Source organism: Phasianus colchicus, chromosome 5 (genome assembly GCF_987193195.1).
Source record: "Phasianus colchicus chromosome 5, bPhaCol1.hap1.1, whole genome shotgun sequence".
In the NCBI taxonomy this organism is placed as follows: domain Eukaryota; kingdom Metazoa; phylum Chordata; class Aves; order Galliformes; family Phasianidae; genus Phasianus; species Phasianus colchicus.
The window spans coordinates 56,801,072-56,873,160 of record NC_143440.1 but is presented as its reverse complement, the minus strand read 5'-3'; the positions used below and the strand labels follow the sequence as shown (position 1 = coordinate 56,873,160).

The 72,089-nt window shown below is 41.2% G+C and overlaps 2 protein-coding genes across 4 annotated transcripts; one reads left to right on the top strand and one right to left on the bottom strand.

Annotated features, from left to right (window-relative positions):
* Nucleotides 1–27,804: 27,804 nt before the first annotated feature.
* EXOC5 (exocyst complex component 5) lies at nt 27,805–54,537 on the bottom strand. Of its 2 annotated transcripts, XM_090141878.1 has the most exons (19): nt 54,380–54,537; nt 50,736–50,827; nt 46,797–46,944; nt 46,230–46,424; nt 42,632–42,696; nt 42,109–42,137; nt 41,827–41,936; nt 41,178–41,222; nt 40,937–41,077; nt 39,785–39,867; nt 39,115–39,324; nt 38,815–38,850; nt 37,849–37,996; nt 35,478–35,586; nt 35,080–35,200; nt 34,318–34,404; nt 32,139–32,247; nt 30,945–31,160; nt 27,805–30,064 (listed from the first exon to the last, which is right to left on the bottom strand). In XM_090141878.1, the coding sequence occupies exons 1-19, from the start codon at nt 54,404–54,406 to the stop codon at nt 29,876–29,878; spliced, it is 2,160 nt and encodes a 719-aa protein (XP_089998004.1). In that variant the 5' UTR covers nt 54,407–54,537; the 3' UTR covers nt 27,805–29,875. The 2 variants fall into 2 exon arrangements, with proteins under 2 accessions (XP_089998004.1, XP_031461249.1); XM_031605389.2 differs by lacking the exon at nt 38,815–38,850.
* Nucleotide 54,538: 1 nt separating this feature from the next.
* Nucleotides 54,539–65,393, top strand: AP5M1 (adaptor related protein complex 5 subunit mu 1). 2 transcript variants are annotated; one of them, XM_031605388.2, is made up of 8 exons: nt 54,539–54,667; nt 58,815–59,460; nt 61,910–62,137; nt 62,678–62,817; nt 63,526–63,611; nt 63,712–63,827; nt 64,100–64,196; nt 65,226–65,393. In XM_031605388.2, exons 1-8 carry the CDS (start codon nt 54,609–54,611, stop codon nt 65,306–65,308), a joined length of 1,455 nt encoding a protein of 484 aa, XP_031461248.2. In that variant the 5' UTR covers nt 54,539–54,608; the 3' UTR covers nt 65,309–65,393. The 2 variants fall into 2 exon arrangements, with proteins under 2 accessions (XP_031461248.2, XP_089998005.1); XM_090141879.1 differs by lacking the exons at nt 64,100–64,196; nt 65,226–65,393 and adding an exon at nt 63,953–64,042.
* Nucleotides 65,394–72,089: the final 6,696 nt, after the last annotated feature.

The following is a 72,089-nucleotide window of genomic DNA, read 5'->3' as shown; positions in this document are numbered from 1 at the left end:
GAACATACCCTACAGGCATATGTACTAATGAATAAGAAATAACATTAGAAGTTTAAAGATGGTCTCTTTATGAAGTAATGTAAGAAAATCCTGTTAGCTGGATCAAGTACAAAAGTGTGATTTCTTAAAAATAGAAAATCCTTCACAAAATTACTTGTAATTACAATAACCAAAGGATAAAAAGTGAGAATAGTTTAAGTATTGTGCATTATTTAACTTGGTACATGAAATATGTTTTGTGTATATGTATGAAGCATGCAAATAGAAATCTGATCTAAAGTGTGCTTCCATGGCTACGGGATTTTAATTTATTTATTTCTCCATTGTTCCTGACTGCTGTCAAGAATACTGACAGATAAAGGATTTCAAATTACCTTAAACACTTGGTGCTTCTTCAAATGAATTAAGCTCCTTTCTCGTTTGCCTGGAAGACATTGGGGAGAGATGGGGAAATCTTCCTGGTCAAAGGCTCTCCCAGCATCCCGCAGGTTCCTTGGGTTCCACAAGCTAAATGGAGAATTAAAACGATGATAAAAGCCCATTGCAATAAATGGGTTAGTAACTGAAATGCCTTGGTCTGCTCGGCACCGGGTTAAAGCAGTCATCACCACCTTCCCAGCGCCAAGAAGCAATTGGGTGAAACATCCCAGTGACCAAACCCTGAGGAAGGAGGAGAAGGGAAGGAGGTTGAGTCCTGGACACCGATGCTTATGGCTCACAGAGGGATGGGGGTGGGGGTTTGGATAGAAACGTGGAAACCACACAGAAGTGGGAAATTAAGGTCCATTTTACCCACTCCCTACTTTTACGTGCAGAAAAAGAGCACCTTCGGTGTATTTTCCCCTCTCCTTGCTCCAAATTCAACATTAAATGTACCCAAAATATAGGGACCTCCTATTTTCCATTTATTACTTATTATGATAATCCATTTTGTTCTGTCCCCAGATCAGCCTTAATCACTATTCTCCTTGCACAAAATAACTAAAAAAGGGATTTTATCTGGTACGAGCAGTCGGTGTGTATCATCAGAGCTGCTTTAGATCAATGGTGCTATGATACTAAGAAAAGCTGAACAGCTGGCCCCGAGACCTCAGTGTTCCCAATAGATTAACTCTGTTGATTTCCTAAGAGTGGCATTTCAGCATATCGAGAATGTATTGCTTTCAGAAGGAGGACAGGTGCAAGTCCCAGACGTCAAAGGAGTCACCCTTTTATTGTAAGGAAGCTGAAGTGTATTGACAGGTCTTACAACGAAAGCCATTTCATTCATCACATGTTGACTTTGGCAAGTTTTTGCCCTGCTCAGTGGAGCAAGAATAAAATAAATTTAAAGCAATGACAAGCAAGCTTTTGCCAGGTGGGTGTGCTATAGAGATGCTCTGCCATGCTTCCACTGGATGTCACTCTGACATTGAGCCGAACTCTAGACTTTCCACAGACCAAAGTGGCTTTGTTCAGGGAATAATGCAAGAGAAAAGCTAAGTGACTTCTTATTAAAGCAGCTTCAGATATCCAACAACTCTTTGAGAAGTGGGATCGTCCTTTGTAGCAGGGATTGATGGGGCAAGACAGCACATAAAGAACAATTCTCCAGCCTTAGCAAGACAAGGCTGGAAGGGGATAGATCTGCTCTCTGTAAATAAATATGTAGATTTAATGCCTAGGGGGAGAAACTGAAGCTAAAGGACTGTAGCGCACATGAGCATATGAGTCTTGATCTTATTTACACTGGAAATTAGAGGAAGATTTCAGCCTGCAAGATCAGAGGAGCTATGGAGCTGCCTGGCGGAGTGGACTGGCAGGGCAGCTCTCCCTCCCAACCGAGCAAACAAACCCCAGCGAGGGTGAAAGCGGACCACAACGTGTTTATGAATGGCACTGTAGCGTGTCACAGCATGGGCTGGGAGGTGACCTGATGCAGTGACCCAGGAGCTCTCCTCATCCTTAGTTATCTGCAGCACCTTGGCTACCTCTATGGTCTATTAAGGCAAAGGTTTCATATGGAGCCCAGATGCAGCAAGAGTACGGTTCTGCTATTTCTGCCCCGTGACATTCCCCTGCTCTCCCTACCCTTGCTCTCTCACATTCACAAAAAAGGACAGTCAAACAGCCAGCCTGAACTCTGTGGGATTTACAGCACTATAGAAGAAATCGATGGGAATGGTATTTATCTCAATGGTGTTTATCTCAAGTCATTAATATTAGGTCTAGGTCTGTCTTCTGGGACAGAAAGGGAAGCAGTGCATCACATAGTGCTACATCTGCTGGAGATGTTACCTGCAGTATCCCAGAAAATTCTTCAACAGAAACACATCTGATTTTCTTTCGAAACCAGAAAGCGCATCCCATCATCTCCAGCCCTGAGCACTAACACTTTGTTACTGAGCATCTACATAAATTCTGCATGGATGCAGATGCCTGGCAGCGGGTGTAGCTGCGGCTCAGCAGCTGTGACACCTTTTTTTTTTTCTTTTTTTTTTTTCTACCTGCACTGCTATCTGAACATTGAAAGCACACAAGAAGCAGAAATGAGCACTGCCAGCTGGCACCTGTACCTGACGGCCCTTATCCACTGCATGGAGCAGGCAGCAGGTGACATGTGAAGGCCACCCAGGCAGAGGAAAGCTTCAGCCTGCTTTGAAAGCATCTGTCACAGCAAGCTGTGCGCTGCCCAGCCTTCAGGGCAGGTCACAGGCCTGCAAAGACACCGCTCAATGCAGAACAAAGCCACACAGCCAGCAATGGCTCAGTGATACTCTGCCACCACATCCTGAAGAGTTAGGGAAGGGAATGACTGCCTTCTACAAAAAGGATTTTTGTACGGTAGATGAGGACAACTTGCAGGAGTAATTTCAGATCCCTTCCCCTGAGAAGCTCGGAGGTGATGGTTCAGGTGCTCTCCACACTGACTTATTCTTCTTCACCCCATTTATCCTGCATGCATGATGGGGTGATCCCCATTCTGTTTTACTCCAGTTCTCCAGCCTCCCACGCAGCCAGCAAAACAGCTAATCTACCAATGTAGAGAAGCCCCTCCACTGAGCATTCACCCCATTTCACTTAAGCAACAGTTAGAAGCACTGTCACCTCCACCATCTCTCTGCATTGGAGTCTACATTATCTCTACCAGAAGTCTTCTCCAACCCTTCAGAACCAGCCTCCACCAGAATATGACAACACCTGAGGACACGGCAAGAAATGGGTCAGAGGATGGATAAGCCTAAGTAGCTTTCACTAATCAAAGGCAATAACTCAGGTAGTTTATATTTCTATGTCAATAATATCAGTGCAAGGGAATAATCTAAAGGAACACTGATAGTCTCCTAATAACCAAGAAAACACAATCAAATGAACTCCTCTTCCTCCTGTTTGCAATCATGGATTCTCATCCAAGCATCAAGGAGATTTCACAGATGTTGGCCAAAGTCAGGCATTTTCCAACCATCACAACTAGAGAAAGGCCAAACTGCAGCACAGCAGGGCATCTTGCTCTTGTATGGATGGTTCTATCTGGATGCTGACTAAGCCAAAAATAAAACACCCGTCAAAATATAGCACTGATACTTTGAGTTCAGCCTGCATACCTGCAGAAGTTCTATTAGAAAGTATGAATGACGTAGGAACAGTTGGGCAACGTGACCTAGTACTTGATCCAGCAGCTGGCAACCCTGCATGTGACAGGGGGGTTGGAACTTGATGGTCCTTGGGGTCCCTTCCAACCTAAGCCATTCTACGATTCTACAAGCAGCTAAACATAGTGAGCATAGAGAAACCCAAATAACAGCAATAGATTGCGGATGCTGAGAATGACTGAGGAAAGACCAACTAAGCATCCCTGGGAAGGCCACGTTGCACAGGCATTTATCCTTGCAGACAACCAGTAGAAGAAATAAGATTGAAAATTTTTAAGCAAAATTCAGAGGTCTACGAATATGAGCTACCAGCATGTCCTTGGCTGAGGGAAAAAGAGGGCAAGCTTTAACAGCAAGCAAAAGGTCTTGTGTCTGCAAAGCAGGAATAGAAATGTCTTGTGACAGAAAGATTATTCTCTATACCCAACAACATGAATTACTGTCCACAGAACACAGCTATCTGTGAGAGCATCACTTTATGTAAACATTCAACAGCATCAAATATACAGCGGAAAGTTGACACTGAACCTATGACAAGTCTGAAGTGACTTTACCACTGTATTACTGAAATTATCAAGGAAAGAAGAGTCTGACATTCCTAAATTTCTTAAAGGATGAATAATTTAATTTAATTCCCACACTGAATAACAGATTTACTTGTAAACGCTCAGACTTTCGTTCTGAGCACTGTGGCTTTGGGGAAGAAACACTGTATTTTCTTTTGTATCCAACAGTAAATTTGAGACAACCCTTCAACTGTAAACCTCAATTCCCCTCATTTATTGGGCCATCACTGATGCCTCCATAACTGCAGAAGGCAGAGATTTGGGAGTCTTGTAAAGGGTTTAGATACACAAGTCCCATTAGGCTCATGGGAACTGGCCCTGTAAATCTTTCAGGCGGCTCTAAGAAATTTATTTCAGTCTAAATTCCTGCTCTCTCAATTTGCATATTTTAGAGAAATGAGACAAAGCCCTGAAAAACAGTGGCTCAGAAAGGAGGCTGCATTGTCAGAGGTACTGCTGTTAGCAAGGAGCAAGGTAAAAGCAGAGAATTAGCGCTGCATGATAGCATAGCTTAATAAAAGGCACTTAGAAGTGCCATCACATTTGTCCTGCATGTGGAGTTGTCAAAAGTGAAATATTCAGGTCGGAAAAGACCTCTAAGACCATCTAGTCCAACCTCACCATGCCCATGTCCTTCAGTGCCACGTCTCTATGGTTCTCAGACAGCTTTAAGGATGGTGACTCCACCACTTCCTGGGCAACTGTGCCACTGCATCACTGCTCTTTTGGAGAAGAAATTTTTCCTAATATCCAACCTGAACCTGTCCTGGTGCAACTGAAGGCCATCACCTCCTGCCCTGCTGAAAGCTTCAATGCCATGTATTACAAGGAAAGTTGCAACCAGTGGTTGTCCACAGATGAACACGCTTCTGAAGGACTGCAAGTCGCCGAGCACAGGATAGATAGGTTTGAAAAGCTGAAGAAAGGAAAGCAGTCTCTCCCATTTCAATTAACAGGAAAGGCTGAATTGAAGTGCTATTTTGGAGTAAATACTATCAGCTTCAAGTCTGATTCTCCTTTAGGGGACGGGAAGTTTGATAAAAACGCAGCACGCTGGCGTTGATGATGATAAATGCTCACTGAAGACAAATTTCGGTGGCGATAAGGAGCTGCGTGACCTTGTGGAGACCCAGTGCTCAGAGGCAGCACAGCATCTTCCTACAGGAGCCAGGCCTTCTGCAGAGCGAGCAAATAAAGGAACCAGCTCAGCTCTGACACAAAACATCTTTTAACTCAATTACTGTTTACAAACAGAGCCGCGCTCCTGTCTGGGGAAGCGGAGCCCAGATACTGTCAAACTGGATAATGAAATGGAGCAGGAAAAAAGGGGAAAAATAAAGCCTTTGACCAAGAATCCCTCCTACTCTTAGTCCAGGTCAGTCAGAGAAACACATCCAGTCCCACCAGGAGATGCAGTGAGGATTGGCCTCCTGAGAGGAGCGGGCAACATGAAAGCCTGGAATGTATCCTGCTCTGCACCCATCACAGAGAGGCATTTGAATATTGGATTTAGTGTTGTGCTTCCACAGATATAAAATTAGGCCGACAGAAGTCTGGATTCAGGCCCTTGCTCCATACTGCTAACTTGCAGAGAAATGGTAGCCAAGAGCATTTGGAACGGTTGTCTCTCTCCAGATGCTGCCATTCATTTCTGTGGGAACAAGACCACTTACATCTAATTACAGTTTCTGCTCAAATTAACAGGACAGAAATGACAGCAAAAAAAAAAAACAAAAAACAAAAAACAAAAAAACAAACAACTTCTCTGGACTAACTGGGAGACTTTTCTTCGACACAGCTTATGAAATGGTTGACTTTCAAACACACCCACTTAAATAATTTGAAGTTCACATTTCAGCTGCACGGTTTGCCTCATCGGCACATTAAAGCATCAGCAAAAGGGGGAGAAAAGGGACAGTCTTAATAAAAGGAGCCCTCATTTGTGAAATATTCTTGAACGACCATGCAGTCAACTACAGAACTCATCATCAAGGCATAAAACATTTATCACAACAAATGCCAACTGCACACTATATTACGTAGACTACAAGTTGTATAAACACGTTTTCACCAGGTATTGATCCTGAACAGCAACATATGTAGGCAGCTTCACCTGCATATACAGTTGCAGAGTACTTACGTGTGGAAATGGGGTCTAATTTCACTGAAGAGTAAGGAAGAGTTACATGGACTGAAGCTTTCAGATGAGAATCCAGCCACCCATGTACTCCATACCTTTCTTGCAAATGGATCACATCAGCAGTCTTTCAAATGTAGAAAAATTCTGTCCTTCCAAGTTCTTGGAAATTTGTTCTTGCTTCCAACTGGAGTACATTCCCATTACTGGTGTTGACTGACATTGCTCAGAGTGGTCCAGTCACAAAAAGGATGAAAAAGAGGGAAGTGTAAAGCTATGAAACGCCTTCCCTCTGTGGCTATATATACATACAGTGGCTGTAATCCCATAAGGGGACCCCATGTCCTGCTGGTGAACCAACAACGTCCTGTTCAGGTTTGTTCCCAGCTGAAGAGAAAATCTGCACGTGAAGATCATACTGTGCTATTACTCATTACTGATTTATTATTCTGTTCCATCCTCAGATAGTTGTTTTTTAGGTTTTAAACAGTGGTAGTTAAAATGATTCACAGTATTCCACGTTACATTAACAAAGCAAATAGCTTAGTAGGTTCAATGGATATTTCTGTTCCTTTTTTAACAAAAGTTCACTGGCAAATGGCTTCTTTTGCAGTGCCATACTACCACTGCTGCTGTATTTGGGTATGGTGTGGATGTATAGGCACAGCCCTGGCTTAAATATGAAAGGGGGAGATGGAGCAACGCACAAACACTGTGCAGTGTTGAGATGCACGCTGCCCTACTACCTGTTTGATCATTTCTAACCTGTGAGTGAATCTACACCTGATACATGCAGATACACACAAGCAAATACCAGCTCAGATTGGGCAAATTACAAACTTGAAAAAAAAATAAATAGATGAACAAATAACCACTGCTAGATATGGGCCTTCCAACTGATGTTACAGGTAGGCAGTGGTCAAGTACAATCAGTGACTTAACGCTCTACAGGATACTGGTAACACATCTTAAGATCTGTAATACTGTCAAAATTAAAATGAATTTGTAGCTGGCTTTCAACACACCAGTTCCTCGATTTGAAAACCATTTCTCTTCCAGATTTCACAACTGGGCACGGTTTTAAAGAATTTGGATCTAGGTCCACAAGGGGCAAAGCAGAGTCTCACAAAATGGATGTCTGAGAGTTACTGCGTGCCAGTTGTGGAGGTGGCTGATGCAAGACAAAATTGGACTCTCCCTTTTGCTTTAGCAGCAGAGCCCTTAAGACACAGCAATCCAAGTAAGAATCTTTCACTAGAAATCTTGGACTTTACCCCACACTGGGCAGGCTTGAGAAACATTCCAAGCTTGAGATGAACTGAAGAAATGTAGGAGATAGTACACAAGCATGGATCTAAACAAAATTCACGGGAAAAACATGAGCTGATTTTAACTGTTGCCCGTCCCATCTTTCTTTAGGAGAGCTGAAGCTCTCCATTTGTTCTTACGTATTTGTTCTTATTCATTCCAAACACACAGACATGGTGTTTCAGCACATCATGCCTGTTTAAATTGATTTTCAAACCGATGCTGTAAAATCTCTTGGACATGCATGGAATTCCTTGCTAAGAGTCCAGTCCAACTTCCACTGAAGTCAGTACTTGGAGTTTGATGGCAGTTGTATTGGACCTTTAAGGTGAGATGTTCAAAAGCTTCCCAGTGACTCATGGTGTGCCTACACAGTTGGTTAAATCTGTGTCTGAGCCTGATCCTTAACTTGCTAATCACCTGCACAATTAAACCTCAATGCAACCACAACCCAAGGCTTGAAGATCTTCTAAAAGTATAGAGGAAGGGTAGAACCCTGCTTCTGGGGAGCTGTGAAGGAAGAAAGGAGCTCCTTCTAGAGGCAGCACAGTAGGAACTCAGGAAACTTAACTAGAGCAAACGAATATCGCCACTAGAGCCAAGAGGCCATTTGTAGACTTAAAATCGAGGTATGTTCGTGTGTACTGCTGAATCTAAGCTTCAGAATTTTCCTAACACACCACTTTTCACAGAATAGATATGCCAGCTGATCTTTCTGGAAAGTTCAGTGGGGTAGAGAGTCACAGAATCATAGAATATTCAGGTTGGAAAATATCTCTAAGATTGCCAAGTCCAAACCCAGCCCATCCTGTGCCCACTGACCACGTCCCTCAGTGCCACATCCACCCTTTTTCTTGAAAACCTCCAGGGAACTATATTCACATCTTAGACAAGTTACCATAGTTTTAGTTTCCTGAAATTAAACTCACACTGGTAGTTATATGACGAATCCAATATCTAAGAAGCAGGTAGAAGAGAAACTTTCATCATTGAGTGATGCAAAGTTATTTTGTAAGAGACTAGCTAAGAGCTGACTTAAGTAGAAAATCACAGAGTGTTGAAATTTGTATAAGAAAGAAAAAGGCAACTATCAATTTGTGATCAGCTTGCACCGTTTTAGTCTTTCCCCAAAGAGATTTTCTTTCCAGCGAAATATTAGGGATATTGTCACTTGCTTCCAAGGATAAATTCCTGGAACAATAGCCACTAAGTTGACAGGTTTAAAGCTTTTTCTAGAGGGAACATGGTAGGGAATGAGCTACAGAACAGATTTTTCATTTGAGACTCATTCCAAGAGCTGCAGAAGTACAATGGTTTCCAAAATGTAGGACAGATCTCCTCAGGTTATTGCCTTCCAAAGGACATGTCTGCACAGCCAGCAATTAAAAATTCACAAGAACATCTTGTCACACAGCTCAACAGTCAACTTGCTTTCAGTCTCTGAATCTAATCTTACCTTGAGCATTCCACATCTCAGGAGGAAGGGCAGTTGAACAGGACTAGGTCGCAAAGCCACAGAAGTTCAAGTCCCAGTCCTGATTCTGAGTTCTGAAGAACTTGTTCAATTCCTCCAAGATGCAGCTTGCCATTTGTAAAATGAGGATTCTGCCACTTACTTTTGTGTTGTCCATTCAGTCCCTCCAGATTCTAGAGTTATTTGGAAACAATCTCCTAGCACACGCTTGCTTGTTGTTTTGTGGAACAGGACATCAAATGCCATTGGAAATCTTAAGCAATCTAACAGCATTAATGAAACACAGTGAAACAAATTGCCAAGAGGTATCATGGTGTATAGAATCATAGAACCACCAAGGTTGGAAAAGACCTCCAAGGTCAGCTAGTCCAACCATTTAATTACCACCAATATTTCCCCACTAAACCACGTCCCTTAAACAACATCTAAACATTTCTTGAACACCGTGCAACTCAAAGGGCCAGGTTAGACAAATAACTCCCTAGAACAGTTCAAACAAAATCAATCCCATCTTGGAGAATATGGCTCAGCTGCATCACTGCCTCTCAGTATTGTTCACCATCATTCTTGTCTCACTCTGGGTGGAATATCCCGCTCCGGCAGAATTTCATCTCTAATGTAACATTTATTGTACAAACGCCAGCAAGGCAGCACTGAAGAAGGAAACTGATTTGGTGACTTCTACACCAATAAAAGCTAAACTCTACTTCACCCTGAAGTTGATGGGCCTGATAGAGTAACATCAGGATGAAATTCTCTGGGTAATGTAGGCCAGACGTCGGGACAGATGATCACAGTAGATCCTGCTAGTCTTGCAAAAAAATGGCTAATCCACTGTGACCAACTGTTAGCCCGGGCTCATCAGCAATTACTGATTTCTTGCTGCAGCAACACAAGAGCCACGCAAGGGGCAGCTATGGGAAAGCCCTCACAAAACTCTGACGAGCAAATATCGTCCCAAATATTGCAGACCTTTTGGTGATTTTTTTGCATATCCGAATAAGGTATATGTTTTGAAGAATACAGCCTGCAAATTGCTCACCCTGTTCCACTAAGCCTACTAAATCATCTGGAGGTGTCCCAGTTTAGCAGAACTACAATCCCTATTAAGTGGCACTCATTGCCACTAAGCATCGTTGGACTTACATGATTTCCCTTGTAGATGTCTGGATTAAGTGGTTTTGCCAACTAAGCACCTCCTTTTTCTGATTCAGCGGAGCGTTCTGAATCGTATGTATTTTACTGCTTTATATATTTCAAATAGCATGAAAACTGGCTGGTTTTTGTCGAAATTAAAATACAGTTTATCTGTTGCACAAATTTTCAATACACGTGAGCTCCCAATGCATGTGGAATACATTTCATCCCATCTATGCATACAGCCCTGCATTATGTATATAGTGGTTTTCAGAGAGCAGCGAACAGCCTTCCCATGCACTTACCCTGGTCTGATAACATTCTTATGAAACAGAAATCATATGCTGAATGTTGGAATAATGTCAGAGCATAAAGGGAAGGGAAATAAATAAATAAAGAAAACCCAAATCCCGGCACCTTGAAGCAAAGCTCTGAGAAACCATCTGTCTCAATGGAAAATCCTAAGGCTGGTGAATTTGGCCGCTTTCAGAGCGTAGTTCAGCAAGTAATGCCTCTTTCATTGGCCACTCAAAGCTCTAGAGTCACATCTGTTTGTGCTGGCGTGAGATTGGCACGCTGCTCTCGCTGATGAAAGCTGAAGCGATGGTGCCAACCTACAGGGAAAAGCGTGGCTTTCAGGATTTTGCTTTCTTTCCTTTTCCTGCAAGTATTCTAATACGGTGCCAAGGCAGCAAAAGAGGCGAGCACACAAGTCTTCTTTGGAGGACAAGGGGAATGGAAGGAGGAGGGGGTGAGGAATGGGGGGGGGGGAAAAAAAGGCATCTCGTCTGAAAGCTGAACCCGTCATAGATTTCTTTCTTTTTTGATGATAACAGAACAGGTCAACAATGATCTGGACCTCATAAAGCAACTGAAGGGTTGCCATTAACTTCCACAGAAGCAGCTTTAGTCCCTACACCTCTGCATGGCAACCACACACATCCCTTAGCCTTCAATGTGAGCAAGCCTGCTTTTCAAAAGATGCTCTTTAAAAATTGCTTTCTTCTGAGGAAAGGCAGAACAAACCTTCATTTCTAGGTAAGCACAGGTTCACAGGAAACAACACTGCGGCTCACAGGTTGAGCCCCAACACAGGGGCTCATGCAGGAAGAAAAAATGAGATCCGGGGCTCTACACTTGTGACAAAGCAGAGGCTGCAGATTGTTTGAAACCCTGTTTTTCCAATCTGGTTCCCTAAGAAGCAGGTAGAAAGCAGGGACAGGAGAATAATACACACCACACCTCTGAAAACAGCGTCACCAGAGGGAGATTAGGGCATGAGTCATGAAGCCTGATCTTACATGATTTGAGTGCCTTCGTAGGGGAAGACAGACAGAATTTGAGATTTCAGCCAGCCTTATTCTCAGATGTTTTGCAAAGCGTGAGAATGATTATCTCTGTTCCTTTTCTTTAATTAGCCTCGTGTCTCATTAGAGCAGTTCGCTGCCATGTCTTCATTTACTTGATGATATCTCCTCCACACCTTTGCTTCCTTCGTTCACCTAATCTTAACATCTCTCTTTTCCTTCCCTTAAAGCTCTTTATTTTAATGCTTTGATGTTGTATTGGCTTCCCCCTCAACCTCCTTATGTAAAAGAAAAACAAAGAAAAAAAAAATCTATACACAACCCAGCAGAGTCAACTACATCTTGACAAATCAAGCTATTAAAAAGTCGGGAAAAGCAGATTTAAAGATGAAAGCTCATCTTTAACCCAGCTTCCTTTTTCAGGGACCTTAATATGATCTCTTTATGTAACTGTTTGCCAATTAATTCGAAATACAATGCAAGCTGCAATGCCTCACAGAGACAGGCATTCATTAGGTTTGTGGAGAGTATATAGTTTTCAGATGTTGATTGATTTTTAAATCTTGTTGAGATATACAGAGCAAGACTTCTTTTAAATACATCAATTATCCAAACAACCACTGTTCAAATCTACACATTCACAAGAAGCTGATGGTTTCACATGGGTGGTAAACAGTTTCCCTAGGAGATCAAATACCAACATTTAATCTTAGAGTAGCGACAATCCCTGCTCAAATTATGACCTCACTACAGGGAAAACAAGAATCATCACCATGGACTTTGCCTTTCTCAGCACATTACTAAAGCTTAGAAGCAAGGACCATGTTCCAGGCTATGAGGTCAAAATGTTGAGTAAGTGATACTACAGAATTTATAAAGTCATTCTGGGCATTTCATGGAGTTCGATATCACTTCCATCCTTTGTGAAGATGCCCTTGCATTGCACATGTGGTACCCAAATAATGCTACGTCCCTGAAATGGTTCAGCTGATCATTCATACTATATCTCACTGGCATATTCTGAAACACAAGGAAAGATAAATATGCCATAAGCTCTCAAATATGGCATTTAGGTTTACTGCTCTGTGCTTAAGGTACTCAGTACTCATTAGAAAAGGAAGTGTTTAATTGAGCTCAACAGATTTCATTCCCAATGATTCTTGAGTCGAATCAGAAGTCCAAAACCTGTCACTTTTCAGATCTTTCCACTCCTGATGACTGAAAGTGCTTTGAGAAGTCCCTGCCCTGCTTTGCTGCAGCACTGCTATTATACAACCAAACTGCAACAATATGCTGCAGAGGCAGTCTGAGATCCCATCTAAAATGGAGTGAGTAACTGAAAAATGACAGATATCTTAATCCTGATGTAATCCAAGGTATTCCCTGCATTTTTCACACTTCAGCAGTCTGAACATGGTCAAACATGGTCCTATGGTGCCATACTTACCATGGCTTCGTAGGACAACAGCCAGAACCTCTCAGACTTAGTGCAGTACACATCAGTTAGCTTCCAGGTGAGCTCTTCTGTGCAAACTTTGTGTTTACTTCTCCATTATGTTATTTTAAAAACTCCTGCCCAGATATTTTTGTTACATCTATTGAATGTGTTAGTGCTACACAGCTGCCAAAAACGTACAGAATATTAAAACCATTAGCTGTGCATTACAACCCATAGGATTTGTAGGAAACCATGTCAGCTTTGCAAGAAGGCGGCAATTCCCAACCCTGGTATGTTCTTCAAACACAATCTAGTACAGGCCTTATATTAGAAAGGGTACAGTAACATGTATGCAAATAGAGCACTTTGAGTATGATAGGAGTCCGAGTTCTCAGGTGAAAATGGCCAGGAAATGAAAAATCAGCTGAGAAGCAGACTGATAATGAAAGAGGGAGAGATAGAACAAACAAAAAGTGGAGGAAGGAAGGCATGTTGCTGTCAGGTGAAATGGTCAACTTCTGGCCTACTACAAGAAGAGAAGACGAGAAGAACAAATCCATTACCAGATGCATGGAAGCTAGGCAGAAGCCTTGGAGTGTGGACCAGACATGCTCTCCCCGTGAGAGAGGTCAAGGGAAACCACACATCCTAGCTGTGCTACCTTACACTAGAGGATAAGTTATAGGGACAAAGAAATAAAATCAGAAGTGCAGCTGGCTGTGCTCTGGCCAAATGCCCTCGCTCCTTTAGCCACCCTGTTCTTACCCCAGAACCCCTGATGCCATTAAAAGTTATAGACAAAAGATGTAAGAAGGTGACAAGATAGATGGGTTCCTCAGGAGTCCCAGATAATCACGATCCTGGTCCTGTCCCCTCTGCTCACACAAAACTACCAAAGAGAGGAATTTCCTCTGTGACAGCGCATGCTGGAAGCACGCCCAGGCCCACCACGGCTCCATCCCCATCGTTCAGCGTGGAGCCCCCAGAGCTATTCATGATCAAGAGTGAATTCTATAGCCCCCTGCTTTCCCCTGCCCTGTTGGCAGCCAAATTCCAGTGCTGGCATTATGCAAATGGAGCTCAGTCTCCCTTTCCCCACTCCTCAGCTCTATGCGATATTTTATTGAGCTATTGTTTCTCTAAGTCAGTACAGAAGACATCACATATTGTCCTCCTCTACTGACAGTCTCAAGCCACAAAGGAAAATATTCCTGCCCTTACAGATGAGTTTTGCAAGCACACAGCACATGCTTATGCCCCGCTCATGGTAGCATACTCACAGGACCAGCCTGCAACCAAGTGCAGCCTATTTCCCCAGCTGCTCTTAGTGTGGGCACTGTTGTCCAAGGTGCAGAACTCCACTCCCAACACCAGCCCATTGCAGCAGGCACACAGCTGTATTCCCTGCAGGTAGGGTTGTGTAGCTGGGGTTGGCAGGTATATTCCTACAGCACCAGGCTCTGCTGGGATGCTGTGCTGACTCGAGGAACCAGCGTGCACATCCAAGGCAATTACAGAAGCATGCCTTGTTGAGGCAGTTCACTGGCGTAGCAACATTTTATTTCTCCCACCTGACAAAATAAAAAGCAGGAGAGAATTATTTGTCAACTCAATCCCTGTGTTAATCTAGTTGCAAGTATAATGTGATTTCCCTCCTGCCCGGGTAGTAGGTATTGCTACACCTTACATGTGGATCATTTTAATCTAATATAATCTGGCTGGCTAGGAAGGTTTCCCTCCACCACAGCTGCTTGTGATTAATGTTAAATATACAGGCCGAGCTTCAATCAGCAAGAGTGTGCATCTTAGCTATAGCCTGTGTTTGGAAAATCAACAGGAAAACCTACAAAACGCAGAAGATGTTGCAACGCTTCACACGCTGAAGACACATCAGCTTTTTCAGACGTGTCCTCTATTTGCCATTTCTAATGTATCATTATCTTTTACTTCTTTTTCTTTAAGCAAAATGGATTTCAAAGCCGCCGATTGCAGAAGATAAGAAGTGTCACCTCACCTTTGCAAATAACAAACCGTGGGCAAATACTCATTAACTACTTTGTCCTCTTCGTTTTACATTCACTTACTGCAAACTTCAGCGGAAGAAAAGCGTTGCTGCTGCAACCAAGATCAAGAGCATACATCATAATAAATAACACAAAGCCAATAAATGATAGCTTTTTTCATCGTTATTAAATACAAACATGTATTCTTATTTTACTATAATTATCAAACTAGGATTAATATAATCTTGTATATTGCTTTCCTTCACGGTGAATTAAATTATGTTAAAAGTCTCCCACTAGTATTCTTACCCAGCAAGAAACATTTTAATTGTAAATTTGCCTTTTGGAGTCTTTGAATTACACACACGGGCACATTAAAAAAGGCAGTACTGTGGATACTGTGTATCCACTAATCTGTAAATAGACTCCCAGTCCAGGACTCATCTCAGAAATGTGGCATCAATTGCACAGACTCCCATTTAGTTTTAGTTGAATAAAGCCATACTAGATACGCAAATAACATCAAACTTGCCGGATTAGGAAGGGGCACCTCGTACTCTAAATCACGATTGTCAATCATCACCCAGGATTAAGGGATATAGTTTAAAAACCTAAAAGCAAGCACTTCCTTTTAACTTCTGCCTACTGCGCATTTTGGATTATCGCCCAGAAATAGCATTACTTGAAGCAAGCCTGCCTCCCTTCTGCCATCGCGGGGAAGTGCACCTTTACCAGCTGCTAACCTCTGTCGAGGGGGGGAAAAAAAAAACCTCTCAGCAAAGCGTACAATTTAGCTTGGAGATCGACTGCTGGCTGTGATTATATTTATACCTCGCTTCTCGCAGAAAAACGGGGTGTTATTTTTGGCTTAATAAGTGCTTTCCGAACACAGCCACCATTCTTGTCACAAAGATGTAAGGCAGTTAAAAACCAAAGCGGTTACCTTATGCTTACATGGAACTGGCAGCCTTCCTGAATCGCTGCCTTGCACTTGAAGGGTTTTGAGAGAATTGCTTGGAATGCATTTCGTTGTACTCCTAAAAAGTGAGCGGCATCCCATGGATAACTCCACCTGCTCTTCTACAGGCAAGACAGCAAACACTCAGCCTTCATGTTTGGTCCCCTCTGCCACTTTTCTACATTTCCTGGTTGAGCTACATGACAGTTCTGCACAGCTGGAATTGCTACTTCTAACATCACTCCTTTCAGTCCAAAGAAGGCCATGGAAGGGCAAGGTTGGCCAACCAGCTCTGGGTACGTATGGGAGTTCAATGAGCTGAGCTCAGGATTGATCACTGGCTGAGAACGGTGCTGGCTGCTCAGTTTGGTACTTTATTCATCACTTATTAGCTGGTTTTCCAAGCAAACAGGTGGGAGGGTGATCGATATTTGGTGTAAAATTCAGGACTGTCAGAGCACTTGGCTAATTCCACATGACTGTTAGGCTCATTTGTCTGCCTGCACACACTGGACACAAACACCAAGGCTGAAACATGGCTAAATCCATGCAGAAAAGGAAGTACAGAAGGAATCAGGAAGAGAAGACAGCTGCCTACACAAACAAGGGCCTGACAATTTTTTAAAGGTGGTTCCTTGCTTCCATTTCTCCAGCTGCCACCAGTCTGCAATGCACATCCCTTCATTCACATCCATCCTTGTGAACTAAGCTAATGCTTGCAGAGCACTAAAGCATGCCACTTTACATCACAGGCTCAATTAAAGTTATTCAGGCATGTAAAGCCCCTTAAAACAATGAGATTTAAGCATCCAGATACTTTTGTGGACCTGAGTTTCTAAAATGGATGCTGCAGCACCGAGTCTACTACAATGGATGCTGTGATGTGCTAGGAAGTGATCCTCCACAAGCAAAGTTTGCTTCCTGCATGAGCATCTCTCTCCATCTGTGTATACATGTATATTTATACACAAATACATCTGTAATATTTTTAGACATAGGATGTAGTTAAGTCCTAAGAAAGACGAGGACAAACTAAAAGAGAATCAAAGTTCCGTCACTTCAATCTTATTCTACAAAAATAGGATTCAACCAACTTCCACGGCTAATTAAAATCTGATTTTTTTTGGAATATCTTAATTATAAAGATGCTCACCAGAAACTAGGGACAAGGGTCATATCTTCAGCTGATGTAAACTGTCACAGCTCCACTGATTTCATCTGCGCTTCCACAATTGGAATGAGTCAATGAACTTGCCCCTAAGGTACAGTTTATGATTGCATACCGATTAAAGAAAATATATATTGGTTCTTTAAGGGAAAAAACTCAGCTAAGGCTAATCTTATCAACATATAACCTTTTAATCAGATTACTGAAACAACATGTTAATTTATGAAAAGTTCAGCATTCTATTAAATTGCAAGCAACGTAGTGAATTGCAACCCAACAGGCTGCTTCATTGAATTCATGCAGCCACTCCTGGCAAAGGCATTCCAAATTTGAACTTAATTAATATTCCTACTCCTGGTTTCCATAGTTTCTTTTTAAACACGAGTACCAGCAGAAACTGGCAGTAACTTTACCCATATTCTCAATAATAACCCCCCTCTGGCTGTCAATATGTATGAAAGGAAAAATTTTTTGCATACCCCAAACAGCCTGCCACTTCCCTGTCTTTTGTCAAAAATATGTTGGCAACTTTCTTCTCTTTTTTGCTTACACAGCTTAAGACGCTTAACTGTTTCTCTGCTTGGGTTACACATAAGGAACCTTTTCTATTTCTCTTACTGTAAAAGGAAGTTAGTAACCATGCTCCTCCAACCTCAGATGAAGGCCACGTTGCATTTATTTGATCTGGTAACAATTTTCATGAAAGTGTGAAAAAAAAAAAATTTAAATCAGGAGCTTACATAGCTGAAATGCTGGGGGAAGTGTTTCACAGCTCTCTTCCTCATCTAGGAACTCCCAAAACAGCTGATTTCCTTCTTGAGCCAAGGAGCTATGCCTCTGAATATGCTTTAAATTAATTTTTCTATTCCTACGTAACACAAGACTGTTCTTCACACTAGCAATCCTTGAACTAGCCTGAACACCAGTAACACACACCAGTCAAGTCTCAGCCATCCACCATCAGGACAGAAAACTGCAGAGAAGCATAGCACTGGATTGCACTTGGGCAGGCAGAAAGAGAAGAGGTCTTGTTCTTTACTGTCTACATTCGGTACTGACCCTGCTTTAGAAGGCAGAAGTTGGGTCAGATGACTTTCTGAGGTCCCCATTAATCTGAATTACATGGGTCCATCATATATGTAAGGAAGACAAACTGTAAGACCTACACATGCTGAACAGCTAAGTACAGCCATAGCCAAATCAGCTGTTCCAAAGGTTAGATAGACCACTGAAAAAAAAAAAAAAGCTGATAAAAAGATTATATAAGAAGATAAACTGTCACAGCAAGCCTATGGCATACTCTCAACAGGTAGAGAAAACTGACAGTGATTCCATGAACCAGCTATCAAACACTAAACACAACAAGGGTTGGGCTGGACGGGAGCCATATTTCATTCCATCAGTGCTGACATCGACCACTATTTCCAAGATGTTGCAGAATAAGAAGCCTGTCTTTGGAGTTCCACAGTGCAAAAAGGTGATCTGCCATCCTGTCATTCCAAATTCTTCTGTTTTACTGAGTTGAACCAACTGGGCTCTGGTAGCAGTTGCCTCTCGCATTGCCAGACGGGGAAGCTCAAAGCCACCTGTGAATCAGGAGGGGATGAGATGACAAGCAACTGCTTGACTGGTGAAGATCCTATTCTTGGAAGAGTTCCTGTCTATCCTGCCAAATATGCCTTGGCTGATGAGCGTACAGAGGCTTGGGAGGAGAGTGGAGGAGGGGGAAGGGAATGGTGAGGATCAAAACTGTCTCCATGTAAAATAGGCCCAAGGGAGAGTCAAAGGAGAATGGTAACTCAGGTGAAAGTGCGTTAGGAGAGACTGGACATCTAAGCAGATGTCCAGCTATACCCAGCATTTTCCTCAGAGGGAGATGAATTATTTCTCCTTGATGTGAGTGGTACCTTTCAGCTTTATGAACTCACAGAGTCCTAACCTGAGGGAACCGGTCAACAAAGATCAGAAAGCTCTCTGCAGCTTAGTCCTTTGTGGGGACAAAAAAGATTTTGCAATTTGCAGTACATAAACATAGAACAAAAACCAAACACGATGGCAAGAAATCCCATTCCTTGCTTCATAGGGGAAAAAAAAAAAAATCTCTATTCAGCCTCACACGGAAGCACAGCACTGTTTTTATTGCTGTTACAGCTGGACAACATTTGCTAGAAATCAGATCCAGGAAAGTAAGAGGGTAACAGCAGTGAGGACATATGAGGGCAGCTCACAAACAGGGCCCTGCAGGAAGCAGACAGACACGAGGTGCACCCAACAGACCACAGAGTAACTCTAAAATACAAAAAAGCCTGAGAAGTCATTCACACCAGGACCAGCAGAACTCCACCGTGAAGGAGACAGAACTGTGTTCAGTGAGGAGGAAGAGATCCAGAAAGTCAACTTCCAAGGACAATGGAGTTTCTAAGAGGAACCAATGATGAAACAGACGGATGGCGTCTGTAGATTGTCTATCTTGCACCGTACCTCATCACACAGCTTCAGACAAATGCACAATCACCAGTCGGCCAAACGGTCAGACAGCAGCTGTCACTCATGCAGGCAGAGCTGGGATCCAAGGGGAAGCAAGATGAGAGGGCCTGCTCCTCTCTGCCAAGGACCAGCAGGTGTGGGAGCAGAGAGATGCCAAGCAGAAGGGAACCAAGCTAGAAGAAAACTCATTTTGTTTGAAGTTAGCCAGTGTCAGATTAGACAAATCAAAGACTTGTTTAGAGTAAAGCAAAGAGAAATAAAGGAAACGTTCCTCAGATTTCAGTCCAAGCCTTTTGTCCAGTTTAACCTCCTTTCTCTTTTTCCTCTGTTTGCTCATTTTCTTCATCCGTCACAGAATGGCCACTCCAAAACAGACTCATCTTTTGGCTTTCAGATCACCAAAGAGATGGAGATCAAAGCAACCTGGGAAGCACAGTTTTCATTCCTGCATCACCATGTACACTAATGTGTCTTTTCACACAGCATTGCCAATGGAGATAAATCCAGAAGTAACATCGTGCCATAGCAGCCAAAGCTACAGCACAGACTTCGTAAAGGCAACTACTGAACACTGAAAGGCAGTATTTGCCTGCTAGCAAAGTCTCTGCTCTCTAGTCAATCAGCAGACTTTCAAACAAAAGAAAACCAGCTCTAGATTCTTCCATTTTCAAGGGAAAAAGAAAATCCAAAGGGCCAGGCAAGTTGGAAGGGCTGAATTCATTACAGACAGTCTTCAGGGGTCAAAATAACGAGTATCAGTAGGCTTTCTTGGCCTCTACAAGAGGTTGAGGCAACCTTACCCCTTAGGCATCTCATTTGAGCTGATCTAAACAAGCTTCTCATTGCCTGTATAACTGATGAAGCAACTGAGACTTCTAGGAAGCAAATCATCTGTCCTACTTTAGTTATATGCCAGGATGAATCAGACTTTGGAACAGCTCCCTTCTCTTCGTCCATCTCATAACAAATCCATACCAGTACTACATAGTTTTTAACTTCAGGGAGTGGGAATTCAGTGATATCAGTACCCATTGATGCCCTGTGAACTGCTCCACGTTTGCCTCTAGCTATATTTTGCATCACACTGCAGAATTGCAGTGCTTTCTTCTATAATCTCGTTTTATTGCAGCATTGGCTCCATTCCATTTTCCCCTTGGAATCCACAGTCTGACATCCAAAAAACTTTTTTTTTTTTTTTTTCCATTTAATTCAGTGGAATGCTATGTCACTCTCTTCTCATTTCCTCAGCATATCTGGTCTTTCTTATGCCTATTTTAAAAAGAATAAGTTCTGCACGAGAATGAGAACCATTTCTCATCCACCATGGCATGAAGTAATTTGCTAGCACTTACAATTAAAAGAAAGTACACTTTATTCCCATTCAAAGTTCAAGACAAGTGTAAGAGTGGATCTGACACCACAATGTATCAGTCCCAAGATTTTTTAAACCAAGTTGACAGACTCTTACAAGTTTCTAAATGCAAAGACATCTCCTGAGTGTGAATAAGACCTTATTCATCTTGATTCTGTTTTTCCAGAACTGCACTCTGTCCCTCAGCTGATTTTGCTGTTGATTTCTGCCCTTGCATCACGACGGAACAGTTGAGCACTAAGCAGTCCCTTAAATCATTATTTTCTGCCTTCTCTTTTAAAGCCAGGCTCCTAGCATTTCTAAAAGTACCATTCTTACATGAAACAAAACCAGAAACTGCCCACTTTCCTGTTTGTTATCCCATCCCTGCAGGCATTCAAGGCCAGGCTGGATGTGGCTCTGGGCAGCCTGGGCTGCTGGTTGGCGACCTGCACATAGCAGGGGGTTGGAAGTGGGTGAGCATTGTGCTCCTTTGCAACCCAGGCCATTCTGTGATTCCATGATTATGGTGGGCCTGGATTGAACACACCAACATATAGTGAGTTGCACAAAGCATAGCTTGGGTTTTGTCTTAAATGGGAAACAACCCACATTTTGGATCACATCACCACTGCACAAGGCATCCTCCCCCTGGTGATCTGATCTGAGGGTACATTCAGAAACAATTTCCTAGAGGGAAACTGACAGCTGTGTCTCACTCTTCCCCTTCTCCATACACACAACCTGCAGTATTATTCCTATAGAAGTGCTGATTAGCAAGGCCAAACAAAGTAATTTCTTTTAAAGCAAAAGGTCTTTGCAAAGACTTCGAGTGGATTTTGCCCATTTTTGCAGGAACTACCATCTTCTGCACTTGGGATTTACATCTTTTTGTCCCCCAAAAGCCACTTCAGCCTACTTTTCCATTTTCAGAAGACAGGCATTTGTTGTTGCTAACAAAAACACCACCTTAGCACCTAACCCACCAACAAATTAAGTGCTATCAGCTCAAACATGCTCCACCGTCTTCTCTGAGTTACACACCAGTCATGGTAGGTTTTAATTTGATTAGTGATTGGACTAAAAGCAGCTAAATAAAAATTATAATGCCCAAGAGCCACTTAGACTTGTTCAGACACTTTAAATACCAAATCCCTTCAGCAATATAACATTATCTTTACAGACAAAACTGAGTTTAAAAGTACAAATCTAATTGATCTCAAGTGCATTGGAATTACTATATTTAGCCATTGGATTATGTACTGCAGAAAGCCTCATGCTATGTAAGCAACAAAACTAATTGTGCAGAGACAAAGGTATGTGTCTAACATGCTTATGGACTTGTAAAAATGCACATTTTCATTGAAGCTGGCAAAGTTACAGCTGCGAACACCAGCAGAGAATTTGGCATGGCGCTCTGTATTTTGAGTGAAGGTAAACTGACTATTTCTGGTCTCCTTCAGAAGACCTGGAGTTCAAGACCTGCCTCAAAACGACTACTTAAGGCTTTCACCATTGCAGAGCAAGAAAAAAAGTACTTTTTAAAAGACTTTCTTTTCATTAATCTCGAAGTTTATGTAGGCATTTATGACAGAAGATCCATCCTCACAACTGCTTCTCTGAGATTAACATATATATCAGCATATATGTAATAAAATTTTAAGAAGACATAAAAATAGAGAGATTAACTAGTCTGGTTGAACATCAACTCACATCTGGCTGGAAAGGGAGGTCATTTTAGTGTCTTTGGATGGATGGATGGATTCTGGATGCTTTGAACTCTGCTGTTGCGTGTGTCTCTGGAAATCCCCCTTTGAGGGAAAACCAACTAAAGTCCATTTTTTCCCCCAAACTTGACACATGCCCCAGGCCTGCATCTCACCAGAACACACCTCAGATCAAAGCAGCTGTCAAGAAACACTTGCAGACAACATGATTCAACATATCCTTCTAAAACTTAGCGTCTCAACCCATACTGCACTTCCTACTTAACAGTACCAACAGGACCAGGTCACTCCTCTTGCTGTTCTCTCATAACAGGAGGCAACATTCACTGGCTAAACAATCTACCTCTACCATCAGAGATTCCAGAAAGATGTATTAAGAGGGAAAAGCACCAGCTTACAAGCCAGAAGACAAAAACAAGTCCTATAAAAAATAATAATTCACAAAAATCCCCAGAGGGAACCTACCCAACAAGCTCCTAAAATGAGGTTGTATCCCAGTATTGATACAAAGGATTGAGCTTTGGAGGTCTCATTTCAAGATGTTTCCTGCCAGGCTGGGGAGAGCAGAAGTGGAAGTGATTTAGATCAAAAATTCCACACTGAAGCAAACTTTGGTGGCCTGAAGGGTGTTGGGTTGTTTATGTGGCCTTTTTTTTTTTTTAATGAGAAATTAAAAACACACAAACAGGGAAACAAAGTTAAGTTGAATCTAGCCCAGCTTTGCACATTTCAGCAATTCAGTCTGCTGTCTGTAGAACACAGCAGTATAAATATTGCTATCTCTGTTAAAATGAATTTTAATACATGTTGCACAGTACATATTAATATAGAAAAATACATGTTATCAGCAGTGTAATGTTGACCGTGTACTAATCCATTCCACCTGCTCAAATATTAGTGCAAATAATTATATATTTGTAATGCATCATTGCCGTTTAGTTTGAATCTCTGCCTCCAGAATAAATGTTTCTTCTCTGAAGTTGTTTGCTATTATGAGTAAAATGATATATATTCATACTCAAATTGACTTTGGGTGGATAAGTAAAATGAGCAACCTTCAAAAACCCACTTGTCTAAGACTTAGCAAGTTATTTTAATGAATTGTTTACAGCAAACAGAACGTTATAAAAATGTTCCCAATAAGTTCACTTAGCTGGCTTTACTACAAACACCCAAATACCACATGTCAGAACAGCAGAGTTCCAAATGACTGTCTTCACCTCAGCTGATGCTGCCAGCAGAACTGTAACCTGTGTCTTTCAACACAAGTTATTTACCTTGCTTTGGTTCTGCTGCTGCACGGTTTATCTTTCTATGAATCAATCTGGGACATCTCAGCGCAGTTCTGCCTCTCTTTTCAAACAGAGGTGGCCTTGAGGAGGCTGGACCCTTGGTAGAATGCCAGCTGCCATCCCCACCATGCTGATGATCAAACTGGAAAAGCAGGCATTCAAGATGGGAAAGAACAGACTGCAAGTGCTTGTTTGTGACATGATGCAAATATGTATCAGGTGCCTCGGCTAGAAATGAAGTTGGGATAGGGCCAAGACTGACAAAGGCAACCCTGATAACAAATGAGGTGAATAAATTCCAATGGAAAAAGGTGGTACAAACAGTCAACAAAGAAGAGGGCAGAAGAAACAGCCCCAACTGCCAACAGCCCGACAGCAGGACAAGGGGAAATGGTTTTAAGCTGAGGGAAGGGAGATTTAGGTTGGACGTCAGGGGGAAATTCTTTACAGAGAGAGTGGTGAGGTGCTGGAACAGCTGCCCAGAGAGGTTGTGGATGCCCCATCCCTGGAGGTGTTCAAGGCCAGATTGGATGGGGCCCTGGGCAGCCTGGTCTAGCATTAGGAGGGATGGTTGGTGGCCCTGCGTGTGGCAGGGGGGTTGGAGATTCATGATCCTTGAGGTCCCTTCCAACCCTGGCAATTCTGTGATTCTGTTAACTTATAGAACCCCATTACGCACCCAAAACGAAGGAACCAAAGGGAGAAGCATCTTTTAGTCCATTCTCCCTTCTATTCCTGCTAAATCCAGGTTGGAGAAATACAAAGCACAGGACAACAGGTTTCAGCAATAGCCACTGCTGCCATTACCCCTATTGGCCTGAAAGCACCAGGATCCCCAAGTACCATTTGTTTATTTCACGCTCTGGCATCTTTATGAGACCATTTTGGTTTTCAGTAAAATGCCAACTTTCAAAGAACATCACGTACTACAAAATCAACTGAAGAATCCAGTGCTTGCAGCTAGGCATCTCATGAGAACTACACAGGCCATTCTCTAAAACGATATTATAGAGGGGAACAATTCTGACTCTGCAAGGACAACAATCCATAGCTCAAAGCTCTTGGATCAGCCTATGAAGAACAAACAAAAACCTCTTCTGTAGCACAGTGGTGACACAAAGGCCTCACATCATGCTGAAGCTTTGCAACAGGGTAGGGCAAGGGCAGGCACAGAGCAGATGTGCTGACCCTTCCCTTGCAGCAGGGGTAACTTTCTCAGCAATGTCACAGGCAAGCTTTAGCACAGCAAGTATACTGCCACAACTTACCACTTGGATAACTTTAAGAAGAAATTTTTTATTCAAAGGGCAGTGAAGCCCTGGTACTGTGAACCAGAGAGCTGTGGGTGCCCCATCCCTGGAGGTGCTCAAAGCCATGGATGGGGTCTTGCACAGCCTGAGCTGGTGGGGAGCAACCAGCCCACAGGGGTTGGAAATAGATGATTTTTAACATCCCAACCCAAACCATCCTATGATTCTGTGAATTTTGTCATAGGGGAGAGTAGATCAAACAACAAACCTGCAGAGATGAAGGAATATGGGGAAGGTAGCAAGATAAAGGGAAAGGGAACCAAACTCCTCCACCTACCAGGCAACATGTAGCTGAAGAACCATTAGGCAGTATGCAGAGGACACTTAGAAGCCATGATGCAATGTTAATGGCTTGCTCTCTGTTAGTGTTGTAACAGCAGGGAAGGGACACAGTGCAGTCCTGAGAGGTCTGGAAAGGAAAATAGGACACAGAAGTAAAGCTAATAGAATACAAGTAGAAACCAGGGCTTCCACACAGACTAAAGGCTGTATTGACTCAGGATAAGCAGTGCCCCATACAAGTGAAAAGAAGACAGGCAAACACAGCTGCTTCTCGACTCACAGATAAGCAGAAGACACAGAAATCTCCTGCCACCAAAGAAATAAGGAAAGAGGAGAAAAAAAGAACAGACAAGCACTAAGCAGTGAACATGGCCAGACAGGAGGCAATGTCTTTCCCTCCTCTCCCTTGAACAGGTGTAAAAACAACTGTGGAAGAGAAAACAAACAACGTGCCAGCCTGTCCATTTGATGTCCACGGAGGAAATACTGCAGTGTTGGTAGCAAGACACGAATCTACCCATTTACAAAAGGCAGAAGTGTGAGAGACATTGCCTTGATGCCAGCACGGAGCTGAACAAGAGGATAGGAAAGGTGCTCTTACCTTTCAGGTGTCCTTGAGAAGAGAAGCTCTTGGCATGAAGCATGGCCTTGTCCTCCCTGCTGCTGTTGAGATGGAACAAAGAGCTGCTACCTGTATCTAAAATGAGACAAGTAATCACTGTTATGTTTCATAGAGACACAATTACCACCTTGGCCTGGGCTGGTTTCCCTGCCCATGACTGGTAGAACTCAAGCACTAATCCAAATCGGCATAGTTACACAATAAAAACTTAATCCACTCCTTTTTGGGATTTGTTATGACATCTACAATTGAATAAATTTGGAACTGAGGGTTTCTGAAGAACAGGCCTACATATTCCAGGACCCATACTGGGATGCAACAGGTCTCCCTCCACCTTTTCAAAGCACTTTAGAAGAGGCAGAGTTTTTATCATGTCTTTACCTTATTTCCTACAAACCCAACTCAAGTTCTCTTACTGATTGTGCCTGAGGCAAACTAACCTTCTCCCCATTGGTACCATGCAGTTCTCCAGTCAGTTACTCACCATTATCCACATCACTGCAGTCTTGAAAGAACAAAACCAGGCTCAGCTCCAGCAATCCTCTCTTCCTTCCTCCTAACTGTGCAGTGCTGAGGCATTTCTGCTCCTCGCAGCAGAAGCAGGCACAGCTCACACTGCAGCATTACCACCTCTCCTTCAGAGTAGGTTTACAATAAAGCATGGAAAGCCTCTTCCCATTGAACCCAGCAGTTTCGAGATGAGCGAGCAGCTCCAAGGCCAAGTATTTCAGCCAGCCCCTCCTCTAGAGGCTCACTTCATTTCAGGATGGGGATGCAGCTGTAAAAAGATTCTAATTCCAATCCTGCTTATTCTCCTGGGTCGATGTGCATGCCAGGTTTCTATTAATCACATTTTAACATGTGATGTGCTACAAAACTGCTTGTTCCCCATATCCTTTTAATTCACGTCTCCGTTTCTTACCCTCACCTAAAAACCTGGACCTTCTGTTTTTCCAAGCGCTTCCATTTCCCAATTTTATTTTTATTCACATTGAAAAGCCTTCTTACAGAGCACCAATTCCTGTGCTTTGCACATACGTGAGACAATAACAAATCACGTTACCAAATTATAGGACTTCTAAAAACACAGCTTATTTTCCAGCCCACAACAGTTCACTGCAAAGCCATTTTCACCAATTGTAGACAACATAATTACACACACACACACGCTCTCCTCTCAGGCATCCATTTGGCTGCCAGCCTGTTAAATGCCAATGTTCTGGGAGCAAGCATTAGAAAGGCAACACTTTACTTCATTACACGAACATTATAATGCATATTTGTATTTTGGATAGTACTCGATGGTATTCAGAAGCCGTTGGAAATATTTTCTCAAATTATATGCTATAATAGCTCTAAACTTAAAAAAAAAAAAAAAAGTGTGAAAATTACAGTCTCCCACTCTATCCCAATCCCAGCTGTATTTTGCAGAGCAAACTGACAACATACAGACGAGCAAAGGGGAAGAGGAGAGCCCACATCAGTGATTAATTTGATCAGCAAAATTAGTTTTTCCCCCCTACTTTTCTTATCGAATGGCTTTTGTTTGTTTTTCTAATTGAGCATAAAGACATTAGGAGAACGTGGAAATGAAATGGAAGAAAATTATCTGGAGGAAATTCTTTTTATTGAGGAAGAGTTTACATATGTATGTTCTAGTATTCACCTACTTTTTGCTGCCCCCTGTTAACAGGCATAATGGAAATATTGCACTGAGCACATTCATGGGAAACACAGCTAATAATGCAAGAAATATGGTAAATACACATTTCATACAACTTTAAAATAAGTCAAAACAACCATACAACAAATTCTGAAGCACTTCTGTGATCTGTGATCTTAACGTGATGTTCACTGTTCTGAAGTTTTTTATTACAAATTGACACTTTTTTTTTTGTAGAAAGATTCTGTATTGGTTAATAAAACCACAGCCTTAAAATCGTTGGCTTTCAGTTACAGAGGTAACAGAGAGGTATCATCTGAATTCACATCAGAGCTTTAGGAAAAAAAAAATAAATGGCAGCAGTACAAGCATGGGCCTCCTCCAGCATCCCAAACTCTTTGTGGCTTTGCCATGGCCAAGGAAAAGAGCTCTGCAGCTCAACAAAGCAGCCAGGCTCCCAGAACACTTTGAGAAAGTCTGGCATCCACTTTCTTGTTTACTGATAGAGTGCTTTGCTAAATGGAAAATGAAGCAGAAGAACCTCAACTAACCAAGAAAAGTTCCACACGAGTCTGTCAATATTGACTACACCTGGGAAGTCATTAACGAAAATAATTTTATTTGACCAACCCTTAAAGTAAATCTATAGAATTGCCGCTCTGAAGATGGGAGAGAAAGGTTTTCATACTGCACGCTGAGCCCACAGTAGAAATAAAAGTGTTACAGATGATCTGTTTGGAGACGATGCGAGTCAGATTGAAGACAGTCCACAGCAACCTGTTTTCCATGAGTCTGTTCTGAACAAAGGTCTATTTACAACAATCTTCTGCTTGAGGAAAAGCTACCCTAGATGTTTCAAACCACCAGTGCTTCAATTCTCTCTTTGCACACAATGTGGTCCATCTGAGAAGCACCTTGAATAAATGCTGTAGTAGAACTGATGCAGAAGTAGTCTGTCTCCAATATTAAAATTATGAGCAGTGGAAGAGAAGCTTTTGCACACTTCAACATTTCATATTGCTCAGGCACCAAGGATCAATTATCATCAGCACAGTACATTTCACCTTTTGGATTTTGCAGTCCATTCCTCTCAGATAAATGAACACTTGGGCTACATTTTTATCCTTTCACTTGTTAGAATCTGAATTTATTTATATATATAAAATGAGAGACAGGAAAAAGTTGTATTAATCCAACCACAGGCACCTTCACCTTATAGTAACAAAGCCTAGACAAGGCAGCTGCACTTACTTCAGGAGCATCTATCAAATTCAGTGTTCCAATATCAAGCAGAGAAACAAGAATGTCAGGTCATACAATGCCAGCATTTTTCAGTGGGCCCTTGACTGTTAGGTGAAAAAAAACCCAAAACCAAAGAACCAAAAAAATAAAATCTTTCCACCACATTAGTTATGTTTAGAATGCTACACAATGAATAAATTACATCTTTGTGGGATACTGTTCCTTTTACTTCTATATCTCAAAGAAATTCCCAACTAATTAATTAGAGCAAGAAATTACATTGAGCAGGATAACGTTTTAAATGAAAGAAATGACTTCGAAACACCAATCAAAGATAATTTGATTATGATTAGCTGTGCTGAAGTCTAAGTCATTAAAATTGATGAAAAATGTTGTTACACTGGTCTATTCTATGTAATCCATTACCTACGCTATGCTCTGTAGTTCAACTCTAACAAATGGTATCTGATGATTCAATACTGAAGACTAAGATACTTCCCATGTACCACTTGCTTTCCCACACCAACACATCCAATTAAAAAAAAAAATCAGTAGCAAGTAGTTGTGCTAAAATTCATCACTGGGAGAACTTTAGCTTACATAACATTCAGATTTTCACTTGCTAGCATTCTACATTGTCATGTCTAAATATGGCTGTTTTATTCTGAACAGTCATTATTCCACAAAAGTTGGAAACCAGCTGTGGTTTGGTAAGAAAACATTCCCTGTGCTTTCTGAGGCCTGCCCATAGGTACATTTCCTCCTGTGCTCTCAGCTGAAGTGACGAGCAAGACGTGCAGACCTATAATCAACACGCAGCTGAACAAAGGAGTGAAGGATGTTCTTGTCCAGATTAGCAAGTTGTTCACCTGAGCAAACTTGCTTTAAGTTATCCGGGGCTACAACCAGAAGATTGCAAAGTGCATGCAAAGTATCAAAGAGCTGCAACACCAGAGCAATCTGTGGTTAAGAAAAGAAAAGAAAGAGAGAGGTATTAAGAGTAAAAAACTGCTTACAACACCCATCAAGATTCTCAAAATACTTCTTTCCTATAGAAAATACATTTCAGTCATTCTGTGTATAGTTATATGTGGGCACATGGAATGAAAGCAAAAAAGACCCAATTACAAAGTAACTAAGATAGCTTGCTATTTCTCACTGTATGCATATCTCATGTTAAATACAAATCTACATTGCAATTTGAAAGTGTATTGAACTGCTTACAAAGACACAAACTGAAGGCTAGAACAGATTTCTTTCCTCAACACAAAGCCCTAAGACATCACTGAGAAAACTCAGGAAGGGATGGTTTTGTTTGTTTGTTTGTAAGTTTTAAGACTATTCCAGGAAAGACTCATTGATACCAACACATGTAAAATCAAATAAAAAAAAGTCTACCAAATTTCAGTAAACTTAATCTCTAGCTAAATATGATTAGAATAGACTTAGAAAACTCCTTGTCTTGACTTTCTCAAAATTTTGGCAATAGTCTTTGGGAAGAAACAAAGCACTTGAAGCAAGAGAACCACAGGTCTTGGCCAGAAACCAAATCTTTGCTTTTACTTCAATACAAAATTATATCTAAAATACACTGTATCATAAACACTAAACACTTCCTCAATATATATATATAGCCTGCAAGCAACAAAATGGTAGACTGCTCTTTAGGATGTGATAAAGCACTACTAGTACAGTTAACAGAACATAAAACATCAGCACATGAAATGCTGATATTCAAACAAAAATATTATTTTTAAGAACTTCTCAGAAGAAATGGTAAAATAAAATATTATCTAACCAATCAATAAGGCTGCACATCACCAACGTACACATAATTTACCTTGAAGTCTTTGGCACACTTTCTATACTCAGCCACATCACAAATAGCCAACATGCCACCCATGCAGCTGTAGGAATATTGCTGCAGGTGTTCGTAGATGAGTCGATGGAAACGAACTCCAAGCTCCATCAAAACCGTGTCCACGTTTTTACCATCCATAGATTTCCTAATCTTTTCCACCTGCTTTCTAACATAGCTGCAGACTTTAACACAAGCCTTAGGAAAAAAAAAAAATAAAAAAAATATCAAGAAACCTGTTCTCATGAAGTGCCTTCTACATCATAAGCTGAACATTAATTAGTAAGTTCTTTAAAATTCCTACAACTCAACATCATCTGTTACCTTCCAATTAATAATTCCAACAGGTTTTCATCTGCCACAGAGACATAAGTATATATAAAAAGGAAGGATACAAGACAACATTTCACCAAATTACACTTTCTGTCAGTTCAGTTCAGTCTGCACTTTTAATTTAAGCAACAATTAACCAAAGGGGGACAATCAAGATGATTCAAACCCTGTCAGCAGTAGCTGTAAATCCAATTTAACAGCCATCTTCACTCTTCCCACACACTACCAACCTCTACAACCTACTGCTGCACTCTTCCCATTTTCACCCAGCTTCACATATTCAGATACATCCCTCCCATTAACAATTGTTTGTTCTCCACTTCTCTCTATATTGCTCCCTAAAAACAGCCTTATGCAACCCAGTACTAAAGTTTAAATTCCATCCTCCAGGCCATAAGATACGATACACTCAGTGGTAGAGAACATTCTGCAGTAAAAAAAATGGTCTTGCCATACCCACACTGCTTTCTTCTGTTCCTAAGGGGAAAAGGTACCCAGCAACTAGAGAGTATCTGATAACAAATTTTCTGAAACTGATAGCTTCAAGCCAATTATCAGTTAAAAACTTGGGTTTAAATCTGGTCCTCTTGGGATGGGAAAGAATTGTGACAGCGTGTACAGCACCTAACATCAGATTTTTGTCTGACACTACACACAAAATTCTAACATCCCCTCCAGCTTGGAAAAGCAGTCCTCAATAGTTTGCAGTTGCTTAGTCCGACAGCTAAGTAAATCAATCAAATGCATGTTGTCAAACATGGATTTGTTAAACTCTGCCTCGTGTTTGATATCACTCAAGTGTATTTCAAGCTATACTGATGAGTTGGAACTTAATTTACTTACATTAGTATATTGAATCAAAACGTTGTTTTCATCTTCTGGTTTAAAATCTGTCTTTTTCTGCTCTGCAGCCAAGATGTGCTTCATCTGTCCAATCATACAATTCAAAGTCCTTTAAAGTTACAAAGAACACTTAGAATTAAGGGAACGTTCTCATTTCCTTGATTTTTATATTTACATATAGTAAAGTGGTTCTGTATACAAGTATGCAGCAGAAAACGACAAGGAAAGAAAAAAACCTCACCACTTACCATTTAATCTATAGAATATGTACCAAAGGCAAGCATAAGAAACAAGGGACTGAAGTTACAGTGCAATTCTCTAAAGAAGACAAGCTTGATTTTAAGAAAGTCATTAAGAAAAAAAGAAGTAGGGGAAAAAACAAGCAAACATGCTGGCCAGTTGGTTTTAAAGGGGACACATTAAGTGGGAAGCAACCACTTCCAGCTCTTCAGAGGAACTGGACAACATTCTTCATTGCTGAGGGAATGAGACAGACAAAGGAAGAGTTCCAAATGCTTAGTTTAGTAGAATTAGATCACATTGTGTATTATTCAGCAGCAAGCAACAGAAAACACTTGTAAAATGAAAAAAAAAAAAAAAAGGAAGGGCAGGGGAAGAACGTTTATGTCCATAAATGTAATAAATGGATCCTTTAAAACTCCTTTTCTATGCATAGAAACTCAAATTTGCATTTCAGGTGTACCTCATTCAACAACCTACATGTAATCAAATTAAAAAGAAAAAAATGTTACACTCTCCTCCATTTCTGTTTTCAATAAATACTCCCAAGAGACTGTTTACACAGAATACAAACTGACAGAAAACCATTGGAACTACTTTTGGTTGACTAGTAAATCACTTCTATAGAGGCAGACAATTATTGTGAATACCATCCCAGAAGCTCCTGTAGGACTCATTCAGATTGCAAAGTGTTGATGGCTTTCACTCTAGAAATTACTTGCATTAGCAATTTCAGCATTAGAAATTGCTTTATTTTTCAAACTAGATCATTCCTTTCGGTAAGGCAATCAATTCTTAGCAGCAGTGGTACCACAAAGCAGCACGTAAGCAAGAACACACATTTTACATGTAACATTCATCTGAAAACTCAGCTCTCCTTTATGTGTAAAAGTGCCAATGCTTATGAAGAGTCCATCCACAAACCTTTGAGTACACTGTTTTCCAACACTGTTCTCCTAAGTCTTACTGCCACTTTTAAGAAATTATTTACTTGACATGAACAGCTAAAACTATTCTAATGCTGACAACTGACCCATGCCTGTCTAGAGCTAAGCTTATGGTCGCTGTGGTTCAAGTATTTCAAGCTTTGCATTTAAGCCTTTATCATCAACTTCCAGCAGGAACAGCTAAAATCTCAGTTGTTACATATCCATATTCCACCTCCAACCATTCTTTTTGCACCTGTAGAAAATGCCTTTAAGAAACAACTTGTAGAGCTCTCTGGAAATACATCCAATCTCTTCCTTGTCTCCACAGAAATCACCCTGTAGGACATAAATGCAATGCCTACTTTTCCTATATAGTGCTGTTCTCAACCCTTTCCAGTGTGGAATGACTCTTACATAAACTTCAATGAGTTCCAAAGTAGCTTTCATATCCCACAGGAAGGTTTATTTCCATCGCTGCATGATTTTCATTTACAAATGTTACAGCTATTCCAATATTATTAGAAGAAATGGAAAAAAAGATTAAATAAGTCACAATCTCAAAGCAAGTTGATGTCAGAACCAAAATCATTCCAGGTCTGGGAACTTCTATGACTAGGTGTAATCCATAGCACAGATTCACACACGTCATCTAACCTATTTTTGTCAATTTTTTTCCTTATGGAAATTCTGTAAGTCTTTAACCTATTTCAATCATCATTCCTTTAAATGGGGGGAAAAAAAGTAGCATGAGACAATAAGGTAAAGCTGAAAGACTGCACTCTCATAACAGATACACTAACATCTTTCCAGATTATGTATGGTCAGAAAACTGCCACATAAATATGACCCTCTATACAAACAAAATCTGTTTCTTGCACAGAATAATGTAAAAAAAAAAAAACAACAACTTTGTGTTCAGAAAGATTTAATCCTGAAAAGAGAACCAAATAATAAATCACAAAGGAGTTTTAAAAGAATTGGTGCTTAATGAAGTTTAAATCTCTACTTGCCTATCAATGCCCATATCCAGCTTCACTTCCATTTGTTCTATGATATCCTTTTTCTTCTGAAGGCATTCAGATAACTTAGGAGACGAACTGCAACAGCATGAAGAGTTATGTGAGAAAGGGTTAGAACACCAAAACAAATCTGTTTGCTGGGACGGCTTCTTAAATCAGGAATGTGTGAAGAATTCCTGTCCTATCAAAAAGGATGAATTAGGATGAATTTAGGTGGAGTAGGTTGGCTTTAGATCACCAAATCAATAGCCACGTGACCTTGAGCAGAATTGTGGAGCACTGACTGGCAGCACGTGCACACTGATTCATAACACATCAGTGTGTTCTACCTTGAGCATATCCAACCAGCAGCTCATTGATTCCATGCAGATTCCATGTAATTCACATGTTGTTCCATGGCATGGCCAGTTTCTTCCCCTGCAGAGACTCCACCAATCTCTGCAGCCCTGCTATCACCAGCTCACCCTAAGATGCAGTCATAAAACCACACTAGCCCAGTGCAAATGCAGCAGCAAGATCTTTGCAAAGCAACTCCTCTTCTTCTATCAATACCCTAGAAGTTCCCTCTCTCCTTCTGCTTATCTAAGTGTAACTTCCCTTCCTCCTCCTCCCATGACAGTATTTCATCTTCCTGCAACATCAAGCTGAACCACTCCAAGAATAAACTCTTCTTAACAGATGAAAATAAAGAATATAAACTTGCTCTGTTCACCAAAAATTACCACTCACAATGGAAACACTAAACAAAAGTACCTGATTAATGGCATCAAATGATCATTGAACTGCTTGTCAAACAAATGGAAAATAGTATTGGCCTGGTGGACAACATCCAAGAAATAAAGATTTGCGTTCTTTGAATCAGAAGAGGGGATGCCTAAAGGAAAGATGGTTTCATTAATATAACAACGATACACAGTTCTTTAATTAAGATTAGTGATATTTCAAATATGCAGATTTTTCCACGAGTGCTAAAAATAATATGCTTAGAGTTGGAAAAATTTGTGGTGCCATGTATACAATACTTCTCATGGGTTTCACTTAACTGATACATTTTGAACAAGACCAATCAATGAGGCACAGCAAAAGATCTGTAAAGATGATCTGCACAAAAAGGCCAGTGAGATGAAGTGTTCAAAAAATATTATACTCACCAGCAAGGCCTGTTTCTAATGCATAATCAATGTGTTCAGTGCATAAGAATTCTACAAGCATAGAAAAAATTCTGAAAGCGTTCTTCGGTAAGTCAGATGGATCAGAGAGCTTAAAAGAAAAAGAAGAACTTTTATTCTAAAGGTCAGTTTTACATATATTTGAAAGCTTACCCAATATTGAGTAGAGGATAAGCTTAAAGTGTAACGAGTATTTCAGAAAAACTGGAATTTTATTTTAAATTAAAAGCATCCATACAGAGAACTATTCAGGAACAGCCTTCAGTATCAACAAACTCTTTGATACTAACAGGTAAAATGAAGACAACGTGCTGCAGGATGCTTTGAAAAGCAAAAATATACAGAAAATACAAAAATAGCAATGATAATAAATGAAGGAAGACATTAATTCAGTGGTAAAAACACAAACATCCAGCTGTAATTTCTGTAATCACCTAAACAACTCACTGCTTGGCATTGAAATGAACAGGTTGACTTATACACACCCTGCCTTTTTTCACTGAGTTTTTGCCACTGACCACAGCTAGAGGCAGTGCAGCTGTTCTATCACTGTCTCACTACCTCAGAAAAAACAATATGGTCTGAACCTCTGTGATATTTATCACAGTTCAGCTGGAGTCAACAGAGCATGAAAATTTTTATTAAGTGAAGTAATGCCTACATGTACACACAGCATCTCTACCTTCATGAACTGTAAGCAACACAGGATTTGGGGCAGCAACTTGTCTGCAAATCCTTTTTTTTTTTTGAAGAAAAACATGACAGGGCTTTGGTATGTAAAAAAAATGGAGCTTTGGTTTTAAAGGAATTAAGTGAGACTTTTGGAAGCTTGGAGTAAGATTACTATCGCAATTCAGGTTAATTTACACAACAACACTCCAAGAGATTTTCACAAGATACCTAAAAAATAAACAAAAACCCCACCCTGTTAGAGACATTTCCAAGCACAGGGATGTTTCAATATACGGTTAGGCAGGAACTGTCAACCTTTTTCTCCTAAATCAGTCATGGTTGGGACTCCCACTGTACCAGCATGCATCTGTCATACAATGAAGTATTTCAGTTGGCTAGCCAGTCATAGAATGGCTTGGGTTGGAAGGGACCTCAAGAATCATGAAGCTCCAACCCCTCTGCCACAGGCAGGGCCACCAACCTCCACATTTAATACCAGACCAGGCTGCCCAGGGACCCATCCAACCTGGCCTTCAACACCTCCAGGGACATGGCATGAATGGGCCACTACTTAACTTCTCCTTTGCAAAGTGAATTGCTCTGATCACAAGCACAGTCTTAGCAGCATGATGACATGGAGGTCTTTAATGTGCCTGTAATTCTAAAAGTCTCCTTATCTCACAAGATCCATTTTGCACTCAACCAGTTTTTCCAATCAAATCACCCAAACCAATGCAATTGGTTTTAGAACAAAAAAAAAAAAAAAAAAGAAAACCTGCTCCTAACAGGGGGGGAAAAAACAAAAGCGTAATAAGAAGTTTGTACTATGATTTTAATGATTTCCTAGCAACGACCATACTGAGAAAAAGGAAAACATGATCTACCTGCATTCACTGATTCCACCACTAAGAATGTGATCATCCCTACATGTATAGGTTATACTGCGCTGTATATTTTATTACATGCTTACCCCCACTCAGAACATTAAAGCTTCTGAATAACTAAGATGTTAAAACCTCTTCTACATTATGCTAATTTAGAATATTAGAGGCACGAAACTACTATTATTGTTAATAACTGTGTTTAGCTAATAAATATTGCCTAGAAATTCACTGAAGTCTCCAATCAAGTTTCATAGGTTTTCACTTATACTTGAGTACCAAACAGTAAATTACAGGCAATAAAACAGGTGATTTAGTTAGAAAGAAAACCTTTCTGGGTAGCACTGGTTTTTAAAGAACAGTACAGAGTTATCAAGGTAAACTACTAAAGATGATTTCACTCAGTTCTTTATTGATGACACTCTATGATGATTGAAGAAATGGCACCTGATCCAAAAGAACAACTCTGTAGTCATAAAACGGGTTGGGAAAGCAGTAAATTCTTCTCAGTTCTTGGGTCTGGTTTGTTTAAAAAGAAAAAAAAAAAACACCAAAAAAGAAACCACCTATGTAGCTAAGTAGGTTTAACCCTACCTGCTTCTTCCAAAAATAGACAGATAAAACTAATCCACATTTACACAGAAAACCCCAAATCCCTAATATGACCCTGACTCAATGAGAAACAGAAGAATTTTTTAATGCACTGAAGTTCTTCCTTTCTATCTATCAAATGGAACCTCAAGATTTGATTTTATACACAAAATTTTCTCACTAACGGAGACAGCAGGAAGTGAACTTACTCTGTGACATCTCTCAAAAGCTTGTTTGGTTTCTTGCAAAAGGTTCACCACCACTTCTTGTGAAAGAAAAGTTTCCCCATGGGTGTCAATGCTCGGCCCCAATGGCAAGTTTGTACGTTGCCTTATCCTCTCCTTGAGGTCTTGAATACTAGAACAGAGACACCGAAAGATTTCGCTGGGTGGAAATCATGAAGCTCACATTCAACAATACTTTACAGCACTTCAGTTGTTAACTTACAAAAACAGAACCCAAGACACAGTTTAGGATATGCAAGCGTTAAGACAGTCTTACAAGCTTAAAAAAATTGCTAGTAAATGCAAAACAACCACCTCTGATCCCACAGTCAGCCGTGTCCTACCATGGCACGTTCATACCATGGGAACAGCTGTTCCCCCTCTGGGGTGAGTGCTCTGTGGACAAAGTTTAGCCTCAATACGTTGTCACTTCTTACTTTCAAAACACTGAGGTCTTCCTCTCTCATCCACACCCACAAATCCTTTCGTCCTCATCCCTATCTGTCCAATCACGACTTAGTCAAGCATGCTCCAACACATTTCCATGCATAAAGCAACCCAGTCGTTGCAATCAATTTAATTTTCCCCAAGAAAATTAAATTCTTATCTTTGTTTTTCTTCATTTCATGAATTCGCTATTGTTGTTCTCTTCGAATCATTCTTCATGCCTGAACCCAGGTGCAACAGTCTCATCACCTTTTCCTCACACAACTTTTCTTTCTTCCTTTCCCATGTCTCCCTACTACTTTATAGTTTCTCTACCCTGAGGATAATGAAGTCTTGTTTTACCTTTCTCTAAGTCCATTGCTTCTTCTGGGCTCACTAAGAGCTTTTTCACTGACATTGCTATGGTCTTTTCCCCTTCCTAGGTCTTGGGAGGGGACCACAAGACCTGGGCAGGTGAAAAAAAATGTATGCTTTTAGATACACACATACACATGCGTTCGGTACCTTAATTTTGCTTCAGTCCTTTTGTGGATCTGGATCCTAAGTTGAAACATAAGTTTAACTGGTATTTTTCATTTTCCACAAGTATACAAATACCATGCATCACCCTTCACACGTATCAAGAGCAGTAATATTTTAGAGAAAGCTAACAGAAAATGACAGCAAATTATAAAAAGCTGTAGGTTGCTTTAGAAGTCTGCTCTTTTGCAGTTGATCAATGTACATCTAGCATGAAAAATACGTTTCTCCCTTTACCACCTCCCTTCCACTTCAGAAGTAGAAAATTTCATAGAAGAAACTTACCCTCCAGTGCCAATAGACCTCTTCTGGTGGTTTTTGGAATCATAATAACGTTGCAGAATCATAGCGCTCCTACTTTTCAAATAACCAATTTCCACCTCAATGTAATTCTCCAAGTAGGAAATGAAAATGGATTTGATAAGCTTAGACAAGAAAGTCTGCTTATCAGTACCCAAGTTAAATTCCATCAATTTGCTTGAAAGATTAGTAGTTCTTTATGCAAAAGAAACAAAGAAGGGGAGAGGAGGAAAAGGTTGCATTTGTATGAATTACAGCATTACATGCTTGTAAAGTACATAGTACAACAGAATCCAGATCATGATTAGAACTTCTAGCAGCAGCTTTATACTTAAGTAAAGAACTTTGCATAATTCATGTTTGATTACATACAGCACAATTGCCATCAAGGGGAGGACTGGCTTTTGCCCAGTCTAAAAAAAAAAAAATCACACACAAAGATCACAATGCTGAATATCTCCCATTCAAAATAATAATAGCTAGTTAAAGTTTCTAAAGAAATCTAATCATTGGAAAGGTTAACAGAAATTACATTTTTCCCATTTTTATGAGAAGTTTACTTTTTTGTCCTGTCTTCCTACATCTTGATGATGATTAATCATTTCATTCCAAGAGGATATCTACAACAATTATTTTATCATCTAGATATATATACCTTGTATACAGATCATAAAGATTCTTAAGATACTGTTCTGCATCCGATTTCCTGTGTTCTTCCAGCTGGTCCTTTACATAACTCTGTAAAATTTAGGTATATCTGTTAGAAGAACAGATATCAAACCTCAGGTCATCCTCACTTGTTAGGTTATATATAGTTTTCTTCAAAGCACACACCGTAAGCAATTCACGTAGTCTCTGGGTTAAGTCTCTGATATAACAGACTTTTCTACAGATAAATACCTTGTTTTGAAGAAAATGATTTAATAATACAAAGTAGCAGCAGGTAAAGCAAACAGAAAAGACAGACTGCTTTGAAAACATGCTAGACCAAACACAAGATCCCCACTCTTAAAGAATCAAAACCACTAGAGGCCTAAGGACATGTCTGCAGTTGACAGTAAGAAAAAGAGGTACTTATGTATTTGCTTACATACATAATAATGCAGATACAAGCTTAGAGTCTTCCTGTAATTGACTGTTTGGCAAAAAATATTATTTACTATAAAATACTAAGTCAAAACTGGTGGTCAAATTCAGGGATGAAATACAGACTCAGTCCCTACTCTATATTATCAATAATAAGAAGAACAACACTGACTGGGAAATTACACTTTGCAATGAACAGGCTTGTTGTTGACTTCACATACTTAAGGGACTATGCTTTCAGGATGAGTGACAATGTTTTCAACTAAGGTTTCTATGTTCATATAAATATTACAAGCATAAGAGTTTTTTTAATTATTATTACTCAATACTAACCTCACACATGAAACCCAATTCCAACTATGAACAGATTAAATATATTCATTAAATGTGAAGCTTATTTTCCTGACATATTCTGAGTAGAAAGGCATACAGAAGAAATCAAACGTGTATGACACCTCGTGAACAAGCTAATGAATGTACTGATTCCTTTTTAATTGTACATACTGAATTTGAATCTTTTCTTTCTGGTTGTATTCACAGTGCAGGTAGTTTTATTTGACATGGGTCTGATTATCTGTATGAAACATTATATGGCAATCAAGTGTGATCCTACATCTTTATACAAGACTATGAACATTGTAAATTCTGAGCAATTGTTACTTCTAGCACATATGGAAGAAAAGCCTCCTCAATCACTTTAACATATTAATATTTGCAATACCTGAAGTTTAACTTCAAAGATGTTTTGGATGAGTTTGGCTAGCACAGTCTCTGGATTGCTGAAGACTTCTCCAACTTGCTTATTCACTCGCTGGCAGAGAATGGCTGCATCTTCAAACACATCATTCCTCAGGAATGCACCCTAGGGTTGTGGAAACAATTTCACAACATATTTACAACTACTTATAGAACTAAGGAAATCAACATCCAAAGAGATGCGTGTAAAACATGAAATGCATTACCTCTTGACACTGTTTTATGTACACATCAACACAATGGGAATAGCCCTGTGGAAGGAGAAAAAAAAAAAGTCTTAAAGCCAGGCTCTCCACATTTTTAATATAGAACAAAATTAAGGAAATAAAACTCATGCAAAGAAGTTAACAGAAGAAATACATTCATCTGAAGCACAGGCTTTTTCAAATCCATTCTTGTCACAAACCTAGCAGAACTTCACTTATCACAACTCTCCATGGATACACATCACAGGTTTTAATGCTCAAGCACGAATGACAACTCATACACATTCAAGAAAAATTCCCTCAGAATGGTCTCTGTTAACTCTGCCTCTGATTCCCCACCAAAGAATCATGGAATAGAATGGCTTGGGTTGAAAATGACCACAATGATCATCCAGTTCCAACCTCCTGCTATGTGCAGGGTCACCAAACTGCAGACCAGGCTGCCCAGAGCCACATCCAGCCCGGCCTCAAATGCCCCCGGGATGGCATTTGCCCCCTTTATTCCTCATTTCAGATGGAACATCTCAGTATTTTTAAAAGGTATACAAATTATGGTTGTTTGCCTGTGCAAATATTTTTACTTAAAAGATAAGCTGATGGATTTTTGTTGCTTTTGGGTTTTTGTTTTTTTTTTTTAATTGATTTTTACCTTAAAATGAAGCAGGACAGCTGCTACTTCTCTCATTCTGGATATTTCACCTCTCCGCTGTGCACTGGTAAACTCCTGAATTAGCTGGCACTCTAAGTCATGGTACTTACCTGGAAGGGAACAGAGGAAAGAAGGTTAAAAAAAAAAATTAAAAAATAATCCATGAAGCTATGTAATAGAAGCACTGGCAAAAATGGTAATACTGACAGTACTGCATATTTCTTTAATCAGCTTTTACGATGCACATACGGGAATATGGATTGAACTGGATAGATAACTTACTTGCTATCTTTGATTTTACTTCAGAAAACCTGTTAACATCAAAAAATACCATGATTAATTTCAAATCCACGTCACAAGAGAAATCAGACATCCCAGAGCGCCTGTTACTCATGATCTATTTAAAAAGGAATATATGTAGCACAAAGACGACAGAAAAGTTACATACTTCATATCCATAAGAACCTACAAGCATCTAATCCAAATCTATCATTAAGTCAGCACACCAAAATTATCCCATTAAAAGTCCGTTAAGCAGTTTAGGATGTGTATGTAAAGATGATCCTACAACATGAGTATGTGAACACAAATTCAAGAATACATGGTGTGCTTATTTCTCTCTGTATCATAAGATACAGGAATCATTGAGTGAAATACAGCCCCTTCCCATCCCATTCCCTCGCTGCTGTGCACCCAATCCCCCTCCAAAAAAAAAAGCACTATAAAATTACAGCCATATGAAGTTGTTATGGTGGATTTTTTTTTCTGTTTTGTTTTTTAAAGAGATGTTCAGGTAGAATTTTACCTGTCAAAAGGCAGTTCCTGAGCAATCAAATGCAGTTTCTGAATAATATCAGCTGCCTCTTTAATCTGTTATGAGTAAAAACATGACAGCCAATTATTAAAGAAGGGATGAACATGGGCTACTCCTTTCTTTCATTTCCACTGTTCAGCTTTCACACTGCAGTTCCTATTCCTTTAGTTGATATACCCACGTAGGAGATCACTTTCCCACTGTACGCATTTTAAGACGCTTAAGATATTATTTAATATACAAATTACATTGGTAAAAACATAAGAGTTCTTCTGCTATATGTTCATGAAGGGCACACCTCTACAGCTCCTTAAGCTCATCACCATAGCAGGCCAACAAGGCTTGCAGACCAGAGTTCCTGATCTGATCATCCCTGAGTAACGTGGCTAAAGCTATCGTGTTTCAAGTTTGCATCCTTTCATATTGAAATAAAATAGACAACTATAATACACAGATGGATGAACTGCAACATGATTCTTTGTGATGAACTAGGATAAAAGTCGTTTATCTGGTAGATAGCATGGACTGGTCCAAAGCATGGCTGTGAGACAGCTGTAAAGACTTTTACTATTTGGTCTTAGCTACTGGAAGGCAACTTGAAGGGAGCAAGGAAAACTGACTACTACATCCAGGCAAAGTCTTCATACAAGTAGACATAAGAAAGTATAAAGAAGAGCATGCAATTTGTCTTGCTTTTCCTGTTAGTCATGTACACAGAACTAAAGCAAGAGGAACAGAAGCACTGAGATCCCATTCTGCCACCACTTATGAGCAGCTCGGGATTAAAACTTCTCAAGAACAGAACACAATGCACAGGTAGGAAAACAGAGCACAGTCACTGCACGAGGATGGCTGTGCAGCAGAAATAGAGGCTCTAATAAAGCGTAGTCATTCTGCTTATTAAGAGCAGCTTATGTTTGGAACTGTCAGCTTACAATAGCCTCTTAAATCAAAAGCAGCCACGCTCCTCAAATAAATCCAATGAAACAGCAGTTATTTCTATTAGGTATTAAGGTTGCTTCAAGCTAACTAACAATTCTGTTCAGTACTGATGTCATGAGGATAGTCGATATATCAGCACTTATTCACCAGCATCACCCCAAAAAAAGCCCAGAAGAAAGGTAAATAAAGAAAAAAACAAAAAACATCAGCAAACAAATGCAACATCTTCTGTCTCCTTTTCACACAATGGCTGCTAACTAACTTCTTAGATTTTTATTGAATTCACAGCCTTTTCTTAAGCACAACAGAAGCCAAGACGAATCAATTCTCCATGGTTTCTGCTTAAATCCAGACACATTTCATTTTTAATTGAATTGGGCTTCTGTAAACCATTAAGTCAAAATAAATATTGATTCTGTAAGACACAACTTAAAGGCTATAATGCATCTGAAAAAGTGGACAAAGCAGCAAAAGAAAATTTTAACAGAATTGGCATGAAGAAGCAGAAAGCCGTAATGGAACAATACTGAGTACAGAACTAATGCAGAAGAGGATGTAAGAATAATAGTGAATGCTGAACACAACGATGCTGTTGCATGATAAATAAAAGTGAGCTGCTGCATCATTTTTTAATTGATTTGCTCACTTTAAGACACTTCAGTGCAGAAGAGAGGCTAGTTAGCTGGCAGGGCAAGGCAAATGGCTTGGAGGATGAAGACACACAGCACACAGCTTATGACAAGACAGCAAAGAAAAGCCATCTCAGAGATAAGCTGGAAATTGCTCAGTACATCAAGGACAAAGTAACGTGGGAAACATCTTCAATGTAAGGAGAAGAAAATAAAAATGGTAAGAAACCAAGAGATTATAAGAACTGACACTGCCGAGAAAAACACCAATTCCTGCAGAAATAATTGCACCACAACTCCTTGCCTCCCTTTCTCAGTATCCCTTGCCCTTAATGGCTTAGAGAGAAGCCCACACTTTCATAAGGGATGGCACAGAACAAGAAATCACAATGGAAACCCACATCAGCTCAAAAATCAGAGGATGCTGACAAAATATTAACGTTTAACCTTTCAGAATGCTTATTACTATCTCATACTTCAGAAATACTTTTAGTTCAAAGATGTATTAAGATATCATATCTCACACCTAGGAAGGCTCCCTTATAAACACTATTTCTACTTGCTATTTAAATGTGTACCCCTACACACCTCAATTGCAGACTGACATCAGACTCCTGGCCCTTCCTGCATTCCTCCTCTTCCAGATTTGCTCTGTGTCTTCAGGGCATATCAAGATTAATTTGTTTAGCAATTTCCAGGCTTATCATATTTATCTACCACAGATTTTTTAGAGCCTCTAACAGAAAATATTACAAAAATCAAGTTAAATTCCTTATGAGATTTTTCTGCAGACAGAAGAACTTGCTTTACCTTATGCCTTGTTATTGGCTGTGTTCTCTTAAATAATTTTAAAATGAATGTTTTATTAGGAAAAAAAGAAAAAAACATGAAAAAGATCATATGCAGAAGAACTGTTGTTATGCTGGAACCTTCCTGTTTTCCTTGGATGTCAGAAAATGGTTTTTTTGCACTCCCTCTCAGAGCAGGACAAACTATCAACAGGCAGTGATCACATATCCACAGAGCACGATGCAGATGCCACTATACAGGTGACTTGTTGGGAAATGCAAGGATATGAAATTACTTATTCTGCAACTCCCTAAGAGATGCCTCCATCTCAGCAGTGAGGTCATTTATGAGATGCATTTCAAGAAAAAATATTTTTGCTGAACATGCAAAGCAAGTTCTCTGTTGTTACAATAGTGCAATTTTCGACTGGTCATACCACTGTGCACATAACTTATCCAAGGCACGATGGTCATTCAGGATGCGCTTGGAGGAAGACAGACAAAAGCAACACCAAAAACAACAAAAGCCCACAAAAATTTTAAAAAATAAAAATAAAAATCAACCACCTTTACCGATAACACTTCACTATGCACTGTGAAAGATATGTGCCTCCTCTTGCTTACATCTGGACACTATTCCTACAATCTTTTTCCATTAGCCAGACCACTCAGATTCTATTTGCTTCACAAACACACTTCTGAAGCATAAGAAAAACAAAATGCTTTAACGTTTCTTTGAAGTTTTCCTGCCTAGATCCTCTAAATTCAGAGGGTGGAGACATAGCCACAGGACTACACAAAGCCCAAAAGCATGCTGTGACAAAAAGGTATCCAAGGCCAGTGGACTGACCCAACAGAGTGAAGTCTCACAAAGAAGCTGCATTCAGAAGCGTTCTGCGTTACAGGGTGGATCTGAGGCAAAAGGTTCAAAGAAAAAGGGCAGATATTGTATGTACCCTAAAGTCGCCCCCGCCAGCATTTCTCAAATCTCTGATAATTTCATAAAGTGAAAAATGCCAACACTGCCACATTCAGCATCACTGAATACAAATGCTTTATCAGCAATCTGCAGCCTAGTGTTGTTAATTTACATTTCAGAACAATGAAACTTTAACAAGTCAGTCACTCACTGGTTTGAAGTCTGACCATGGTAAGTCATGGTAGCAGCTTGTAATTAGGGCAGTACTGCTTATTGCTTTGAACTGCTTTCATCCCGCTGACAGCTCTTACCTTTTCAGAGTTTGTAAAAACATCAGACTTCAGCTCTCCATCCAGAAACTCATTAAAGTATTTCATCAGCTTCTGAGCCTCCACAGCCCGTTGCCGCGGCGTGTTTACCCCCTCCAGTTGGTCGCCAAGGTGACAGACCTTAGTTGCTACATAGCTGATGTGCTCATCTAGTTCTTGGAAATGTTGGAAGGCAACCTGGGAGAACGTACACACGGACACAATGCTCAGATTTCCATCTCCTGTACTTTTGGAAGCACTCCATTTACATCAGTCAGAATCCAGGCATCAGCTTTTCCACATCAGAGCTGCACAACTATTTGGAACCACTAATTAAGCTCACGCCACTGCTCAAAGTCTAGCATCTTCCACTAAACTAGTGTGAAGAATAGCTAACACTCATTACTGGAACATGCAGATAAAGCAGCCTGTGACAGGGGAAATTGCTTTCCATCACGTTTTCTATTTTTACCTCAAACAGAAGCATGCTGTACCAAGAAACACTGATGGGAGCACACGATGCTTCTAAATCTGCAAAGCTTAGTACTGACCACACGCTTTAGATTTTACCTGGTTGCTCTTCTGCAGCTCTTGTACCTTCTTGGCAAATTCCTTGGCTTCTTTCTGGCACTGCTGTTCTAGTTTCTCCACCTTTCTTTGAATCCTCTCATCCATTACCTGTAATTCTTGGATGTGATTCACAAATTCTTCCAATAATCTGATTTAAAATAAAAGATATTAAGGCAGATTTTAGTTTGAAAGATAGTGTAGATTTGTAAAGAGCAAACAACTCAAACAAGAGCTCACCTTCAATGCTGATGTGACCATGCCTAAATTACAGATGCTATTTTAAACTACACCATGCCAGTTGTGTAGAACTATGCCTAAATAAAAGTTATGTGATCAACTAAATATTACATGAGAGCAGGGGAAACAGTTAAACACCAATTGCTCAAGAGGCTGATTCTTTCACTAGTGCAAAAATCCCTATATCCCCATCTTCCTTAAACAAATCTCATCAAGACAAAGGAAGCTCAGGCAACCACATCCCTTCAGTGTAAAGGCTGCAATAATATAATAGTCTGGATGTGGCTCTGGGCAGCCTGGTCTGGTGGTTGGCACCCTACACATAGCAGGGGAGTTGAAACTAGATGAGCATTGTGGTCCTTTTCAACCCAGGCCATTCTATGATTCTAAAATAGTTTCTACTGTACTGCAGATTTTATAATAAACTTGCAAGCCACTGTCCTATTAATAGGCAATGAATACAATCATATAGTCTGGTAAAGTTGTTTTGAGTATAACCACACTGCTTCTCCTAACATTTCTTCCTCTAGCATATACCACTAAGTTTTCTTTCCCCAGCCATTTCCCATCACTGTGACTGTACTTTCAGACACATTTTATTCTCTCCAATCACAGCATCTTTGAATGCATTCTTAAATTTTCTCTCTCATTCCACTCTCCATGCGCTCCCCTCTCATTCTTGTTTTTGTCCATTCTGTCCCACTTCAGTTGTTTTTTCAGCTCATATTTTTCTAAGCACGAGTCACTGCTGTGCAGGGAATTAACTATTCCCAGGTCCTCCACAGACATAAAATTCATGCTAATAACTAGAAATAAATCAACAATTGAAAAATATTGTTGTCCAGATTTAAGGTCAAAGCAGAAGACAAAAAGACACACAAATCTTTTCCAAGGAGCTACTTCTAGAGTGCTGAGGAACATGCATTTTCAAATATACCCTATTCAGAAGCTATTTGTGAAGCTGATGTCCTTTCAACATGCATTACTGCTGAAGCACAGAAGGGGCACGCTGGTCCTGCCGTGGCTCTTCACACACAACCTAGGAACTCTCAGCAAACAGAAGGGAGAATTGGAATGCATTGTCATCCCCTCACATGACTCCTTCCCAATAACAACTGCTATTATTCTCTCAGCCAACACATAGGGCTTTCTCTGAGCATTTCATAATTGATACGAATATGATCTTCATACTTGCATGGAGGGAACTGAGTTTTCCATTTTCATTTCTGCTGCTGAAATGAGTGGTTTTTACCCTGCTGTTTGGTGCCTTTTTGCTCACTGTATTACTCTAAGAAACTAATTAGTAATTCTAATTCTGAAAAACTAATTAGTCTTTCAAGTGGTATCTTTACAAGAGTGCCTAGAAGAAGTGACAACTTATTACAGAAACCATGACTGTGACAAATGCTTACAACTCCCTTCGTCCATTCCCTGCTTGCCAGAACCCCAAAAAGCAAGCACCTTGCATTAGATACCAGAGAAAACTATGAGGGATAGATATAAGTATCTTAAAAACAAAACCTGGATGATTTGAAGTCACAGAAAGCATAGTTTCAAACAAAAGCATCATCAAGAAGTGCTGTTTCTGTTCATTTTATCAAGCCAGTTCTGTGCAGTATGGGATAGGTTTGTTTTTGAAACAGGTATTATGCCAATTCAGCGCTCAGCAATAACATTCAGCAAGGCAAGAGAGGAAAGAATGCTAAAATAGAAGAGGTAGTTGCTTGGCATGTTTCTCAAAACAGAACTAAAGAATTCAACATCCTTTCTACAAAACAAGCAAAAGAAAGCACCAGTTTCTAAAAACAGGAAAAAAGCAAACCCAAAACCATACGGCCAAAATGTTTCTGTTTCTTTTGCCTCCCCTCCCTCCTACACTAGAAGATCTCACTAGAAAATTATTTACTGTTGTGGGAGACCTCCACTCATCCTGATTTATGTGAGAGTGCATCACAGAAGTTAACACAAGCAAACCCACAGGAATAGATAAGAGAGATTAACTGGAGTTGATGTGGGCAAGAATCACTAACTACTGTGGAGTACCAGGCACAACTGTGGAGAAACAGCTAAAGGAAGCAATGGTGTGTATTTCCAGGCTTATTTCTGCTTATCTTGCATGTAAAGCTCTATATAGGATGCTGACCTCTGATTCAATGTTAACAGTTCAGCACCTGTCCTCCTCCAAAGAGCCAGACTGCTAAAAAACCAACGCCTTTCATCCATGTTAATGAAGCTTTTCACATCCATTTTGAGTAATAGCTCACCTATGAAGTTAGTAATCCTAAACTTCTCAGGATTTTTATCTTAGATAGCTACAAACAACCTCAAACAGAAATAAGATCATGTGGGTAAGAAGTCACTAAGCTACTGTACACTGTGGATTGATTCCCCACCATAATTCTAAATCAACACTGAGGAAACTAAACTTTCTGAGCTCAAAAGCACTACAATAATTATAACAGGAATAAGATCAAGCTCATCTCACAGGTAACAGTCGTTTGAGAAATAAGAACATTTAATTCCATCTCTAGAAAAAATACCAATACTGGTAAAAAAAAACTAATGTGTAGCACTATTCGAAATGGTCACTTTTCAAAAATGAAGATCATAGAATGGTTTGGGTTGGAAGGGACCTTTAAGACCATCCAGTTCCAATCCTCTGCTATAGGTAGGGACACCTCTCTCTAGAGCAGGTTGCTCACAGCCCCATCCAGCCTGGCCTTGATTGCTTCCATGGAGGTCCAGAGGTGCAAAATACTGAAGCTTAGATGTAAAATGGTGCTGTATGAATTTATGCATCAGAGATATCAATGCACTACCTGGTGCTGGGCCAGTAACAGAGAACTGTTTTCTAAACTTTGGCTTGTCTCTCTTGAAAAACTTCATCCTCCTTGCCACAAACAAGAGAAGGTTTTCCACTGTTTCCCCTTCCCCATTTCTTCTGTACCTTGCCCTTGCTCCTTTTTTCCTTACCTCTAGCTCACAGACACCGAATTTTCCCTTTGCTCTGCTTTCAGGGTCTTTCAGTCACTCCAAAATGATAACTCAGCTAGAAAAAGCTGACTTCTCCACTGGCTTAGTTTCCAGATATTTTAGTGAGCTAGGTTTTATCCTGATCCCATTTGCCTATAGTTGGCTCAAGATCACAGCATGCAGGTAAGTGCAAAGAAAAGTGGCTCAAGCCCACCTCCATCCAGAAGAACTGGGCTGTTCATTTGGTTCAAACCACAGCACACACACTCAGATCAAAACAAGCAATGTCAACATTGCCACGTTCCTGCCCCTCTTCCCAGCCTACCAGTTTGTGACTTTTATTTGCAACAGCACTGTAAGAGCTGGGTCCTAAAACAAGCCATTTTAAGGAGCTAAACTAGTAAGAAACTCATTAAGTTGACTTAATGATCTTAACAGAGAAGCCTAATATTATGCTTTAATCCAGAAACTTCAGTACTTTGGAACATTCATGTCTAACAAAGAACAACAGCATCAATTCTCCTTTATTCAAACAGCCTAAATTAGAAAGCGACTTTCCCCACTCTTGTCAGTTCTGAATAATCGGCTCGTGGTCACAAACTCTGTCTGTTCTCCCACACGAAAATCTCACTAGATATGTACCAGCACTACATACAGGCTTTCTGTTGTGTAATAAAGCAGTACAATTAGAGATGCAACCACTGAGGCCATTACACAATTTTATTTTACCTTTTTGGATCGAAAGCTTCCCCACCTCTGGAACCTCCTCCAGGTGTCCTCCATGCCAGCCGTTCAATGTATTCATCTGCCACAAAAGGCTCCTAGACACGAAATAAAAACTCTTTAAAATGTGTAAGCAGCCACTTAAGATGCGGCACATCATTTTGAAAGCTTCACTACAAAGAAGAGCAACCACAGCATTGACAATGAGCTTATACTGATAATACTTAAGAAAACATGTCGTTCTCAACATGGTGGGTTTGAACACCTGGCCCACTAACTACCAGATAGCCTCTCACAGGCCATGCAGAGTTGCCCCTACATTACCTGCCTCTATTTCTCAGTGAGCTTATGGATTGTCATAGCAAAGTGTCTGACACATTCTGCAGCTAAACCACGAACAAAAGTAACCAAAGCACTGCCCTGTGGCAGATCACTGCCAGAATGCTGCTGTTCACTATGCGACGTCCAACTGCAGCTGCAGAAACAAAGCAGATAAAGGGGAGAAAAAACAAAAGCAGCATGAGAACAGGCAACAGATTTTACTCTCCCAAAAAGGAAAAACATGTGCATGGTGTTAAAAGCACAAAGTTGCACAAGTTTGCCCCATACTATTTGCTGGATCTTCCACAAACATTCTGCACAGTGGTGAAGAATTATTTTTGCTCCTAACATTTTCTGGATGATAAAACTAAGAGCTCATATTCTAGCTGATCAAACACATCCGCTCAGCCATTTCTTCCACAGCTAAATATTAAAGTATCCAAAACAAAATGCAATGATACCTATCCCTTAATTAACAAACAGCAAACAAATAAATCAACACTACCAAGCATTACTTATTCCTTTAGATCCGTTGGTCATCTAGCAGCACTGCACTGGTGCTAACACTGCCACATCTTAGATTGGTTAATGAAGCATCTTCACAGCCCCCAGGACTTCAGAGGGAGCTTTTTCCATTACATGCAATGGATGTAAAACTGAAGCATGACCCAACACAGAACCAGGAGTGCAAAAGCAAGGGCTGGAAAGCAAACACTGCTAGTCCTTGCACATAGCAATGAAGCTGCCTTTCTCCCCAGACACATCATGCCCTACCCAGTCAAGTCCAGCTATTCAACGAAAATACAGAATCCTAGAATGGCCTGAGTTGAAAAGGACCACAATGCTCATCTAGTTTCAACCCCCCTGCAATGTGCAGGGTCACCAGCCACCAGACCAGGCTGCCCAGAGCCACATCCAAAAGCCATATAAAAGCCTTCTGAATATACTTTGCTATGTGCTGAATCCTGCTGGCTTATGCAGAAGTTTCAACAGCTCACTGGGTGACTCCTCTTCCCAAGACTGACTACAGCAACTGTGTTCTGCTCAGGCAACTTGGTTGAGCTTCAAAAGCAACAGCATTGAAAATGTATTTCCCAACACATAACTCATCTCTTCATCCCAATTCTGACATAAAATCATATCTCAAGTTGGAATATGCAATGTAGTTACATGTACGTGGACCCTTTTCATCAGAGGTTATAACACGATGCTTTCATACTAAGTATAAACTCTCTCTTTACAACACCTTTACATCCAAGTTACTGGGAACATTTTTGGTAGTTTAATTATAGGTGAAATGAGCCATTCAACACAGCAGCAACCCCTTCAGGGAAGCCCCCCAGCTTCGTAGCTGTCTTATGGCTCTTCTCAGCACTTCTTCCTATAAAAAACCACAGCCTTTCCCCTGAAGATCCCATAACCCAGCTGGAGTATCGCTCTAGTCACAAGGACACCAATCCAAGCCTATGGAGTAGCCCTGTATAAAGGATGCACTACTTACTGATGTGTTCTGTGTGCCTGTATATACACATATGTACACAGATACACACAGAGAGTGTTGAGGTGCTGGAACAGCTGCCCAGAGAGGCTGTGGATGCCCCACCCATCCCTGGAGGTGTTCAAGGCCAGGTTGGATGGGGCCCTGGGCAGCCTGGGCTGGTATTAAAGGTGGAGGTTGGCAGCCCTGCATGCAGCAGGGGGTCAGAGCTTCATGATCCTTGAGGTCCCTTCCAACCCAAACCATTCTATGATTCTGTAATTCATTCAAATGTTCACACAATATAATTGCCTCCACACGCATAATGATTCTTTTTTATTATTTAAACCAACTTTACAGAGCTTTTCTGCAAGCTGGGTCTCCTAAGGAAATGTAGACTGCTTTTAATGCTATCTTGATAATACGGTCACCTATAGCTATCCGATAGCCTAATTCCTATTTTAATTTTCCTTTCCAGTCTTAAAGAAACTGCTGAAAATCAGCTTCTACAAATGTCATTTGCAAGTCCATTGCCTGTTATCAGATGAGCCCCAACAGTCAATTTCTTCATAGCTTTGAACTCAGCTTCAGCTCAAGATGAATTAACGCGATCCTATCCATTCTGCCAATACTCCTGATTTAATAAGAGATAAGCCTGAAGTGGGTGATAACCTGGCCTGTAGGAACACTAAACTGGACCAAGCCACATTAAAATCTAGAAATAATCATTATATTTTGAGTTACATGGGGTAGAATGAGTGCATATAGCATCAACTTTCAGCAAATCTTCCTACACAACTTCACATATTTATACTGAAAATTACTTTCTAACACGCTTTCACACAAACCCTGAAATCTAACACTGATCTCAGGATACAGCTGAGGGTTACTCCCATAATGAGCACATGTTTTCACCTTCTTACAGAATCACAGAACAGCCAGCGTTGGAAGGGACCTCAAGGATCATGAAGCTCCAACCCCCTGCCACACGCAGGGCCACCAACCTCCACATTTCATAGCAGCCCAGGCTGCCGAGGGCCCCATCCAACCTGGCCTTGAACACCAACCTGGCCTTGAACACCACAGCTTTCTTTACGCACAGAAGTTCTCCCATACTCAGCATCCACGTAATCGCCACGCTGAGAAATGAAACCTCTCAAGGAGAGTCTATAGTGGAGGTGTGGAGATGGCACTAAGCCTGGCACCCACCTACGTAGGTCACGTTGTGTTATTCTCCCTGTTTCTTAAAACCAGGCAAGCAAAAAGACATGAGTCACGACATCCACGTGTTGGCATCGATTCATAAATCCAAGCGAGCACAATGCCTTTAGACAAGACACCAGACCCCGTGATGAAACAGGAAGGCCTATCCTGAAAGCTGGGGGAAGCATATCCCAGTGTTAACACACCAGATGGGCACCTGAGCGCCTCAAACCGGCGGCGACACCTCGTCCCCACGCCCCAGCCGTGGGAACGGGCACGCAGGTCACAGCGCACCCAGGCCAGAAGGACGGCCGGCTCCTGCTGAGCGCCCTGCCCGTGCGCGGCCTCGGACGAGATATCTGCCTTCTCGGGCCGCAACGCCGCCGCAGACCAAGGGCGCGCTCACCGCTTCAGAGGCACTCGGGCGACGCGACGCCGCCGGGCGAAGTTCCCTCGCGGAGCGGAGCGCTGTCAGCCCACGGCCCAGCTGACAGCGGCGCAGGGGAGGACGAGGAGCGCTGCCGCCCCGCACGCCATCACCCGAACTTCCTCCTCCCCCCTCGTTCCCACACCCTCCCCCTCATCCTCCCGGTTCCGGGTTTCCCACCCCGAGGCCCGGACGCCCCCCGCACGGAACCCGAGCACCCACCTCGAACAGCTCGGCCGCGGTGGCCATGACCGCGGGGCTCCTCAGCGGCCTTCCGCCGCCCCGCCGCTGCCGCCCATTGTGTCCCGGCACGGCGGCAGCAGCAGCCGCCGCGGCGCCGCCTCCGCCCGCCGGAAATGGCCGTGCGCCGGCCGGCGGCGCCGCGCGCAGCTCCCGGCTCCTCCCCGGTCGCGGCGGCCCGGCCCGACCCGGCCGCCCCCGGCGCCGCGTTATGGCGCTGCGGGCGCTCTGGGTGCTGCGGCACGAGCCGCGGGCCGTGCTCTTCTCCAGGTAACGGCGGAGGCAGAGCGGGGGGATGAGGCGGGTGGGGTCATGGCGGACAGGGGGGTGGGAGACGGGGGAATTGGTAAACGTGCATCGCAGCGACGGCGCTTGGGATGCTCCGGGACCGGCGGTGCTGGCTTGGAGCCGTCAGTATCGAGTGTTGGATTCTGGTCGTGTTCCCCAAACCCTTTCCCTTTTCTATTTTTTATTTTTTCCTTTTTTTTCTTCTTTTTTTCTTCTTTTTTTTTCTTTATTTCCTTTTTTTTTTCTTTTTTTCTTTTTTCCTTTTTCTTTTTTCCTTTTTCTTTTTTCCTTTTTCTTTTTTCCTTTTTCTTTTTTCCTTTTTCTTTTTTCTTTTTTCTTTTTTCTTTTTTCTTTTTTTCTTTTTTTCTTTTTTTCTTTTCCTTTTCTTCCTTTTTCTTTTTTCGTTTTTTTTTCTTTTTTCACTTTTTTTTTCTTTCTCATCTTTTTTTCTTTTTTTCTTTTTTCTTTTTTTTTCCTTTTTTTTTTTTCCCGTCCTATTTTTCTTCCTCTTTTTTCCTTCCTTTTTTCCTTCCTCTTTTTCCTCCCTCTTTTCCTTTTTTCTTAATTTTCTTTCCTTTCTCCCTTCTTCCTTTCTCCCTTCTTCCCTCTTTCTCCCTCTTTCTTTCCTTCTTATTTTTTTCCTTTTACTTCTTCCTTCTTTTTTTTTTTTTTTCTTTTTACAATTTCTGCATTTTGTACTTAATTCTCTTTCCCTCTTCCTCTTTCTATCTTGGCTTCTCTTCTGTTGCAAACATTTTACCTCACCGCTTTCTGTCATCATGTGACAGAGGACAAGGCAGCAGTTGGGAAATGCTGCCAGACACACAGGCAGAACACGTGCCCACTTCTGTTCATTAGCATCGTGTGCAATTGCACTGAGAGTACAGAAATGTTTCAGTTTGGTTTTAATCTTTGCATACAAAGTGAGGTTGACCCAAAGGAGCGCTTTTTGTAGTCAGAACTGTTGCAGAGTTTTAAGTAAGACTTTGGGCTAGGCAAGCTGGTGTTGTTGGTCTGGGCAATGTTGCACCCATTTCTTTTGTGGGAGGAACAAGAGGAAAAATAACTGTAGGCTGGGGAAGGAAAAAATGTGTGGAACAGCATACAGTCTTCATCTGAGTTCTGTATAGCTGAGGAGAGAAGCCAGAAGGATGCAAAAAAGAGGAGTAAGCAGAGTATCATCCATCTTTGGGTGCAGCCAGCTCTCCATACTGGGCGTTCCTCTGATTGTTTTAGGATTAGTATTATAGTCCTTGTATTACCTACAAGTTGAGAGATGTGGCCTCCCCTCTACAAACTCAGAGAAAGAGAAAGCCGTGTCCCAAAGCTGGTGAGTGTAATCACCATGGAGGCCGGGGGCTGCTGACAAGGATCTGTGAAGTAACTTGTCACACAGTCAGCCAGGAGCGCTCCTTTGAAAAGGGCAAACTCGACTTGATACTTCAAGTGATTTCCAGACTTAGATCTTTCAAGTTCCCAGAGGAAATAATAGGGCCGTGGAAACCCCAAGTTTATCCTCCTAACTGACCTTAAATTCAACAAAGCGTGCAGACAATATAAAGAATGCCAGATCACATGGAAGCTGTTGGTTTCGGGACTTATGCACTCAGCTGGAGATACGTGAGCCCTGATCTTTAACCTCAGAGAAGACATCTGGGACATCAAAGCATTCCACTTTTTTGAGCTGATCATAACTTAATTCAGGCAACAAGCGTGGTCGCTCTCTTGAATCACTAAAGCTCATTCAGTCCAGGAAACTTTCATCTTTTTAAGTTTTCATCGCTTCCTAGAAGGGAATACTGAAAAACTGAGATCAGAAGGGCTAACTAATTGTCTAATGACTCAGCTAAAGCTGGGAAGATGCAGTGGGAGGAGGAGAAGAAAGTGGTTGTGCTGTGGGGACAGCTCTAGCAAATGCAGCCAGCTGGTTGGGATGGACAAAGCTAGGCTGAAATATCTCCTCTTCCTTTGTTTTGGAAACATCAGCCAAAAATAAGAGATGCTCACTAAGGTTACACGCAGCTTCTTATCAGTGTCCTTGCACAGGAAGTCCTTGTCAATTTTTGAGCAGCAAAAACACTCTGTTTCCTTGCTGTTCAAAACAGATGTGACACTGGAGGGAGTGTTTCACTGTCATCTGTATCCTGTTTACAAATCCCATAGCTCTGGCTTCTCTCTTCTTATGCATACCTTTTCCTTATGGGAAAAAAATGGGGCTCTACATGCATGATTAAGAATCAAATGAAAAAGCACAGTCATGGAAACCAGGATGAGGAAGCATGGCTTGCTTCCAGCAAGGGGCTGCTGCTTTTGTAGATGCTCCAAGTGGGACGTGGGGGTGATAGGATAAGAACCACACAAGTGGTCAGGAACGTTACGTGTGGAGGTCATAGATACCACATAGATACCATAGATACCACATGGCTGGGATTACAAAGTAAATGGCAATTTAAGAAACAGGCTGTCAATGTATTTTTTAAAAAATTGTATTTAAATGGGAATGAGTGAAGGTGTTGATATATCTGGGTATTTTTTTCTCCTGTGTTCGTTTATAAGTGAGGGCCTGAACACAAACATGTGGCCTGAGTACAGATTGGCTACAAGGTGATTCATAAAGTGATCCTTCTTGTTCTGTGGTGTGCAGCTCATGATATGGCTTTAGAGGGGCCATGAGTAACTGCTATAAGAATAAGTGAAAAAGAATATTGAAAAGTCAGCCTGTCATCAGACTTAATTTAAGAGGCTCGAGGGAGTCGATAATTCAAACAAAAAATGGTGAAAACCAATTTTTCATTGCCATTTAATAAGACAACTCTTCAATTCTTCTTGATTGGTTTAGGTTAGCTTGAGAAGAAGTTCACCCCTCTTTCCTTTAAAAAATGATACTGCTTCAGAGGAAAATCCTGTGCTTTTTCTCAAGCATTATCTGCAGAACATTTGAAGTGGAGTGTATACACTGATGCAGCACTGCAGTTTTAGAATATACAGAACCATGTCTCTGTGATGTTAAGGTTACATCTCAAATACTCCAAAATCAAAAAATGAAATGAAGGAACAGTCATAACAGCACTCAAATAACGTATATTGTACCTGCACTGCAGAATCCACTTTGCTCTCCCACAAAAACAGTGCAACTGTTGTTGGAACATTTGGGCTTAGGTACACTGAGGTCTTCTTGGATTTACAGTATTGTGAAGATTTTTAATTCATCTTGCTTGTTAGCTGAACAACTGCTGCAGATGAGTTGTGCAAGCTCAGAAGTGGAAACCCTGTATATAGGTAATTTCAGTGTATTTAGTGGAGTAGCAGAACTACAGCAATAGCATACCATATGTAGGCAAAAAAAGCTGAAAAAGTAGAATTTCGTCATGTATGGCATTCATTTTCTTAAGTGTGTGAAAACTTGTGTTTAGAGCGATTTCATCTCTTAGAAGTATTTTGCTGTTGGAAGTTTTGTTGCATCGGTGAGTCATGCTTGGCTTCATTAGTGTTACGAAATATTCTATACCATTATGCAAAAAGTCAGACAGATAGGAGTGTAAATGGTAGACAGATATACAGTTTGTTTACAAAAAAAAAAAAAAAAAGTGAATGTATTTGCTCAAAGTTTCCAGTAAAAGTCTGCTTGTTAGTATGATTCCTAATTACATGTGAGATAGTTTTATTGATCATGATTTAGCATGTGATCCTCTTGCTCTTTGTATCAGGGCAGTGCTGGCATTCACTGGCACAAAGGTACTTCTAAGAGCCTACAGGAGTTCCGTCTGTAGAATCATGGAATTGTTTGAGTTGGAAGAGACCCTTAAAGGCCCTCTGGCCTCACTCCCCTGCAGTGAACAGGGACACACACAGCTCCATCAGGTGCTCAGAGCCCATCCAGCCTGACCTTGGGTGTCTGCAGGGATGGGGCACCAGCACCTCTGGGCATCTTCTTCCAGTAGTTGAATATCTAATTGAGCATCTGTAACAGTTGAATGTCTGTACCTGAAACCCAGCGCAACTTTTGTAGCGCTTTTGCATTCAAGGAAATCATCAAGGAAAGAAACAATGTGGTTCTGCTTTTAGGAATGCTGTATTTTGAGTGAGAAAAGAGGAGTAGCATTGAGACGCTCTCGTTTCTGTGTCGCAGGCGTTACCCCACCGTTGAGGCACGCGCGGAGGCCTTCAATGGATCAACGCACGTGGCTGTGCCATCTGACAGCGACTTCCTCAAGGCCATGCTTTTTGAACTCAGGCTCACAGATGACCAGAGCTTTGTGGAGCACCGAGATACGTGCACTCGAATCGATCACTCATCAGTGCGCTCGGTTCGTGTCGAAGGAGGGGACCTCTGGCCCGTGGTGGCTTTCCAGAAGAGCGGGCTGATCTACGCTTGCCTGCCGCTGGTTGAGGAAGCCTTGGAGCCTCGGCCACCCCTCCTCACCATCCCTGGGCTCTCGCAAGGACTCGCTCTTCTGTTTGGCATCTTGGACTACATTTCACCCAGTCGGAAAAATGAAGCGGAGTTGAGTGCGAAAGCAGGCCAGCTCCGCACTTTGATCATACAGGCCTGTCCGCTTGGCACCCCCTTAAACACAAACATCAGCAGCTTGAGCAGCTCGTTTGATGACATTCAAGTTGTTCCCACGGACGTGAAGCAACCAGCCTGGAGATCCAACACGTATAAAGGCAAACCTCAGGTCAACGTCTGCATCACTGAAAAAGTCAAATGTATGCAGTATGACAAGAGAGATGTTGTGGACATGTGGCAGGTGTATGGAGCTGTGAATTGCAAGGTGAGAGCATTTGTTGTGCCAGTTTAACCAACGTGTTTTTCGTGTGAGCACACTGGGAAAGCAAAGACGTGTTTCCTTTCACTCAGTGATTTCCTAATATTGTAAAATTTGAAAGATTAGCAAGCTATTGCATGTTAGACTCACGTGCTAGTAGTGTGTTTTATTTTGATCTTTACTGTTTATTCCTGCATGCTTCAACATTTATCAGTAACTATTTCTGGGCCTTCGATTACCAGCAGTAGCTACATTGCATGTATTTTACCTTTTTTTTTTTTTTTAATTTAATTCTAAATGAAATAGAGAAAAGTCATTTCATACAGTCTTTGCATATAAAGGCTTAGAAATGGTAGTGCTAACACTTACTTCATTTCTACCTATCTAATAAATGATTAGAAGCTATTCTGAGTCTTCTACTTGAGTGTCTTTACTTGAGCATTTTTAATTAATCTTCCTACCACATGAAAATGTAATTTTCTATCCTCCTGCATTCTATTCAACTCTTTGAAAGGGTAGATAATAGCAGGACAAGGGGAAATGGTTTTAAGTTGAAGGAGGGAAGATTGAGGTTGGATGTCAGGGGGAAGTTCTTTGCTGTGAGAATGGTGAGGTGCTGGAACAGCTGCCCAGAGAGGCTGTGGATGCCCCGTCCATCCCTGGAGGTGTTCAAGGCCAGGTTGGATGGGGCCCTGGGCAGCCTGGGCTGCTGTGAAATGTGGAGGTTGGTGGCCCTGCCTGTGGTGGGGGGTTGGATGTTCATCATCCTTGAGGTCCCTTCCAACCCAAGCCATTCTGTGATTCTGTGACAACGAAATTTTGAATCCATAAATGCTGTTTGTTTGACTGATGTAAAAACTGTTGCTGCAGAATCCATGTAAAGAAACTGATTGCGTAATGATTTTGAATGTTTTTATATGTAGCAATGGTTTTCATTGTTTGATGCTAAAATTTGGGGGAATTTTGACTAAGTAGGTCACTAACAATTACAGAATACATTAGTATTTGTATTTTCTAGCTGTTATTGTAAGGGTAGAGAAACTGATTGGAAAAATGGTCACATCACTCCCATTTATAAGAAAGGGAGGAAGGAAGACCCAGGAAACAACAGGCATCTCTGTGCCTAGAGTAATCATGGAACAAGTTCTCCTGGAGAATGTGTTAAGGAACATGAGGGATGAGAAGGTGATCCGAGACCAGGCTTCAGCAAGGAAAGGTCATGCCTGACCCATCTGGTGGCCTTCTGTTATGGAGTGATGGCATTGGTAGACACAAAGAAGGCAGCTGATGTCATCTACCTGGACTTCTGCAAGGCCTGTGACATGGTTCCCCACCACATCCTTATCTCTAATTTGGAGAGATATGGGTTTGAAGGGTGGACTGTTTGGTGGATAAGGAATTGGTTGGATTGTTGCAGACAGAGGGCTGTGGTCAATGGCCCTGTATTCAGGTAGAGGCTACTCACGAGTGGTGTCCCCCAGGGGTCCATCATGGGATCAGTGCTCTTCAGTATCTTTATCAATGACACTGACAGTGGCATTGAGTGCACTCAGCAAGTTTGTTGATGACACCAAGCTGAGCAGGGCAATTGATAGGGCAGAAGGAAGGGATGCCATCCAGAGGGACCTTGATAAACTCAAAAGGTGGGCTGATGTGAACCTAGTGAGGTGAGTCAGGGTAGTCCCACGTGTTCAGACTGGGAGAAGTACTCCTTGAGAGTAGCCCTGCAGCAGGGGGGGGGTTGGAACTTGGTTATCCTTGAGGTCCCTTCTAACTCAAGCCATTTTGTGATTCTAAAGTGGATCGTGCTTATGTAATTAGTAAGAGGGGGGATAGTCATCTTCAAAGGGAGCCAACTTAAATACTGCATTTCTGGAAACTGAGTTATTTCACACCAACCGTGCTGGTAGGGACTATATGGGTGAACAGCTTCCTGTTCCCAGAGGAACAAGTTTCTAGGTCATCTTGCAGAGTGGATGGCGTTATGTAAAGAGAAAGCCCTGGTAGAGTTGTGTACTGCTGAGCTGGCACGCAAAGGGACAAGACCATGAATGTGCTGTACATGGTTGCCGTGAGAAAGCTGGCATGGGACCACGGTGGCCATTAATAGCATGCTTGAATCCATTAAGCAAATGTTGTAAACGTAACTGAATTAATTGGACTGTCACCAAGTGTGTTTATGTAATAATTTAGCTATAGCAGTAAGTCCTTGGCTTGCTTATGGGCTTATTTCTTGCTAAGATACACTTGTCAATTAAGAGACAGCCAGATAAGGCTTCAGCTGTACAGAAAGGAGAAAGGGACTTTGTTCTGAAAGTATTTGTCAGTACGAATGTTTGAAGCCAGCTGAACAATTTTAGTGTGATGGTTTAATGTTTGTGTTTGACTTGTGAAGATCTAATTCTGACCTGAAGGAAATATTGTAGAATAACTTTCTGTCTTCATTTTTTTCAAGTGTGATATAGAGGGAGCTGCACCAAACGTAACCCTCACTTTGAATCTCCCAACTAATGGCTCTCCGCTCCAAGATATCTTCGTCCACCATTGCGTGACATCCGTTGACCCTGCCATGCTCATGTCCAGCAGTGTTAATCCACTGGATGATTCTGTGTACAGTGGGCCTTACAAATTTCCTTTCATTCCTCCTTCAGAGTCATTCAACTTGTGTTACTACACTTCCCAGGTAACGCCATCGCCGACCCTAGTTGTTTTCCAGTCCTCAAACAGGAATAAAAATACCTGTGTTGTTGAATGCATCCAGGGACATGGTTTAGTGGGTATGGTGGTGATGGGTCAGCAATTGGACTTGATCTCAGTGGTCTTTTCCCACCTTAATAATTCTGTAAGTGACTTTCAGTTGGATACAAGGAGATAGAAATCTCCTCATATAGTAAATTGCTTGGAAGGCACTTCAGGATTTGAGTCATCTGAGTCACTTTCATAACATGACAGTAGCTTTGACTGCTTGGCATTACTGTTCATACTTGAAGTGAACCACTCCGTGCCCAAGTAAGACAAAGTAAATCCAGGCTGAGATGTCAAGAGCCTATGTAACAAATCTGTATTGTCTGCAGCCCAAGGGGTTTGACAGATACTGTTCAAAACCAATCAGCAATTAATAAGCTTGTTAGTCTGTAAAGTACTTCAGTAATTAAAATAGCATATAGCTGAGCTTACCATGATATTGCTGACATGTCTTGAGAATGAATATGGTTTTCTCCAGGTGCCGGTTCCACCAATTTTGGGATGTTATCAACTTATTGAAGAGGGATCACAGTTAAAAATAACAGTAAATTTGAAGCTTCATGAAAGCATAAAGAATTCTTTTGAGTACTGTGAAGCTCGTATACCCTTTTTCAACAGGTAAGAGTAAAGGAATCCTAAATACATTTCCTCCTTTTCTCTGTGATCTTCTCAAAATGAACTTCCTGGGAGTCAGTGTAACAGATTGTGCTCCATCAAAGGACCAACACTGGACATCAACCTTGGTAATGTTGGGAAGCCTTGGAATTCTTGTGACTTCTGATTGATTCTCAATACCTCCACTAAGTATCATGTTTCCCTATGGTATTTTTTCATGTGAAACACTGTCACAATCCTCCAGGTGGATTAAGTCTTGAGATAGTTTCTAGCCCAGAGTTACCTGCTCCTTAAGGCTGCTAATTCTGGCTACAGATCAGCTTATCAAAAATGCAGTCATTTAAAATTAAAAGGATAGTTTTTATTTAAGCCTTTCAGACCATTGCGTGACTGCGCTGTCACATAACAGCAATGGAAATTTGAAGATGGAATGATACACTGTGATGCTGATCACAGTGTCAGGAAAATGCTGTCGGTGAACTGAAGACAGTAAAATACCAACAAGTCGCTGATGATTACTAGGTTGAAAACACAGTGATTTCCTCCTGCTCTGTAATTTCTTTCCATAAATTAACAGTGTGCTTAAATATATATGATTTGTCCATACACACGTAAGTATTTTAGCATCTGTTGCTTTAACAAAATGATTATTAACAAATAACTGAATAATATTAATTCCAGCTGCCTTATTGCTCTTTTTTCATACTGCAGGGGCCCAATTGCTCATTTAGAGTACAAAGTTAGTTATGGCCAACTGGATTTGTCACGAGAGAAGAGCCTCCTGGTTTGGGTCATTGGTAAGTACAACATTCTTGTGCACTCATCATTTCTTCCCAACCTGATTTTCTGTAGAGGAAGCACAGCTGTATAATTAACAGATGTTGTTTCTGGCTTTAGGACAGAAGTTCCCTAAATCTTCAGAAGTTTCTCTCACTGGAACTGTGACTTTTGGTGATATAGGTGAAGAGCACCCAACTGATTATGTTTGCACTGGCAACACAGCTTATGTAAAAGTAAGTTATAGTCTCTGTAAAAAGATGCCTTAGTAGTAAGTAAGAAAGGTAATATTTTTATTGTCTTAAACCAACTGCAAACATATTAAAAAGACTTAATTATGAACCTGTTTTTTTTTTCTCAGTATGGAGTCTTTTTTAACTTACATGACTTGACATCCTGTCATTTTGAGGTACGCTTGCACACCAAGAGCACATAATGCAGGTTGCCAGTATTTGCACAACAACCATGACATTATGCATCTGACTGTGTATTTCCTTTCATTCTGTAGATGTATTTTAGGATCCCAGACTTCACACTTACTGGGTGTTATGTGGACCAGCATTCTGTTCAGATCTTTGCGCCAGGAAAACCCAAAATTACTGCATGTGAGTTGCTAAAAATGTCACTTATTTTGCTGAAACAGTTACACGTTGGATCTCAGTGATATAAGATACACACTGGATGTCAATTACTAAAATTATGTAACTAAAGTTGTACAAATCTTTTTCCTGGTTTGCCTTCTGCTTTGTATTTTTTCTCTTGCAATGCTTAACGCACATTAAGTCATATGGAGTAGGGATTGTCATCACCCTTTTACGTGTGCTAAATTACCTGATGATGTTTTACAGTGTTCTACCTAATGATTGGACTTTAACTGGGGGACAGAGAACACTTTTCCATAGTCTGCCCTCTTGCTTAGGATGCTTTAATTTGGAGATATATGTGGTGTAGAAATACAGACTGCAGGCCAGAATGCAGCTCCAGAATGCACGCAGGCTGCGGCTGTTGCTGTCTTAGCATCATCATACCAACATCTGCTGGTGGATGTGGAGCAGAAACAAAATCTGCCTATTCTTCAGTTAACATTGCAATTCTGCAGCAAAAATACACTGAGAACACTGTGAGCACCAATAAAATCAGAATACTGCTGTCTAATAGAAGCATTTCTATTTGTTTCTCTCTGTCTTTTGCGACTTCCATCAGTCAGGGTAAAAGTCTGTAGATGCCTTTTGAAAGCTGTGATCTACACTGTTAATTTTGTGACAGGTCACAGTCAATCCTAAAGTGTAACACAAAAAAGCATCATTTCCATACTGTATGTTTTATGTCAAGTATGTAATTTATATTCATTGAACAAAATCCAAGTTATCCACCTGCTTTTGACTTAACCTCTGTTTGAATTTTAAGCTCATGACTGATACATTAGTAAAAGTAATTGAAGCTGAGACTTTAAATGTATTATTATCAGAAATAGTTTTCAAATAATAGTAAGAGTCTTAGAGTTTAAATAGGCCATTATACCTTTTCTGTAAACTTGTAAGGATGGATTAGTAGTCTCTTAACCTGATTGAAGGAATGGCTGATTGTAAGGCACCCTGTAATGCTTATATTTCTTGTCTGTTTTATTTTTTTAGCCCGGGAACTGATTTCATCTGATTATTACATCTGGAATTCCGAAGCATCAGCACCTACCATGTACAAAAGCTTATATTACTGATGTGATTGATTTTTGTATTTAAACAAAACAGCAAAAGAAAGTAGTGCCACAATACTGTGAAAATAAATTTGTTCCTGCACTTGTATGTTTGTTTACAAATGACAAATAAGTCATAAGTTGGTTTTAAATTGTTTAGTTCTGGATAACAGCTTAGGGAAGATAATTTGAAATAGGTTTTTTTCTGGCCATTTTTAATCTCCTTCCTAACACAAAATTTACACTCCCTTCTATCACAAAGGTACAAAATAAGTAGCTAGGTGCACAGACAATACAGACTGGTCTGACAGTGATCAGTGACCCAAGAGATTGAACACCTTCCTATGAGGACAGGCTGAAAGAGCTGGGGCTGTGCAGCCTGGAGAAGAGAAGCTGCTGGGAGACCTGATAGTGGTCTTTAGGTATCTAAAGGGAGGCTGTGAGAAAAATGGGGACAGACTGATTAGCAGAGGCTGTTGTGATAAGGCAAGGGGAACTGGTTTCAGACTAAAAGAGGGGAGATTGGATATAAGGAAAAAGCTTTTTACAATAATATGGTGAAGCATTGGCACAGGTTGCCTAGAGAGGTGGTGAGTGCCATGTCCTTGGAGACAGCCAAGGTCAGGCTGAACCTGAGCACCTGATGGAGCTGTGGGTGTCCCTGTTCATTGCAGGGGAGTTCAACCAGATGGTCTTTAAGGGTACCTTCCAGTTCAAACCATTCTATGATTCCATGATTGGGCATGTCCAGGAGAGCTCCCAGTTACTTCACTGGTTTTGTAAACCCCAGAGCTCTACTAGGACACAGAAGTTTTAATTGCCTTATTCTTTTCCTGAAGTCACAAGAATCTCATTAGTGCCCTGATAAGCAGGATATTTAAAAGGAAAAAAATGTTATTTTCATGGCATTATTTTGTGCACAGAATACACACAAGTCAATAGTTTACGAGAGTTTTAAGTGAGGAAGTATGACACAAGCAGTGCTTCTAAAAATGGAGATGGTGTGTGAATCTGTATGACCCCTGGCAGCAGAAGTGGTGAGTTCCTTTTCATGCAGGCATGCAAAAACGACACTGTTCTTAAGATTAGCAGTAGTCAGAATCTGGGGATATAAATCCATTTTTCCAAATTGTAAGACTAGTTCAAAGTAAGCACAAAACAGATGAGTTTGCTGGATGTTCCGGAAAACATCACTGAGCCAATTTCAGTAGAAAAGTAGGCATAAAAGGGAAGGACTCAGTTTGTAGAGGGTGTCTTCTAATTTTGGGAAGGAAATTGGTATCTGCAGGAACACAGGAAATGGACTTTAAGAGAGTTATCAGGATATGAGCAAATTCTGAGAGGATGATGAAAAACAGGGAACCTGGAGAGCAGCACAAAAGAAGAGAAGAATGCCATCTAATAGCAGGACATGTTGCTGCTGCCATACCTCTTGTTTAACTGTATGCTGCAAGATAAATAAGATTAATGACTATGTAAGGAGAAGAGTTTGAAATATAAAAAATGCTTAGACTGAGATAGTAATTAATTGGTTGGTGAAATGTTCTAAAGGGTGGATTAATTCCTGTGAAACTTGACATTCAGTTGAAACTGTTATGCAAACTTACAGCAGTGCTATGCTATGACCTATTTCAAGATGACATGCAATTTGATTTGCATGCAAAAAGCGAGTTAATGAATTTGCCCAGAACCCAGCCTCACCCTTTACAGCCATCTGCACACCTCAGTGCTACAATGAGTGGGGAAAGACATCTCTGAAAGGATTTAGGTTATGTTCTCCATGATTCAATGGAGAATTTCAGCATATGGTTTTGGCTTTTGAACTACTCATGAGAAAGATCATAAAATCATAGACTGGCTTGGGTTGGAAGGGTCCTTAAAGCCAATCCAGCCCAAAATCCTGCTGTGAGTGGGAGCACCCAGCATCATGGCTTCATCCATGGCCTTGGGCACCTCAAGGGATGGACACTCACAGCTCTGGGCAGCAGTGCCAGGGCCTCACCACCCTCTGAGTGAAGAATTTCTTCCCAACTTCTACCCTAAATCTCCCCTCTTTTAACTTAAAATCCTTTCCTTTTATCCTGTCAGACCCTGTAAATAGCTGATCTCCCTCCCATTTATGAGCTTCTGCTGAGTACTAGAAAGTGTCCCTGGATCTTTCTGTTCTGCACTGCAGCACTGTGGAGGAATGGCTTTTCTTTCTCACAGGTATCCAAAGAAAACTCCCCAGGACTTGCTATGAAACAATGGGGCTGTCACAATTCACTGTGCATTAGAAGAGGAGGATCCCTTTGCACTTAATAAATTGTGTTCCATTTGGTTTTCCTCTCACCTGTGTTTCTAACTCCCAAATGTAGGACAGTTGCAGTACTCAGGAATGAGGGCTGTTGGTTTACATTGTTTTGCATACATCAAGCAATGCAGGTTTGTACACAGAGTGTATGGGTGATGTTTCTCTTCTAGCCCTGAGTTTTACATAGCTCAGTAGAAGCAGTTTTGGTTAAGGTTTTGTTCCATAAACCTCTGGGTTACAGCTCTAGTATGCTCCCACTGCTATGCTATGCTTCTCTTAGCTCTCTCTCTTGAAGTACTTATAATTTTGTCACAGGTATCATACAATCATAGAATGGCCTGGGTTGCAAAGGAGCACAGTGCTCATCCAGTTCCAACCCCCTGCTATGTGCAGGTCGCCAACCAGCAGCCCAGGCTGCCCAGAGCCACATCCAGCCTGGCCTTGAATGCCTGCAGGGATGGGGCATCCACAGCCTCCTTGGGCAACCTGTTCCAGTGCATCACCATCGTCTGGCTGAAAAACTTCTTCCTAATATCCAACCTAAACCTCCCCTGTCTCAGTTTAAAACCATTCCCCCTTGTCCTATCACTGTCCACCCATATACACAGTCATTCCCCTTCCTGTCCAAATGCTCCTTTCAAGGAGTCCATTCATGTGTGGACTGTGTGAGATCTGTACAGATAGATTTGCACAAAGAGTTCTTCAAGACCTGGCCGAGGAGTTCTCCAGACATAATATTGCATTTCAGAGGACTGGAAGAAAACTAACATGCAAATATTTGAAAAGAATTAACAGAAAGGTGTAATTAAATAATGGTTGTCAACCCATGTGTATAAGCAAGAAAAAAAAAAACCCACCAATATAGATCTTAAATAAAGTGAACTCGCTCGATCTCATAAAAAGTTGGGAGTAATGTAACGAATGCCAATTAACATCAATCTATAGTGCTGGTGGGTTGATTGTTGAACTGGATAATCTCAGTGGTCTCTTCCAACCTTAATGGTTCTTTGATTCTAGATAGTACCAAACAGTCTCTCTGGATGAAACTTCACCTTTATATGGCAAAGATAACAGAACTGGCACAACAGATCTGTAAGAAATTCATGTATAGTGCAAGTTCATGTATAATGCATTAAGCACAGTGAAACCTGGTTGACATTTCCAAACGCAGCGGTGATGGGGTGCCTTCATCAAACATGTTTTGGATCCCACCCGTGTTATTGAACACTTTGTGGAAGGTGTGGAAAGAAACAGATTTTGCATTGATGTTCTCAGAGGGTGCAGAGGACTGAGAAGCAATAATTGCCCAGGCCACAGGAACACCCTAACACCAGTCATCACAACCACATCTCTTCAGCTCATGATCGTGTCAGTCATGGCAAGTCAAAGCATCACCAACACCTACGTGTGAGACACCAACTGTCCCCCCATCCTGGGACCCATAAGGCATGTTCATACAGTCTACCTAACAGTGGTCCAATGGTGTCAAATGTGTGCTGGCTGCTGCATATCACTGCTCAATTAAAGATAATTAGTTGCTTTTCTGTTTTCCTTTCCTCCCACCAAGTAACAAGGTATTTGGTGATACCAACATGGTCTTGGCCAGTTTCAGAAGTACGTTTGGGTAAATCACATTACTTCAGATAAGTTGTAAGCAGTTATTTTTTCTTCGTCTGCTTTATCTATTCCCTCCTCTGCATTTTAATTGTTCTGTTTTTCTCTTTTTTCTATTTTTTTTTTTCCCCAGTGGTAGTTAATACTTTGGCCATTTGTTAACAAGTAAACATTGAAACAACAAAGCATTAAACATTGAACAGCAGCTTTCCTCTATTTGTTCACGCCTGCCTAGAAATTTGCCACACTTAGTCCTATTTGTACAAGCCCTGCTGAGTTTCAAGTCATAACACAGCTTGTGGGTAAGCCCATGTTTGTCCTTCACCTCATTTGCTGTCTCCCTCATCACTGCCTCCCTTTACCCTTGTTCTCTCACCCTATTGCTTCAGAAAACCCCATTCCTCTCGGATGCCTCTATTTGAACTACTGTTCATAGCCTCCCACTGCTGTTTGGTCCTCTCTTTCTCATGCCTGGAGTTTCCCAAACTGTTTTTACTGTCACCACCTCACACATCACCCTCTGCTGTCCTTTGCTTCCTTGTTCCACAGATGGGGCTCTGGACCTGGGACTGAATAATCAGCACACACAAAATGCCAGGTATTGCCAACAATGCCACTCAGGTTGCCCAGAGAGGTGCTGTGCCCCATCCATAGGGACACCCAAGGTCAGGCTGGATGGGGCTCTGAGCACCTGATGTAGCTGTGGTGTCCCTGCTCATTGCAGGGGAGTTGGACAAGATGGCCTCTACAAGTCCCTGCCAACTCAAATGATTCTACGATAAGGGGGAGAGCCCATCTGTGGTTTTGTCTGTCCTAAGAGCACCATGGCACGCAATCCTTGCATCCATCAGACCTGAATGAGGCAGCAGATCCTAGTTTGTACACCAACGTGCACAGGAATAGAATGATGATTCATGCAGGGGAGCAGGATATGATAAAAAAGGAAGGCTTTGCGTTGCTAAAAACATGAATTCTTTCCCCTGTGAACGCACAGGCAGCAAAGGGTCGTATCTCTCTCCCCTGTCCGCACACCCACAGGACCAAGGGTTCATCTCCTTCCACGAGACAGAGCACACAGCAGTGTGTCCCCAGAAGGCTTTCAGAAGACACGAGCATCCTTGCAGCAGGAGTGCAGAGCCCTGCCAGGGAGGGGCAGCTGCTTCCCAAACCTCCCCTCACTGCCCCACACAGGGTTTCCTGCCCAAGCTGCACCTGCTCCTTGGATCACCCTCAGCAACTCAAGCTGAGTACTGATGGGTATGGCTGAATCACTACGGAGTTTTCTTTCAGGGACTCACATCCCACAGTACAACTGAAAACCCCATATTTTAGTGCAGAATCCTTCCCCCTTCCCCTTCACAGAGCCTCCTAGTAACCTGGCTGAGCTCTGTACACATATATACATATATTTAAAGCTCAGTGCCATCCTTGGCAACACATAGCAGCAGAGAACCCAACCCAGCCCATTTTCTCCCCATGGAGATCAGCTGGTGACACTGCGGTACTTCTGATTTTCTGTAGAAACCTGTCTCTTCAGGATTTTTTTTATATATATATTTTTTTTGAAGTCAAAGTCTGTTTCCCGTTTGGTAGGTGACCTGTTTAATGTTTTCCCTGTGTCTGGGAACTCCTTAGTGTAATTAGCGACCTTTGAACTCCACAACTAATCCTGAGCTATTTTGTATTCCTTACTCATCTTTAAGGCTGGACCTTTCTTTTCTTTTGAGTCCGCTGCCACAATTAAAGAAGAAACAGCTGCATTTCAAAGGGATTCCAATTCCAGAAGCTTAATCGTGATTGACATGTTCTTATTCTAAGCTATAAGAAACTCTAAGAGTCCTTTCTTGGGTTAAAACTTCAATCATTTTCTAAAAAATTATCTCAATATGGATTTTATTCATTTTCTTTGATAACCATTCTTTGCAATTTTTTTTTTTTTTACTTGAAAGATGCTTTGAGTTTGCAATGAATATGAACTGCGCCCTCTGAAAGAATGAATGGTGTCAGGCACATTCTAGATGCAGAAATGGCTAAATTCCATTTATTGCCAAAATCTGATTATGAAATCTGATGTCCGCCATGTAGCTTGACATCCTTCCATACACCCAAAAGGTAGGAGAGGTGGAAGGGCTTGCAAATGGAAGGCAACAAGAAAGCATCTACGAGAAATCTACATTTTTAACTGCTTTCTCCAATTTTTATAGCACAGATTATAAAGCCATTGCCTGACAGCCATGGAAGAGCCATGGAAGAGCCCCTTCTCTCCTTTCCAATGTGAATAGATTGTCTACAAAAAAAAAAAAAAAAAAAAAAAGTCATGATAAAATATAAGTAATTTATTTGGCTTAAAAGTGTTGACACAACTGCACAAGAATCGAACTTGGCTGATGTTGGAAAATGATGGAAGCCTGTTGGGTCTGGTTATTTAATTATTATCCCCATCTCCCTCACATTTCATTCTACTGGGACCTCAGAAAGACAGGCTGGGAAAAAAAAAAAAAAAGTCCTGAAAATCTGTTTGTGTGCATTTGTTTGTGCAGATATATAGGTGAGATGGGCACACAGCTACGCGGGCATTGCTCATAGCCCTGCAGATAAAGCTCTGCTGAATGAATGTGGAGAGCCCTGGGGAAGGCAGCAGGCAAGATGCGTTGTTTCTAAGACAAAGGTCAAATAAAAAAAGGATGTTAATAAACAGCCCTCCGGTTTAAGGGACTTTTTTTAAGGATTACATCTTAAATTCCAACAAATCAGATTTAGGAGTTACTGAAAGTGAAATTGATCCATCCCTCAACCAAACTTTGCAATACTTTCCTGTTCTGACATCATTTAGATAGTTAGCTGCATTATCAGATTAAAAACCATTGTACAGGGCCGCTGAAAGGCAAAGGAGCCAAA

Excerpts from the sequence above, each read along its gene's own strand:
- EXOC5 (XM_090141878.1), bottom strand. The coding sequence starts at position 54,406 with ATGGCCACCGCGGCCGAGCTGTTCGAG. Across the intron at positions 46,945-50,735 it reads GAAGCTTTCGATCCAAAAAG|ATTATTGGAAGAATTTGTGA; the intron begins GTAAAATAAAAT and ends ATTTTAAATCAG. Across the intron at positions 37,997-38,814 it reads AGGACTGAAGCAAAATTAAG|TATTCAAGACCTCAAGGAGA; the intron begins GTACCGAACGCA and ends TCTCTGTTCTAG.
- AP5M1 (XM_031605388.2), top strand. The coding sequence starts at position 54,609 with ATGGCGCTGCGGGCGCTCTGGGTGCTGCGGCACGAGCCGCGGGCCGTG. Across the intron at positions 59,461-61,909 it reads ATGGAGCTGTGAATTGCAAG|TGTGATATAGAGGGAGCTGC; the intron begins GTGAGAGCATTT and ends ATTTTTTTCAAG. Across the intron at positions 64,197-65,225 it reads AAAACCCAAAATTACTGCAT|CCCGGGAACTGATTTCATCT; the intron begins GTGAGTTGCTAA and ends TTATTTTTTTAG.